Source organism: Calliphora vicina, chromosome 2, assembly GCF_958450345.1.
Source record: "Calliphora vicina chromosome 2, idCalVici1.1, whole genome shotgun sequence".
NCBI classification, from domain to species: domain Eukaryota; kingdom Metazoa; phylum Arthropoda; class Insecta; order Diptera; family Calliphoridae; genus Calliphora; species Calliphora vicina.
In genome coordinates this window covers 36,252,947-36,325,035 of record NC_088781.1, presented here as the reverse complement: position 1 = coordinate 36,325,035, position 72,089 = coordinate 36,252,947, and positions in this window count along the sequence as shown.

Below are 72,089 nucleotides of genomic sequence, written 5' to 3'. Positions count from 1 at the left end.
AACGTCTGCATTATCAAAAAATTAAATTACATCTAAATTAAAAGGCAACACCATGCCAAAGGCACACCCCCTTTTGTTCACATGTTATCAAGTAGAATAGAAAACAAAATACACAAATTATACCAAAGTTTCGAGGGTGGTTATTATATTCCCACAACAACAAGTTAGCGATCATCTTCACCCGCGTTTATTTTTTATTTTTTTTGAAACCTAGAATCAGCACTCAGTTTACTTGTCATTTCATTACTTTTATTATGAAAAATTTTTCTTAATTGCTGTAGTATGACCCGTTTTATATGACTTGAAAAGGGTAGTAGCAGAGCTTTAAAAGTATGGCCGCATTTTGGAGAAAAAGTTTTATTTTCTAAAACATATCATTGCAATATAAAGGCAATATAATGTTAGTCTCTAGGTCTTAAAAGCTTTTAACTAATTCTGGCCTTATAGGTTAAAGTAATCACAGATTACTCCGTGGTTTTTAATTGCAAATTCAGCAAAAATATATGTGGTAATGCACAGTGGAACAGAATCTAAATTTTTTGGAAATAAATTTGGCATTTCTAAACGGCTGATCCGATAGGGACAAAATTTGATGCGTGCGTAGCCAAGTATTCGAGTTTAAGTTATTAAAATGGGCCCAAGAAATGCTCCAGGGGCGGCGCTATGGGGGCTCAAATTAAAAAACCTTCGACATGTAACATTTTTAAACACGTGTTATTTTTTCCATCTGATTTCAAAGATTTTTATATTGTTACGAAATTGTACTTGAATTCAAATATAACGATTTTAAGGGCTGATTTGAAAGTAGCATAATGCTTTCAAATAACAGTGCTGTAATAGCAAACTGTAACATATCTGTGGGTATTATTAAATAAAAGCTTTCAGTTGACCATTGATCGTAAGTTGCCAACGCTGTCGAATTCGAATATTCACTTAAAGAACATTGTAGAAATAGAGCTTTCTAGATGGTAATGCAGTGTTATAAATAGTGGCAGAGGTTGCAGACGTGAGTGAGTTTATCAGAGATGCTTTTCGAATAAACATCAACTGAGTGCCTTAAAGTGTGTTGTGTTTTTCAAGTAAATTCGTGTACATTATAAATTGTGTCTGTATTTCTGAGAATTTATAAACGTGTATAAAAAACATTGAGTGGCTATTTAATTCTGTTGTTGTTGTACATTTTAAATAAATAAAGAGTTGTTACAATTTTTAAACTACTAAACGGCTTTTATTTGCAATCAAAATTATCCGGTTTATTTAAAGGAAATAAACCAGCGTTTTGAAAAGGTTAAAACGTAACAATATTTTAGAAAAGCGCTCAGCTAGGTCTTGAAAAAACATGATTGCGTGTGCTATTTATCTCTTACAATTTCGGAGATACAGGTATTTAAAAAATTAAGTTTTAAAATTTTGCCATACCTTGGTCCGCTTGGACAGAATGAACTCGAATTTTTTTGTTAGGTTAGGTTAGGTTCCATGGGTAGCCACTCTTCAAGCAGCTCACTTGGGTCCATTCAAAACTGATCCCATTGTGATACCCAAGGGGTAAACATCTTGGTATTAATTATACGTCCGTTGTTTCCAGGCTAAACCAACCAGATTCTCTGATGAAAGAGTAGATTCGTCTAAGACTTATCCTTGATAGCTCATCTAAGCATGATAGGAATGGTGTTCCGAAGATGCGTTCCCTCAGATTTATCAAAGCCGGGCATTAACAGAATAGGTGTGACACCGTCTCATCCTCTTCTTCATTATGGCAGCTCCTACAGTAGTCATTATACCGTAGGCCCAATCTCCTAGCATGTGTCCCAATTATACAGTGTCCTGTAATGAAGGAGACAATTAGCCTTATTTGCTCACGACGAAATTCCATAAGTAGATTCGTCCTGCTGGCATCATATACGGGCCAAGTAGACCTCGTTGTAACACAGGAAGACTCATTGGTCCACCTGCTTTGTGCAGATTCATATAGTGTCCGCTGAACAGCCATCTTGCATATAGCAAGGGAAATACCAGAAAAGGGGTCGATCTCATCATCATCCATCATCGCCCCCATTTTGGCCAGTTCGTCAGCTATACAATTACCCTGATTACCATCGTGGCCAGGGACCCATATAAGCGTTATCCTAGAATGTCTCGCTATCTCATTAAGGGATACCCGGCATTCCTCGGTTAACCTAGATGTCGTAAAGACACCCGCTATTCCTTTAACGGCAGCCTTGCTGTCGGTAAATATACATATATCACCAGATATTTGATAAAACCTCAGCCAGTTGGATGCACGTTTAATGGCCGTAATTTCCGCCTGAAGAGCCGTACAGAAGTTAGGTAGCCTGAAATAAGATTTAAGCCCATAGTTCTCAATAAAGAAACCACCACCGACCCTATTGCCCCTCTTTGAGCCATCAGTAAATACCCTTATGACATCATCAGGGGGTAAGAGTCCGCGCTGCCATGAATCCCTATTCGGGATCTTAATATGGAAATGCATATCGAAAAATGGTTTTGCGATGCAGTAATCGACATTACTATGTAAGTACCCATAGTAGTTCAGTATCTTAGAGTGCCCATGATCTTTACCATACCACGAACATCCAGCATTTAGTCTCACAGCAGAGTTGAGAGCCATTTGTATCACCATCAAATCAACTGGTAACCAGTTCAGGATAGTAAAAAGTGCCTTAGAGGGGGTAGTCCTTATAGCGCCTGTAATCAGTATCGCAATAGTCCTGAGAACTCGTTCCACAGCCTTACGGTGAGTAGCATTATCCAAGGCGTGCCACCACACCAACACTCCATAGAACAAGATGGGTTTAACAACTGCTTTGAAGATCCAACTGATACCCTTCGGCATAATACCCCAGTTTGTACCAATTGCCTTCTTACAGGAGTAGATGGCTACAATTTTTTTGTTAGTTAGACAACTAAATTACAAATAACATACAAAAGACTTCGGAGCAATATCAATTATGGATTCAAAAATAAACGATTTTAAATTTTAAAATTAAAAAAATAGTAGATGTGTGCTGTTTTTTAAGCGAAAAAGTGACTTAACTCTTTCTTTTCATTAAAAAGAAACTTTCTATAAGAACATGCAACACTTTTATGTTTTTCTGTAAGATATCTTTTTCGTATAAAAACATGTTCTATTTTTCGATTATGTCGTCCCTACGACCTTAGGAATTTGGCATATTTTTTACCAAAATTTCAAATTTGGGACACATGTTATAAAATCCCAATGATGGGATTAGAATACGGAAATCAGCTTTAGAAACCTTGATGTGTTCCCTATTTATCCCCACACAGAGAAAACAAATTCCTGATGATTTGCTTCCAATCGAATGATTCTACCTTAGTAATCGAATTTTACAGTTGTGGCTATACAATTTTGGAAGGGGTACAAAAAGTTTGGTTGCTTCAACCGAAAATCTTCTTTATCAATTGATTTTCTGTTAATAGAACCGAAAAATTCTATGTGTGCAACCGAATCATTCGATTGGAAACAAATTCGGTTGCTATCATGAATTTGTTTTCTCTGTGCAAAGTATGTTCCAAACTCCGAAAGAAATGTGTACCCTATGAAAAAAATTATAAAAATACCATTTTTGAGATTTTCGCTCCAATTTTTATGAATTGCGGGATTCCCTTTGACCTTATAATAAGTTGTTTACACTTTTTTATTTAGAATGACAAAAATAAAAAACGTTGAAAATTTCATTGAGTTTTGTTAATAAAGATTTTATTACATACCCAGCAGTTTGAAAAGTGCCAATTGGAAACCTTACACTAGCTATATTACTACTTCTACAACTAACTAGTTCGATGTGGCTGCTAAAGCGGTAGTTAAATGGTTATCACTTGCACTACATTTCACCAGCGTATTCAGTAATAAGCAATAGTCAGCTATTTGGCCTAAGTTTTTGAAAATAAATTAAAGAAAAATAAAATCTTCTAAAATATACCACTTCGATGACCACATGTAATGCTGAATGTGGCCATTTGTGTTTTCATTCTCAGTGATTATGTAGAAAATGCAAAAATAGAGAGTAGACTCACATGTTATTCTTAATAACAATTAGAGAGCAGTACAAATAAGAGCTCTGTGGTTTAGTGGTTAGAGCATTTGACTAGAAAACGAGAGGTTATGTGTTCAACCCCGCTCTCAGAAAAATTTATTTTTTCTTTTTTTCTCAAATGCTGGAGTATTTTCACTATTGAATTTAATAGTGAAGTGTTATGCAGGTTGTGCCAATCGGCCACTTGCAATCACATCCCCGTGTTAAATTCACCAGTCAATAACGTTGCGAGTGGGTTGAAAATTCACTAGTAGTACTTCTTAGTGGCCAACGAATTCGACGTAGCGAACTAGTGCAATGAACTGCAGAGCATTTATTGAGTTTCTAAACCTAAAATTTGTATCAAATATTTAATAGGATTGCAAATATTAGGAACAATTTGATCCCCATTTATTTCTAATTGTTTTGGTTTAGATAGGTTAATTTTTAGTCTTACAAAAAAATTTCAAGCCACTATCTCAATTAGATTCAAAAATATGACACTTTAAAACTCTGTCCTTCAAAAATTTGATGCCAGATTTATTTCCATTTTTATTCTGCCTCACTGTGCAATCGTAAAATAAACTAGTTGAAAGAATGCTTACTTCACGCTCTTTTAAGAGAACATGGAAACTTCTACATGAATAAATCCCATTTCTTAGCATTCACTAACCATTGATCGCCTAGGATAACTAGGTGTATTCTTTACACCATACGGACAGAGTCTCCAAATTATTATGTTATTCGAGCTCTTCCATCCACATATGCTTTGCATCATCAATTCAGCCAAAAAATAACAATGTCCGAACCTATTAACTGGCTGCCTAAATCGTAATTATACCCTTCACCATGATTGGCAAGGGTATATATAAGTTTGTCATTCCGTTAGTAATTTCAACATTTTTCATTTACGACCCCACAAAGTATATATATTCTGGATCGTTATAGATAGCGAAGTCAATATAGCCTTGTCCCTCTGTCCGTCTGAATGTTGAAATCAACTTTCCGTAGCCCCCAAATAACTTACAAACATGATTGATACATCAATATATCGGGAATTCTTCCGGCTCAGTTACTATTTAAAATCGAGAAAATCGGCCCCAAGTGGCTGAGATATATAAAGAAAAAACCGGGACAACCTCGATTTTTGGCCTATTTCTGATCTATATCTGGATTACTATGTCATTAATATAAGCAATATGGATATCTAATGATAGATATTTCAAAGTCCATTGAAACGGTATATAAAAGTCTTTAGTAATTTGGACCAACAATTGGTCAAAATCGGGAAAAATATATTTTAGCCCGAATTTTTTTTCACGCTCGACATTATTCTCCAATTTTTTGAATTATCCTCATATATCATAGAATATGTATATTGCCCGAAATGAAAAAAATAATTTCAACAATTTGTTCCTTTAAAAACTGTCCACTAAACAAATATATCCTTAAGTTTATTTACGTTTTTTGTTTTTGCGTTCTAATCAACCAACCAGCAGTAACTTTAGGTGGGTCGTGTGTCATTTTAACATACGACTGCATGTATTTTACAACGTTCTGCATCCCTGCACACCCTTGCAATGGCCCATCTCAGTCATTCCTGCTCTCCTCAATTTATTTCTTCATACGCTTCAATGTCAACTTTGACTTTATCGCGGTTGTGAACAGTTGACATACGTTTCAATCTATGTTTAGAACAAAAAGTAAACGACTGAGTATTTTGTCTATAATATGACACACGTGACCCTTACAATATTTCACTAACAACCGACTGTCGGTCAAACAAAAGACAAAATGACATTGTTGACATCATGCCATACAGGGTGAGCGAGCGTGAGGAGCGTCGTATTGTATTGTATTCTGCAATTCATACATGTTAAATTTATTATAGCTGCAGGTCCTGGTTAGAAGATTTTTAACTGTAAATGGGTACGTGTGTTTTTCCGGTTTGACTTGTTGTTCCTTTGTGCTGACTGAACGACACACGTTCGCATGCACTTATGTGCGTTACATACTTCAAGCATTTATTTTTATTTTCCTCCAGAAGTGCATCTATTTTAATATTCGTTTTTGTTTATTGCTCTCTGTAAGGGTTGTAAATGACAGCAGGTCTCCTGGGGGGAGTTATTACTTATGTATGCCTTACGTTTGTAGTATAGAAAAGTATAGAGTACCAAATGTGTATTTTATGCTAAATTATTCCATCATTAGTTTGTCGTACATATTTTATTGTAAATAGAGCTAATTTTGTAACTGAAGTTTATATAAAAGATTTAAAAACAAATTATTTGGGATTTGTTGGGCTTTTGTTCCCTATGCCAGTTGGAAAATAAAAAGACCACCGTTTGATGAAGTATTTCTGGTTTAATTTTCTGTATTTGTTGACAATGCACTGTTTGTTTGGAGTGCCCTAAGGCAAATTGGATATGCACTTTGCAATGAAGATTTAATCAACTTGTCACATTGAGTTGTTTGTTTTGCAGCAAAATGTGATTTTAAAGGGTATGAGGAGAAAAAGGTATGGAGATAAAGTTATGGTTATTACCGTGGTGTAAAGCGAAAATAAAGTTCTTAATTTTAAAGTGAAATAATAATAAATAATATCTTAAATAGTAAACAAAATTAAAATATTCATATCATTTTAGAACTTTTCCTTATAAACTTCGAAAAATACTCTTTATAGATGTAGTAGGGTAAGAAAATATAACCTAATGAGAGAATTTATAATGGTATGATCAGAACAATACAACATATAAATGCTTCTTTATGGGAATTTGGGGTACAAAACACTATCTCTCCTCTGAAAAACGAGAGATACGTTTACTCTTCTTAATAGTAGGCATGATTTTTATATGTTGAGTACCTAAATGGAAGTAAACAACAACACATGTCAATAGTTTTATCAAATTGGGTATCCTGTTCAGGCTGCGTTCCGCGCGCTTCGCCCATTTAATTGGCGAAGCCCATTTTTGGATGAATGGGTAAGTCAGCAACAAAATTGTCGAATTCGGAACGAATTCATACATTATGTTTTATATAAATATAAAGGTAGGAAGCGCTTAATGAAAGTTCCTTTACATATCAGAAGCATTTATTCACTTTCCTACTGAATAACCTAAATTTCTACGAATTTTAGAATAATTACCGGATAGATCATCAAAATATCTACTTTTAACCAGCGATATATCGCGATATTACAGAATATATTGGTTACCGTACACAGAGAAATCAGATTCGTATAAGTAACCGAATTAGTTGCCAATCGAATGATCCGGTTGCACATGTAGAATTTTTCGGTTCTAGCAACAGAAAATTAGTTGATGAAGAAGATTTTCGGTTGAAGCAATCAACATTTTGATATCCTTTCCTTTGGTCACTAAGACAGAATCATTCCATTGGCAACAAATTTCGTTACTATTTCGAATCGGTTTTCCCTGGGTACCAATATATTCTGTAAATATTACTTCGATACCTGCATTAACATTGACCGTACTCTGATGTCGAATTTGATCATAGTGTTGACGGAACATTGAACCAACCCTTTGAAGGGTTGTGTACTATTAAAAGTAAACTACCACTTAATATAATTGGAAAGAAAAGAAAGAAGTCAGGTGATATAAAGAGGAATAAAGTGAAAATACTCAATCCAAAAAAAGGAATGGAAATAAGTATAGACTGGGACTCTCAGAGTCCTGTTACCCCAAACAGCCAGTATATTCCTCTCATAAAGTCTAATAGATTATCTACATCATATCTAGCTATAACCCCCAATTCATAATGTAATCTTTCCCTTAGCAATTTTTGCCTGCAACCCTGTAATCTAGGACAGTTACACAGAATATTTTTCTAGTTCCTCATTATCCTCGCACATCCTACAGAAATCCTGTATGCTCATATCCCATTGGCTAGTGAAGGTTCATTGAACCATCGCCGGCTATCACTCCTAATAAAAACCTGATAATTTTCTTATCCAACCCAATTAGTATTCTGCTTGCCTTTGCCTCCAACCTTAACCAAATATCCCTGGACAACCTGCAATTCATTCAACTCCACCAGGATTAGTTCGTAAAATCCCTGAATTTTTCGAAAATCAAGGTTAGGTTAGGTTCCATGCACGGTCACTCGCTCCCTTGGGTCCATTCCAAACTGACTGATTGATTTATATGCTTCCGTTGTCTCCGTGTTAAACCAACCAGATTCCCTGATAAAGGAGTAGATTCTTCTAAGTTTCATCCGTGATAGCTCCTCAAAGCATGATAGGAATAGGATTTCGAGGATACATTAGGTTTGTCAGAGCCGGGCAGTAGCATAAAAGGTGAGATACAGTCTTCTCCTCTTCTTCATTATGACAGCTTCTACAGTAGTTGTTGTACCGTAGGCCCAGCATTCTTGCATGTGTCCCAATTATACTGTGTTTTTTAATAAAGGAGGTAATTAGTCTTATTTGCTTACGCCGACATTCCATAAGTAGATTCGTCCTGCTGGCATCATAACGGGCCAAGTCGACCTCGTTCGATCACTTCCTCATTCATCATCGCACGCATTTTGGCCAATTCATCTGTTATACAATTACCCTGATTTCCATAGTGACCAGGGACCCAAATAAGCGTTATCCTATAATGTCGCACTATCTCATTAATGAATACCCGCCATTGCTCGGTTAACCTAGATGTCGTTAACGGCAGCCTTGCTATTAGTAAATATTCGTATATTACCAGATATCCGATAATACCTCAGCCAATTGGATGCACGTTTAATGGCAGTAATTTCTGCCTGAAGAGCAGTACAGAAGTTAGGTAGCCTAAAGTAGGATTTTATCCCAATGTTCTCAATATAGAAATCTCTAGCGACCCTATTGCCCCTTTTAGAGTCGTCAGTATATATCCTTATGACATCGTAAGGGGGAGATTCCGCGCTGGTATAAAGCCCTGTTCGGGATTACATATACAATGGAAATGCCTATCGAAGAAAGGTTTAGCTATGCAATAATCGACATTGCTATGTATTAATTCAGTATCTTAGAGATCCAATGTCAACCTATAGTTGTGATATATTAGAGGTTTAATCTTTCTTTACAGTTGCCACAAATTTTGCCACAGATATAATAACAAACCATAAACTAGATTTTAAATAGTTACTCAGTGTTTTTATACACGTTTTTAAATTCGCTGAAACACACACACTTTATAATGTACAGGCATACACTGGCAATGTATTCGATGTTTTTACTTACGATGTCAACAGTACTCACTCTTTATACACACTGCCATTAGCATCTGAGTAGCCTAGATTGTTCTTAACGGTCAAAACTCGTATATTCGAATTCTAGAGCTTTCGATATTAATGTCAGCAGCTTAAACATTTAGTGTTGGCATAATTAAAAACAATGCTAATCAACCGCATGCTATCAACATTGTTGATAAGTAAAATCTTCTACTGATGGAAATGTTTATAAACATGATGAATGTTGAAGGCAGTCGTTACAGACAGTTAAATTCAAATCGCTATTTCAAATTCGTAACAATATGTTTGTTTAAAACTTTTTTGTATCCTGCCTGGAACTAAAATTGTTGGTATTAAAAATCTACAGACACAAGATGCAAAGCTTTTGCTTATCACCCAGAATTTCTGGCAGGAACCGAACCCGCAACTCTCAGATTAATAGACCAGCACACTACTGTCTAGTCTTTAGCGGCAATCCTACATTAATATAACATATTTTCTTGAGTGTAAATACAGACATACTCAATACATTGAATGAATATATATGTTTTTTATGCAACTGCCAAAATTTTCTGACATATTCAATTTTAATATTATTTATTTTGTAATGGTCATTTAATGAATTATGCTCTTAAGCAAAAATACTGCACTTACTAAACATAATTTAATATTCCAGCAGACAATTGCTGCAAATGCAACATGCTCGTATGAAAAATCTCTTAGTTTTTGTAATAAAAAACTATAAACTGACTTTTTAACAAACATGAGCACATGCAGTAGAAACATAAAAAGCTTAATAAATAATTTGCAACATTATAAAATGATTTTTTTTTGCATTTTTTCTTTAGTTTTTTTGGGGTCTTAAGCGCCGTTTTGGCGTAGTATGACAGGTTGGTTTGTTATTTGCTGGATTTTGTAGTTGGCGGTGGTGGTACTTACTTACTAGCACATGCCACCAAAATAGAAAAGTTTCTACCTTTATAAATTTATAATTTTTCTCGGGTGTATGTCTTTAAGATTTTGAAAGCAGTGAATCACAGTTTGTACCAGGTATGGTGGTTTATTTTTAAGAGTGTGTGTTCAGTTTTTCCATTTTGATATTAAAAATTATGACTTTTGAAATGCTTGTACTTGTATTCATATGGATTATTTGGCATTGTATGTTTCGCTGCGATTAGTGGCTGTTTTATTTGTTAGTCTCGACTTTAATGTGTTGTTTGTTAATAAATTTTTATTACTGTTTTTCTTAAGTCAATTCTTGTTAGATTTATGCAGTTTTACTTTTAATATTTAAGCAGAAAAAAAAAAATCAATTGAAAATTAATTTGATATTATGCGGTTAATTTTTTGTAATAACGAAACACACATAACTTAGAATAACTACATATGAAAAATTCATAGTTTGGATATTAAGCTTAAATTTAAAATATCCCCCAAAGTAATTTAAACTTAATGACTTACAGAAACTTTCACTACCAAAACAATTTCCATTTAATTTGACACTCAACCATCAACAGCCAATCAATGAGCCAACTATAAAAATCAAAATGCCCATACAATTGAGCATAATTATTGAAATCAAAAGAAGACTGCATACAATTACCAACTTTACCCACAACTATGTATGTATCTCTAGTACAGGAAATGTAGGAAAATTTATCCAAACCAAAAATACTCTAACGAAAACAATTGACACTTAATGCAATTGTGGTCAACAACAGCCAATTGAAAAAAAGAAACACATGAATCTTGTAATGAATGGCCAACATGATCATTGTATGTGGGGTCGACATTGTCGTTGTCGTCATCATCATCAGGCATTTTCCTCCTTACAACCAACACTTAATGAAGACAAGTGTGTGTATTTGAAAATTACAAACAAACACGAACATTAATTTAATACTATTGTACGTCAAGACAACAAAAAAATAAAAAGTAAAACGAAAATCAAACTTCATTGGACTGACAAAGTGTCGATCAATGTTGCAACAATTTCAATGAATTGAGGATGAATGCCTGTGGAGGACAGACATTACACCGGTCAAGTAAATAATGGCACGAACAATGCCTGCACAAATGAGTGAGTGAATCAATGAATGAGTGATTATTGAACATCGATCTCTATTACACGAATTATTCACTATTGGACACTTGTAAAGTGGAGGTCTAAAAACGAAAAAATAAGGTTTCACTTAAATATTTTAAACTGCTCATGAACTTCATCAGCAAGTTCAAGTTTTTGTATGCAGTGTTCTACATCTACATACACGTTAAATGTGAAAATGTTTAGGTATGTAAGTAAAATAATGGGAACTAAAACTTTCGCCGCTATAAATTTTCCATTAGAATCGAAATAAGGTAAGTAGGAAGATCCTGGCGAATATATGAACAAACAATTAGGTGTAAAGTATTCATTGTGACATATTTCAGACCTATAAATATACCAGATCGCTCTAGTATCTAACAAACGTTTAAACTAAAGCAAAGTAAATTCTGACTCGATCTATGCTAAAATAGCCCAATCAAGAAATCATCATATTTTTTCTGAATACACTAGAACAACTGTCTGCAAAAACGATTGATATTAATTTGGTTTTATTTATAACCATTAGCTCCCAGGAAATCAACTAAGACGGATCTATATGAGCCACAATATGTTTTATGTATATTTCTCCATTGAGAAGCTTTTCTAAATCATCGATATAGACTCAATTAATACTGGGTTATCTAGGAAAGCGTTGGGTGTATGACTTAAAAATGCGGGTATTTATCAAAATTTTAGCTTTTATTTTGAAACATTTGTAAAATATTGATTTACTCAAGGCATTGACCATTGTTAGCTATGACCTTTTCCCATATTTCAGGCAACAAATCAAGCCAATATCGGATACACTATTTCAAATTGAAGCGTATCACAGAGAGAGCGTATCGATCTAAACAAATAGTAGCCGGATTCGGTAATATCTGGACTATAAATCGGGTGAGGCAAAACTTCCAATCACTTTATGATAAATACTTTTTAACACGTTTAACAACATATGGGCGTGCGTTGTCATGATGGAATATTACGGTTTCATGTCTGGCCGCATATTCTGAGCGTTTTTCGACGAAGGCTCGCTTCAAACGAATCAGTTGCATTCGGCACAATTTCCCTGTTCCCAGAGAATTACATCAGAACCATGGATATTTGGCTTTGGTGTTGATTCGGCTGTTAGAAAATTGAACACTGAAGATTCAGATTGATATTTATTGATGAACGTCAGTCAGGAAACCAATGACCATCACAGGCTGGGCAGTCTTCGATGAACTGACTGATTAGCGAACATTGTAATATACTCTTTAGATCAATTTTAAACGTGTTTCGGATGAATCTCTCATCTGACAAAGAAGTTGTTTCAGAATCTATTGATAATAAAGTGCGACGTTTCAATAGATAATGCACTCGAATTGACAGGGAAATAATAATATTTCGCGCTTGACGTTGGAGGCATGCTCAATCTAGCCGGAAAAAAGTCGTTTGAAAAGCCGTATCGACATAAAACTTTGTACGTTTATATATTTCATCAGTATAAACAATCTGAGAAAAAAAAATTTTTTTGGGAATAAATGTGTGTTTTTGTATGTACATTTTTTCTTTGTGGGTTTGTTTGAAGCCTATAAACGGCGAAACGGCTGGACCGATTTTCCTGAAATTTTTACACCGTATTTCTTTATGTGTAGAAGGAATTAAAGGATACCATTCATTAAAAAATTTGAAGTGGGCGAAATGCCACGCCAACCTTAAAAATAAAAATACAGCTCCTTCCTTGTAATGGACACGTTAAACTCTAAATGAAATAAAAATTGTTGAGGCAAAAAGTGGCAGCTAATTTTTTACACATTAAAAAGCTACATAAGGAGTGAGATCGAAAAATTCTTAACATACATATATGTTTATAAAAAAGAAACCACTAAACTTACAGCTTTAATTTTTTTTTTATTTGATTGAAATTATTATTACAATTTACAAAAAAAATTATTTTTATAGTTTTAATCACTAGTGATGAAATTTTGAACCTTTTTCGGAAACCCTTCCATTAACGTTTTTATAGTGCTTTCTGTCACTTTGCTCGAACATGTAGTCCATCTCCGTTTAAAATCTACCACACTTTTGGACACCTTTTTTGTACTCTTCAATTCTCTTTTAACAAGAGCCCAATATCTCTCCACTGGCCTTAGCTCCGGGCAGTTTGGAGGATTTGCCTCTCTTGGTACAAATACCACATTATTGTTCTTGTACCACTTAAGGGCTTGTTTGCCATAGTGACAGGATGCCAAGTCAGGCCAAAAATAAGTGGACACATTATGAAGTCTTATGAATGGAAGCAGCCTTTTTTTGTAAACATTCCTTGATGTAAATTTCGGTATTTATAGAGCCCGTTGTAACAAATGAGTGGCTTCTTTTGCCGCAACTGCATATTGCTTGCCATACCAAGAACTTTCTGGGAAATTTTGTCTGCTTTTGGGTCCTAAACTTTTCTTCAACATTCCCTCGAGCATCAGCAACATAAAATTTTTGACCTGGAAGTTGCGAAAAATCTGCCAGAACATACGTTTCGTCATCCATTATGCAGCAAGAATATTTTTTTATAAAACTTGACTTCAATTTCCGTGCTCTGTTTTTGGACTCTAAATTTTTAGTAGCGTTCCTGTCAGGAACTTTTTGAGCCTTGTATGTTTTTAAACCTGCATTAGCTTTAACTTTTCGTACCAAATAGTCCGAGCACTGAGCTAACCGGGCTGCTTTCCTACCGGATGTGTTGGGAGCTCTTTTGAAAATGCGTTCTATTTTTTTGGCTTTAGAAACATCATGTGGACCATTCCTTCTACCTGAACCAGGTTTTCTATCAACTGACAAGTTCTCCCGGTACTGTTTAATAACATTGGAAACAGTTTGACGGCAGACCTTTGTATGCTTGGCCAACTTTTTGTAAGACCAAGTTGGGTTTTGTTGAAAATATTTAATAATTTCAGTACGCACTTTTTTCTGGTCACTCATTTTAATCAGATTAACAAAAAAATTAATATAATTGACATTACACATAATAACTGACATGTTTTTCAAAGGTAACTTGATCAAAAAAAAATTCAAATAATACTTGGGTTAAAAAATGTAATGAAAAACGTGTGTTAAGAATTTTTCGATCTCACTCCTTATATATAGATGATGACAACTAGGGATGCTAAACGGGGAATCCCGTTCCCGAAAATCCCGGGGTTTTCGGGATTTCTTAAACCCCGAAGCCCGGGATTTTTTAATTTTAAGTCTCGGCGTTTACGGGATTTTCCAAATCCCGTTTTTCATAAATAAATAGGGGATTTGTCATTTTTGTGTGACTTTTTCATTCATTTTGACATTCTACATGCCCGAATATCGCAAAGTGATGTTCAGCAAAGTTGTTAAGCTCAACTCCTGCTACAATATAGTTAATAAAGGAAAACGGTATTTTTGGTTTTCCTTGAGTGGGGCTTTAGAAAATCAATTTTTCAACTTTTTTTGTATGTTATCTAACAAAACTCAATTTAAATCCTCTTCAAATGAAATTGATTTTATCTCAGATGAGGAGCTCGAACAAACTGAAAATATTTTGATTGCTAAAAGGCTAAAAGATATTATTAATAAATGTAAAAAACCCAAATAACAATAACGAAACCAAATTATAATGTAGATTTTCAACTTGCAAAAGAAATAGATCATTTTATTTTTGAAGGAACAAGAGGAAAATACTTGCAGATTTGTTATAAGTATTTGCAAACGGGTTTGCCAATGTGAAAGATGTTTTTCGGCAACAGCTTATGTCGAAAACAAAATTAGTTCCAGAATGGCAGATGAAACCATAGTATTCTTAAGGAGCTATTTAAAATAAACACTTTTTTATACTAAAGTACGGTTTTTCACCAGTATGTCCATTTTTTTCACGAAAAATCGTATAGCAGAAACGCATTCTACTGAAAATTCTAAGAAGAAACCATAGGTCTAAAATCAAATCCTATCTTGCGCATTTCGTCTTTTATCCAATGATATTTCACTATATATTTTTTTATTAAATAGTTTTTTTTATTGGATAAAAGAAGAAATGCGCAAGATATGATTTGATTTTAGACCTATGGTTTCTTGGGGATAATTTCTTAGAATTTTGCGTAGATTGCGTTTCTGCTATACGATTTTTTACGTTTTGATCGTCCATACAAATCGACCCGGCTATTATGCAAGTATTATATGCTTCTTAGTGTCTAATAGAAATGAATTGCTAAATAAAAAATTTACTTTCAATTGTAAAGACCTAATTATGTACGTTTCTTTCTTATAATTTTCGGGATTTTAGATTTCCCGATTTATTACCAAACCCCGAACCCCGGGATTTTTAAAAATCAGTCCCGATTAGCATCTCTAATGACAACATAAAAACTAAAGCTTAGCTCTGTTATATTACCATTTGAAATTCTAATAGAATTTGGACATTGAACAAAAATTTCACATTTAAAACACACATGTACATAATTGCATTTTTTTCTAAACAAAACATATTTTATGAAAAATTTAAACAGTTATTTTTACTTTTACCTTTGTTATATTAATTACACCAACAATTTTTTTTAATTGTTCTTATTATTTGTTGACGACAATTTCACTTGTACTGTTAAATGTCGCTTGAGATATTATTTTTTTAACAAAGTAGCAATTACTTGTTTTTGAAGCAATGTACCAATGCTAATGTAGCTATTTAAAGAGAAAAAAAAAACATGCCGTTATGTACTATGGACACTTGTCAACATATAACCATACAACAAATTTGCTTTTGAAACATTTAAAAAAATTACTTTATTCCGGCTAGATTGAGCATTTGGACCACTGTGCATTGGTCTATAAACACTTGGAGCTGTTACCGAGCTTGTAACATTTCACGACGGAGATTTTCACATGTCCCACAGTGGGGCAGAATCAAATTTTTTGTTGGAAATAAATCTGACCGTTCTAAACGGTTGGTTCGATCGGTGGGTACCCTACTTTAAGCCCATATAGCATTTGTAGGGTCCATTTTAATAACATAAACTCGAATACTTCTATGCCCACGTTAAATTTTATTTTCAAGAGTTTACGTGAATGCGACAAAATGCGTTTCGCAACTATACTAGAGAAGAAATAAAATATAGTAAGATTGTTAGTATACCGAAGAAGGGTGATATCACCGAATGCATCTCAATAACTTTGAATAACTTTACACAGAGTAATATTATTCCACTTCAGTTATTGCGTTCGGTGTGGTCCACTTTCACAGTTCATCAAATCCGATTCATTAGAACAAGTGGTCTGAAAGTTCACGTTTTCAGTTTGATACACACAACAGCAATTAGGGAGTTTGATATGTGCTATCTTGATCTTGTACTGTTATGTTATGAATATGATGTTGTAGTTTCTTCGATGTTAATTTATATTTTATGAGTTTCCTAATAGCATTGAATAGATTACACTGTAATGCGTTGCCATTCTAATGCTTTTCTAACAGAGTGTAGTAACTATTTCCCACATTGCTTGCAAGTCATTGTTCGAAGTTATTTGGTCTGTTTAAATTATATGGACATATTTTGTGTGAGTTTCAATGTCATTATTGCCGCGTATTTCCTGTCCTATGAATATGAATAGTTTAAAGAGATCCGAGTTATTTTTAATTGGGCAATATCGGTTGAACTTATTAATAAACAGGACGCCATTTACTATGCTTCTACCTGAATCTAAAGTCATAGTTTAACTTAGACTAAAAATCCCTCATATTAAATATGTGCCCTGATTTGTTGCTGTATTGATCCTTATAGAGATCTGCAAAAGTGTTCGTTAGTAGTGCAATTCGGAATGGAATACATTTAACAACTGTGGATTACATTTGGCCTCTTTGCACAATATTTCACATATTCGGCAGCAATAGGAGCAGACATAGACAAGTCTATACGGATTCAAAATCGTTATAATATTCCAAGTTCCAATTCTTGTCAGTTTATAACATAAACTTTGAAAATAAATTTAATGCTTTATAAAGAAAGCGCAAACTGAATTATGTGAGATCATGTTGTCATTAAACAAAATTTACCACTTCAGTTATTTTATTAATTTATAATGTGTATTTCTTGTAGTTCAATTTATCTTTTTTTTACATTAAAAGAAATTTATATTCAGTTTTTGTTGCCAAATGGAATTGTTATTAAAATCATTTATAAATGTACACACAGAGAAAAGAGAAAAGATTTGATTGTAAACATAGATTTGTTTGATTCTAGCTACAAATAATCAGCACAAGGGAAACATTTGTTCATTTATGCAGAATTATGTTATTGGCAACAAATTCGTTTATTACAACGAAACTATTTTCTCAGTGTACTTGTATAAATATTTATAGAAATTGAAAATTTCATCTTCATTGTCGTGCTTTTACCTTTACCTTTACCTTAACCGTAACTCTTCTTTTTGTCGCTAGTTTTTGTAGTTTATGATTTTATTTAGTCTTTGGGTCAACGACAAAAGGTCAATTTGATATTGTCATGCTTGGTTGTTGGTGGCTGGTTGCTCTTTATTTTTTTTTGTCTCTATAGCTTAAAGTGCCATCCAGCTGTGTTTATAACTCGAGCCACTTGGTGGCGTTGGTCATCACCATGATCATGAGTAGATCATGCAAATTCCATTAAATGTAAACCATAAAAAAATAATATCGCCAGAAGTGTGATGTTCATCATTAAATTGATGCTAAAGAAAAAACAAAAATTCAATTAAAATGGTTCATATTTTTTTTTATTATTTTGGGTTTTTAATTTTTAAGGGGTTGCCAAAAAACTTTAAATAAATTAAACATTTTAAAACATGAGAGTATTAAGGAAAATTATGTAAATTAAGATTTATTAAATAAAGTATTAGATAATTAAATCCCACTAATAACTGCTTTTATTAGAACATTTTATGGAAACCCTTTTCAATTCCTAAATTTGTTTATTATCAAATAAATTGTAAAACAACTTGCTCAATAAAATCAACAACATTAAATTATGCATTCGATGGCGTATACAAAAAAATGTATAAGTATTTCCAAATAAAGAAACGAAAATATTAGTGATTTTTATGAGTATTCATTATAAAGTGGCCAAAGTTCAAAGCTGCTGGTGCTACAAGATGATGATACTAATGCTAACGGAAATGGAAAATAAAAGCAACAGTGCAACATCATCCCAGGCCATATAATACAGATTTAGCCTAACAACATCATGTCCAGTTAGACTTTAAATGAAACGAATGAACCATTGAACAAACGAACCAACGAATGAATGGATAGATGGATGAAAGAAAATAACTTTGACTGACAAGATTTCTACTAATTTTATTTGAACATTTTTGTCTTGGCTACAAAGCTTGAGTACTCTACAGTGGGTTTTTATTATAGTAGGCAATATTTATTCTGAAAATATATTTTTTCAAGTTCAAAAGTAAATTTTCATATAAATTCAATGCAACACATATTCAATTTATTACCATAGATTACAAAGAATCAACAATAGAAAATTGGCATGAAAAACCCGATTATTAGTGGGAAATATGAGTGATCACAGATTTTCATTATTATCGCTCTAAACCCTTTAGTTAACGAATTATAAGCAAATTTAGAATTTAATAAATTTTGTATGAAAATATCGATTTTTAGTGGGAAATTTGGGTGATCACAGATTTTCATTATTATCGCTCTAAACCCTTTAGTTTACGAATTATAAGCAAATTTAGATTCTATTAAATTTTGTATAAAAATATATATTTTTAGTGTAAATATGAGTGATCACAGATTTTCATTATTATCGCAAATTTAGAATTTAATAAATTTTGTATGAAAATATCGATTTTTAGTGGGAAATATGAGTGATCACAGATTTTCATTATTATATCTCTAAACCCTTTAGTTTACGAATTATAAGCAATTTCAGATTTTATTCAATTTTGTATGAAAATATCGATTTTTAGTGGGAAATTTGGGTGATCACAGATTTTCATTATTATCGCTCTAAACCCTTTAGTTTTCGAATTATAAGCAAATTTAGATTTTATTAAATTTTGTATGAAAATATCGATGTTTAGTGGAAAATATGAGTGATCACAGATTTTCATTATTATCTTTCTAAAGCCTTTAGTTCACGAATTATTAGCAAATTTATATTTTATTAAGTTTTGTATTAAAAAATCGATTTTTAGTGGGAAATATGAGTGATCACAGATTTTCATTATTATCGCTCTAAACCCTTTAGTTTAAGAATTATAAGCAAATTTAGATTTTATTAAATTTTGTATGAAAATATAGATTTTTAGTGGGAAATAGAGTAATCACAGATTTTCATTATTATCGCTCTGAACCCTTTAGTTTACGAATTATAAGCAAATTTAGAATTTATTCAATTTTGTATGAAAAATCGATTTTTTGTGGGAAATATTATTGATCACAGATTTTCGTTATTATCGCTCTAAACCCATTACGAATATTTTCATACAGATTTTTAGTGGGAAATATGAGTGATCACAGATTTCATTATTATCGCTCTAAACCCTTTAGTTTACGAATTATAAGCAAATTTAGATTTTATTAAATTTTGTATGAAAATGTCGACTTTTAGTGGGACATACGAGTGATCACAGATTTTCATTATTATCGCTCTAAACCCTTTAGTTTACGAATTATAAGCAAATTTAGTTTTTATTCAATTTTGTATGAAACATCGATTTTTTGTGGGAAATATGAGTGATCACAGATTTTCGTTATTATCGCTCTAAACCCTTTAGTTTACGAATTATAAGCAAATTTAGATTTTATTAAATTTTGTATGAAAATATAGATTTTTAGTGGGAAATAGCAATAGCAAATTTAGTTTTTATTCAATTTTGTATGAAACATCGATTTTTTGTGGGAAATATGAGTGATCACAGATTTTCATTATTATCGCTTTAAACCCTTTAGTTTACGAATTATAAGCAATTTTTGATTTGTTTGAATTTTGTATTAAAAAATCGATTTTTAGTGGGAAATATGAGTGATCACAGATTTTCATTATTATCGCTCTAAACCCTTTAGTTCAAGAATTATATACAAATTTAGATTTTATTCAATTTTGTATGAAACATCGATTTTTTGTGGGAAATATGAGTGATCACAGATTTTCATTATTATCGCTCTAAACCCTTTAGTTAACGAATTATAAGCAAATTTAGATTTTATTAAGTTTTGTATGAAAAAATCGATTTTTAGTGGGAATATGAGTGATCACAGATTTTCATTATTATCGCTCTAAACCCTTTAGTATACGATTTATAAGCAAATTTAGATTTGATTATATTTTGTATGAAAATATAAATTTTTAGTATGAAATATGAGTGATCACAGACTTTCACTATTATTGTTCTAAACCCTTTAGTTTACGAATTATAAGCAAATTTAGAATTTATTAAGTTTTGTATGAAAATATCGATTTTTAGTTTAAAATATGAGTGTTCGCTATAAACTCTTTAGTTTACGAATTATAAGCAAATTTAGATTTTATTCAATTTTGTATGATAAAATTGATTTCTAGTGGGAAATACGAGTGATCACAGATTTTCATTATTATCGCTCTAAACCCTTAATTTAAGAATTATAAGCAAATTTAGATTTTATACCTTGAAATATGAGTTTAGTTTGCATGTCCGAAAAGATATTTTAAGGTTATAAAAGAAATTATTACATGTGACGAAAAATGGATCCATTATAATAGCCCGAAGCATAACAGATCGTATATGAAGCCAGCCGAATCTACACCAATCAGCCGAATCTACACCAAAGCCAAATATCAATGGCGCTAAAGTAATTTGGTGGGATCAAAATTTGAGCTTCTGAAATCTGGCTAGGCCATCATATGGAACCTGTACCGAATGCAAGTGATTCGTTTGAAGCGAGAACTGGCAGAAAACTAAATCTGCAGCTGTGTAATTTTAGCGGAAAATATTAGAAACTCGAGTTGGCTCTAGGATAAGGACACATTTTAATGAAATTCTCCTTACTTATATAGAGAAAACCACAGTCGTTTTTTACCTACAAGGATTTTTTACATCATGAAAGAATGAATTTGATTTGGTTTGATATTTTTTCTACTCTTTCCTTAATATTTCTAGTGTACTCAAATTTGAATACACTGTTGTGTGTTAAAATCATCGTTATGAACCCAAAAAAAAAACACATAAAAAACAAAACGATGCAACATTTTAAAAGCAACCAAAATATTTTTTGTGTTGTTGTTTTTGTTTTATTTTTTTGGCCTGATCGCCTGAATGTATCACGTTGGATTTATAGTTTGGCATGCACGATCAATCAAAAATATAAGAAAAACCATAGTTTTTCCTCTGCAACTCCGTCTTCAATGTGAAGAGTCGTGCTAAAACTGTCTAAAAAGTTGTTTTATTTTTCCTTAGTTGTTCTAACTAAACTCCATGATCTATAATGTTGAACTGAACTGCAGAACAACAACAACAAACATTTATATACAGTAATTGTAACGACTTTTTCTTCTTAAAATAGAATAAACAGAATCAATGAATATAAATTTTCCACATGCAAAATTCATATGCAAATCTTTGCAGAAGTAATAGAGAAAATAGAGGGAAAGAAACAAAAACAAAAAAAGCGTCTCCAATAAGAATTATTACACCTGATTTGAATCTGATTGTAAAAGCCAAAACCAATATTATTCAAAATATTGAAAGATGTATGGCAAAGTGAATGTTGGTTAGGTTTATATACGTATTTCTGCCATGCAGCATGATGCATCATCGTCTTCATCAGCATCATGAACTTGACCACCTTAGCAGTTGCATACAATATTGATTTGCTTATGGTAACAATAAGAAGAACGAAAAATTGTGGAATATTTTTGCTTTTAAAACAAGCAAAACGTCAACATATTGTGGGTGGATCAAATTTATTTGATAGAAAAGATCAACTTCGTCACCACCACCATGAAGATCATATATTTGACTTTATAAACAGCTGCCGTTAGTTTTTGATTTTTTTTTTGGAATTTTGGAAATATTAAGTACTATTGCACTTGGGAAAAGGATTATAAATACAGAAAATTTAAATAATTCACACATTCTAAATTAAAAGGTTTTTCTATTTTAGAAAAGCAATTATATGGCTTGACAAATTTCATCAAAATTTAACTTAAATCCTTCTTTTTCGCAGTGTATTCTCTTTGTTTGGCAACATACAGTTAGTTATTTTGCAAAACCATTAACAGTATCATCTTCATTATCAAGCTGCTGCTAAAAACATCATAACAAATGTCCTCTATTTTTCTTCATAGAAAATTTGTTCATTCGTCTTCATCGCAAAACCTAAACATCACTCCAAATCGAATTGATTATAGGCAAATGTTTAAATTTCTTTCCGTTTTTAGCTTCCATCATACAAACGAATTGTGTGTAACCTGTTTCTTTAAGCGGCCTTTTAACTACTTTAGTCCATTTGCAAAAAAAAAAAAAACACAGTTAGTTGGAATATATCAATTTTGTCTTTATTTTCTCGTTTAAAACATTTTACTTCTCCCACTTTCTTAAATCGCGTGATGAGCTAGTTAGTTTTGTGGCATACATCTCATCTCTACTTCCATGCCCATACCCTTTTCCTTAGCAATAGATTCAATTTTTTCCCTCCCGTTTCGTTTTATCATGCTTTATGCGTTTTTATTGGAATTTTTTTCTTTCTTTGGTTTTCAAGTTTATTGAGGATCTGTTAAAGTTACCAGAATAAAAAGAGAAAAAAAGTAATCATTTAATGTGTTTCTTTAAAAGCCATTACAAAATGATCGTTAAATCACGAATATTTAATTGTCTTTAGCACCTAAGGGTAGCAAATGAAATTAGTTTCCTTCTTTTCTTTGCCTTTTTTTAGTTTGCTGTTAAGTTTTTATTTTCGTTTTATGTTACAAAGTTGATATTTGCAATATTTATGGTGTTTTTATAAAATTTATCTCAAAGTTCTTTTTTCTAATAGAAGAGTTAAAACTTTGTATTTAAAAATTGTAATTGGAGGAGTAATATTTGTAATTTAAATGGAAATATGTAATAAACGGAGGTATGTGGAAACGAGTATATAATAAAACAAGTAAGAAAGTATAGTCTGTCAAGCTCGACCATAAGATATTATGGACCGATCGTCACAAAATTTGGCATTTCTTCAGTATATGTATATGAAACTTATTTGTGTTGAATTTTATTTGGATACCAACAGTTTTAAGAAATCTATACTTGTTAAAGTGATTTTCGGAAGGATATAAACATTTCTAAAAATTAATATAAATAGTTTTGTATAATATGGGTTGAAATACGACAATTTCTGGAAATGGAAATATTTGTTCGTTTACATTTTTCAGGACGAAAAATTGTAAATAATATCCTTTGAAAATTTTATTCTTTCATATTCCTGATATTTCCAATTTGTTTATATTTTGCCAGCCTCAGCCGAATACCATAAGTCTGAAGAATCAAGATAGAGATCAGATCACTCAGTAAAGCCAGCTACACTACATTCAACGTTAAATCCTAAGGCTCCATCAAAGAATCCCATATAATTTCATGTGATTTTAAAAAGGTATCTCGATCAAAAATTATTTCGGAATTTTTACCAACAGCTGGGCGATGCACCGGAATTTGATGATTTGATACATGTCACAAGTATATCGCAGAGAAGTGCAGGAGTATTGGGATCAAGATTTTCGATCACCCCGAAAGCATTGAAATGAGAAATCATTCGATGGATGTCCCAAATTGGATGACCCAATTTGCACTCAGAAGATATTGAAAAGCTTTTCGAAACAATAGGCTATTCCTACACATAGAAAACAGATTCGTGATAGCAACAGAATTTATTGCCAATCGAATGATTCGGTTGCACACATCGAATTTTTCGATTATAGCAACAGAAAGCCAGTTAATAAATAAGAATTTCGGTTGAAGTAACCAACCTTTTGTTACTCCTTCTAAAATTTTGTAGTCACAACTGTAAAATTCGGTCACTAAGATAGAATCATTCGATTGACGACAAATTCGGTTGCTATCAATCTGTTTTTTCTGTGTAGATCTTTATTAATCAATGAAGAGCTTAAAAGTTGTGCTATCAGTGTAAATTATTTATGGCACAGATGTAAAGGACAATTTTGACAATATGAAAGTTATTCTAAAATTAATAAATTATGACATAATACATACATATCGATGGATTAATGTAAAAAGGCCCTAACTCGTGTTTTTTTTAAGTCGAGATTTTTTTGGCTAAATATGATATTGTTACGTTTTAACCTTTTCAAAACGCTGGTTTATTTCCGGATACTTTTTATTGCAAATAAAAGCCGTTTAGTAGTTTGAAAATGTTAACAACTCTTTATTTATTCAAATGTACAACAATAACAGAATTAAATAGTCACTCAATGTTTTTCATACACGTTTGTAAATTCGCAGAAATACAGACACAATTTATAATGTACACGAATTTACTTGAAAAACACAACACACTTTAAGGCACTCAGTTGATGTTTATTCGAAAAGCGTCTCTGATAAACTGACTAACGACTGCAATCTCTGCCACTATTTATAACACTGACATCTGCACTCTAGATTGCTCTTTAACTGTCAAAGTTCGAATATTCTAGATCTTACCAATACATAAGCCATCTGTGGTGTACTTTCCAAAATGTTCTTTAACTGAATATTCGAATTCAAACAGCGTTGTCAACTTACGATCAATGGTCAACTGTAAGCTTTTATTTAATAATGCCCACAGATATGTTACAGTTTGCTATTACAGCACTTTTATTTGAAAGCATTATGCTACTTTTAAATCAGCCCTTAAAATCGTTATATTTGAATTCAATAAACGAAAATCTGGAATTACAAAAAAAAAAAACACGAGTTAGGGCCTTTTTATATTAAGCCATCGATGTGTACATTAGCGTGTCCCCAAAAAAATTTTTTGTAATTTTTTCAGATTTTTCGGAAGAGGTTTAGAGGTCGCTCAAGTCGACTTTTTGACAAAAATCGGGTTTTTCGACCTTTTTTTGAGTTTTCTTCATAACTTTGTCAAGACCCACGATTTTCATTACTTTTGAGGACACATTTGTAAAGAAAAATGTCCATTCTTTATTTTTGTGTGCAAAATTTTTTAGTTTTTGCAATGAATTGGCTCCTTAAAGTGCCCTACATTACAATTTTGCGTAATTTTTCCATAAATTTTGTAAATAAGGCTTTATAACTTATAAAATTTTTATGAAAATAAAACAAACTAACAACGCAGTCTGAAAGATCAATTAATTCTTAATAATTTAGGGACAACAATTTTTGAATTTGAATTTATGGAAAAATTTCGAAAAATTGTAATGTAGGGCACCATAATGAGCCAATTCATTACAAAAACTAAACATTTTTGCACACAGAAATAAAGCTAGACCGTTTTTTGGACAAAACTCGACTTGAGCGACCCTAAACCACTTCCGAAAAATCTCAAAAATACTCTACCCTATAAGCTTTCAAATTGTGCTTGAGCACCTATGAAAATAAGAAAAAAAACTTTTATTGGGACACACTAATGTACATTAGACAAATTAGAGGCAAATTACTACAGCAAGATTTTTAAATTTTTTGGAAAAAAGGCAATTTGCCTAAAAAATCGAAAATCTATTTGAGAGACCACTTCTCTTTCATCAATATTTAAGTGTTATATACAAAAATTCTTTGTAGGCTGATTTGTTCTCACCTAAAAATTGTTGCCATTCTCGTGAGTTTAAAAAAGTGTTCGACCAACACCAATGTTTTTAGTGTCTTTGGGTAGGTCGGTGCAAAGATCTTCATAACACCGATCTGGCCAGATGTCTGGAGCTCATAATAGATAGGCCACTTTCACCCCCACCAAACACAGAGCATTACCTTAGCGCCATGGATATTTGGCTTTGGTATGGATTCGGCTGGTTGGTTTTCGTAATGGATACACTTTTCATCGCAAGTAATGATTTTTTTATTGCGTTCCAGCAGCATTTCAGACTTGCAAAATCGTCTTTGAAGGTCTATCGGCTTCAATTCATATGGTACTTTTGGATGAATTTTGCTGCTTGCAAACGTTTTGAAATTGCTGCTTGAGTAGTTCCCAATGATTTTGAAAGCTTTTGTTGAGTTATACAACAAACTTTCAAAAAACTTTCGTTATACAACATTTCAAATATCATTTCGGACAAGAAAAATCGTCTTTCTTCAATTCGTAAGGAAAGAATTTTTTTTTTTTTTAAAAAAAGAGAAGTAACACTCAGGCAATTAATATGCCTATATATAATTGTGTTACTTTCTTTGGAAAGGGGACAGAGTGTAGAAGAACAGGTGGTGAATGGAGAAGAAAAGCTTTTTATTGACAACTCTGCAATTGTGCGTTATGTTTGTTATTAGTGCAGGTTGCAGCGCCTCTGGTAGTGAGATGGCGCATTAGTCAAGCCAACAACCTTTATTTAATTATTTTACTTCGGTGGCGTTTTTGTGTTATACCACCGAAGGAGGGCGCTGTTTTTGGATGAACCTGGTGCTAGCAAATATTTTTAAATTACTGCCTGAGTAGCCCTCAATAATTTTGAGAGCTCTTATTGAGTTCTATAATAATCTTCATGAAATAATGCCTCCATTTCTTGGTTTTCAGACTTTTTTGGCTGGCCTGGGCTATCTTTGTCTTGCTTGTCATAATCAGCAATTCCGAACCGCACAAACCATCTCTCGCACATTGAAACCGATGGAACACATTCACCATAAGGTTTGGTGAACAATCGGTGTGCTTCAGCGGCAGTTTTTTTAAATTAAAGATGTATAGCCAAACTTCGACATTTTCTAAACAAAAAAATTAATTTTGTTTTCAATGTAATGCTCAATAACTAGTTGAGAATATTTGACAGATACGTACAATTCAAAATGACATATAAGTTATTGAAAACAAAAATCGTTTTCAAAAGATACGCCATCTATTGTAAAGACCACATTTTAAACTAATGCATCCAATACTTTAATCATTCGTTAACTATAAGTTTTTAGAAAAATCTTATTCTTAAATTTCAATATATCTATTACTTTGTAAAAACAGTGTTTTTCAAAAATCTACTTTTAACTTCATCTATAACTTCGTATGCAGGGTTTTACGCAAAATAAACTCACTGTGATAACTTATCCATTCATATCAAACAACGATTATTAGAGAAAAAAAACTTTAAATTGTCCATAACTTCTTGCAAAATACATACATTTTCAACATAATAAGCCTGACATGTGATCACTTATATTTCATACCAAAAACTAACTAATAGAATGAAAAAATCCAGTAACAGTTTAAATCGTTTATAACTTCCTATATGCAGCCATTTCGGGAAAATAAAATCAATAAATGATCATAAATAGTCATACCAAAAATTAACTTTTATCATGAAATGTTAAAAAAATAAACTTTTCAGGACTTTTTATGATTTAAATTTTGTACAACACCTCTTTATCCAAGTTTGGCAAAATGTTTCTTAAATTTAGAACCATTTGCTCTATTGTTGGTTATAAATTATAAAATTTAGAAAATGTTTAAAGTTCTAATTAAAATGATCACCAAGTATATTTATAAGTTCCAAAATTAACCCATTTATTATATTTAAATTCCCACTAAACACAACTTTGAACAAAAATGGTTCCATTCAACAACCATATTTTACGGTATTCAATGCGCTTATCAATCATTTATGAAATAAATAATTCTTGATTTTATTTTAGAACTTTCAAAGACAATCCCAAACGATTAAGTTTTCAAATTAATCACCTTTAAAAGTTGTTTGAAAGTTTCCTACAATCTCAACAGAGCAGGCACATTTTCCCCCTTCAATTCTAAACAAACAGAGAAGCATTAAATCTAAATACACTTAACACGGTTAATTACAAATTTTATATTACACAGCTGCAAGCGGTAGAGACAAACAAAATTCAATACAACTGTTTCCAATACTACATGCAACAAATATTAAATGACGAAAATAAATAAATGAAAAAGTAATGATCTTGGAGAATCAAAGAAAGGGGACAAAAACATCACAGATACATTGTATTGTTACACATTTAGTTGTTTTTGTTTAGAAAGGAACGCAGTAGCAAATGATATCTCTTGGTCTAATAAATATAAAATACATTCATAACACGAGTCATAGAAAAGCTTTAGAAGATGAGAACACAAATCTTAGCAAGAAGATGATAATGTTGTATCTGTAGCCATATGACAATGGAAAATAACAGCCAATTAGTAGGTGTTGGATTTTAAATACCACACAGTTTTTCCATGTATACATACGTTTTGAAGGTGCATTAAATGAAAGGGGGGGAGTATAATAATTGCTTCCATTCCCTAAAGGGTAGTTTGGGGAAAATTTAAACAATATTTTGTTTTAAAAATATTCCAAGTAAAACAGGAATAGAACATGTAGAAAAAGTGTTAAACATGTTTTGTATTCATTACTTTAGTTGTAAAATGCAGCAATTTTATATGGCAGACAAGTGTTAATGTTGTCATTGAAATACTTGAAAAAGAAGTAAGGTTTTATTACGAAGGTGGTGTGACAAGTATTTGTTTCTAATATCGCTCACAAAGGGTGTTTTAAGCCCGATAGAACTTGAAATTGTAAAAAGTAACACAAAGCACTTACTTCACATGGCCCCACAGGAAATAATCAAGGGGTGTCAAATCACACGATCATGGAGGCCACTTGACAGGTCCATATCTCGAAATCAAGTTGCTTTCAATTTTCATTTCAATAAATAGTCGTGCAATCCTGTTGAAACCACATCTCGCACGGATCAATGTAACCCATATTTTTAAACAAAAAAATTTATCATTTTGCAATAACGATCTCCATTGGACAAAACGCGAACTCCGGCTTAATTATTGAAGACATAAGGACCGATGATACCACCAGCGTTTAAACCGCACCAAACTGTGTATTTTTTTGGATGTAATGGATTCCTTACTGATTGATCTCTCTCCATATAGAACAATTTTGTTTATTAACAATCCCGTTAAGCCAAAAATTAGCCTCATCGCTTAACACAATTCTGCTAGAAAACATCGGATAAGTTTCCAACTGCTCTAGGGCAAAAATAAGGACGCATATAATGGTCTCGTGGCGGTAATTCCTGCACCAGTTGGATCTTTTATAGGTGTAAGCCAAGAATTTTGCGCAAAATTGTCCACGTAGTGTACGGACAGAACCCAAATTCTACGACCGACAACGAATCTATAAATTTGGATCTCCTTTCACACTTCTTTTTTTTCTTCTTGGACCAGAACTCAGGAGATGACCCCTAATCATGCAAAGCATTATGTTGGAACTAGGAAAATAGGTTATGGGAAGGAGGAAAATGGGAGTGTTTGTGGACATTCGATTTGAACTACATTGAAAATGGTAGAAAACACTTCAGCAGGAAGTTTGTTCTACATACGTACAGTACGGCTAAATATCGAATTTTCCGTGTAGTGTGTTGTGCGGTCCATTGGCCAATCGACCACAAAGAAATGTGTTCTTGATGAAAAACGTGTATTACGTGAAAATCTGCGGATATCAGGAACAAGTTCCCTAATTTCATCAGAACACATTCCATTGTATTACCGAAAGAACAGTGAAACGCAGTCCATATTGCGACGTTGCTCCAGCGAATAAATAGAGTTGGATACCCTACTGTCACCAATAATCACCTTCGCCATCTTCTGTACGCTGTCGAGAAGCTCTAAAATAGAGTTGTATTCCATTTTCGGTCGGATATAGGTGGTGTAAATAGTGAGGAGATCAGAAGGAGTGAATTCCTACACCTTTTCAGAAAACCGAGGCTCTTGAATGCTTCTATCGTCGATTGAAAAATGTGTTTAGAGCAGCGGACGTCACATTGTATTCTCATGCCCAGAACTTCCATATTTACACCACCCATAAATAGCTATGAAGCGACATGATCTGTCGTTTGTTTGTGTCAACATGCAATACTGAGTCTTGCGAGCATTGAAAACTACCCTATTTTCACGACCCCATTCAGAGATAAACAAGGTCCAGATTAAGGGATTATTCATGTTTTTCTTCATTGCCACAATCTGCGAGAGGCTTGGTCTATATCTGAATGAAAATGAATGTCAAATGTAGCTGTCACCTGCAAAAGAATATATAGTGTTGGAAGTTTTACGTAGAAGGTCATTTAGAAAAAAAAATAGAGTAGGATAAAGAAAGGAGCCTTGCGATACTTCTGAATTTATCTTGAACTCGTTTAGTGCGATATAAATCGAGAGAAATTAATACCTACACAAAACAGTTCGACGGATGGCTTGCTCAGATGGACAATTATGAGTGCTGCATGAATCGATGACTGATTTTTTAAAGTAAATATGTATAATTTGGTAGCATTGTTCAAGCGTCAATATATTCGTGATGATTTGCCAGAGTACAATGAATATAAATGTCAAAAAGTGAGAGCAGTATGCCACATCCTTTGAAAGTTACCCCTTTTGTCCGTTCTACCTGGCATAAACACCCTTTACTCTTGCTAAAAGAGTTTTCCTAATTACTGTAGTACAAAAAATTACTGTTTCATACTGTTGAATAGTCAGTCCAACTTTATTCCTAAATTAAGGACCCCTAAAATATTGTCCTAATAACAATTACACGGTGCTACGATGGAAAAAACTTGGAAAACGACCTAGTGTAGGTTACATGGCTTGCTGAGTACATTACAAATTGTGTCAAAAAATTTCAAAAACACCCTCAAATTCAGAAGTTATTCTGAAAAAACCGTTTTCAGTGATGTTCGTCAACTTATCGATCTGTAACTCAGTCAGTTTTTGTCCGACTTTAAATTAGTTAACGGGTTTGGAAAGAAAACTTATCAATTTTTTTGATTTTAGTCGCTTTTCTTTGCTTATTTTGATATGAAAGTTTATAAAACTTTATACCAACATATATAGGAAATTTAGTTCTTAATAAAACAACTTTTTCAACTTTTAATTAACACCATTTTTAGTATTTTCTCCCCCAGCGCATATGAATAAAAACAAAACAAAAAACTATTGAAAAAAAATATTTGTAAAATTTTTAATTTACAAGGTAAATTTTTTCGAACTTTTTTCAAAAAAGTTTAATAACTTTTGCAAATATAAACCGATTTTAAAAAGTAATATCTCATTTTTTCCCATATAAAGTTGTCTTTATAACACTGTGCAAAAAAGAATAGGCTTTTATAGAAAAAAATTAACTATTGTTGAATTTGAAAAATTACACTAGTTTACAAATCAAACATTTTTGATGGCTCATGGAATGAAACATATATTTTTGAGAAGATCTAGGGACGCTAGTTAATTGACCATTTTTTGTTTTCCACCTATACGTGAAAATTTTGAGATATATGGGTTTTTATTTTTCACCTGCCCTGAGTACTACTAATGCATACTGTTGTGTACCGAATTGTGGTAATTAAGTATTTACATCGTTTTTGGGTACTCAACACTCTGGCGAAGCTACTAGATACTTTCAGAGTTGTATTTTTTGACAAATTCCAAAAAAAAATTAACGGGAAAAAATAAATACTGTTTAAAAGTACATCTTTCCTGTAGATAAACGTTAATAAATCGCCATTAAATACAAAACTCTAAAGTAAAAACTATTTTAAAACGTCTTCTAGAAAGTGTAAAATAAACCCAGACCATTTTTGTTTTATTTGCGGAAAAATTATTCAGAGGTTTTCCTATAACACAAGCACTGCAAAATGCTTATTTACATTATTTTGGATTCCCCGTGTCAAATCAGGATAAAAAGTGGGTCCCTCATTCGATTTGCACAAATTGTAGACTGACACTCTGTTCCTGGTATTCAGGTAAAAAAAGGTCATTGAAATTTGGCAGACCAATGATGTGGAGAGAACCAACTAACCACAGAAAGGATTGTTACTTTTGCTTAACAAAAACTTTTGGTTTCAATTCCGAATACAAAAACAAAATAAAATATGCCAATGTTTCATCAGTGACGAAACCAATACCCCATTCTGAAGATTTACCAGTTCCTAAACCACCAGACAAAAGCGACGAAAACCAATTCCTTTTGGATGATTCGATCTACATTCCCCATAATAGTGAAAGCGAGCACTCCAGTTCTGATTACATTATCCACAATGACAACATTCCACACATAATAAATCAACCCGAATTAAATGATCTTATAAGAGATTTACAGTTATCCAAATCAAAAGCAGAATTGCTTGCTTCCAGGCTACAACAGTGGAAGTTGCTTAGTACAAACACAAAAGTATGCATTTATCGTTCTAGAAGTGATCTTTATGCAAAATTTTTTACTAAAGAAAATAATATTTGTTACTGTCATGATGTTAATGGACTATTTGCCGAAATGAAACAACCATATAACCCTGAAGAATGGCGTCTTTTTATCGATTCTTCGAAAGCAAGTCTTAAAGCTGTCCTATTGCACAATGGAAATACAAAACCGTCCATTCCAATAGGACATGCAGTAAATTGCAAGGAAACCTATGAAGTAATGAGTAAATTAACTGAACTAATTAAATATAATGACCACAAGTGGTACATATGTGGTGATTTAAAAGTAATAGGCATACTATTAGGTTTACAAAGCGGATACACCAAGCACTGTTGTTTTTTATGTGAGTGGGACTCAAGAGCAAGACAAGATCACTATAAAAAGAAAAAGTGGCCGGCGCGCAGTGAATATATTCCAGGTAAAATGAACGTTAAAAATGTCAGTTTGGTTGACCCACAAAAAATAGTTTTGCCGCCACTCCACATTAAATTAGGTTTAATGAAAAATTTCGTAAAAGCTTTAGATAAGACAAAACCAGCATTTCAATATTTATGCAGCGTGTTCCCGAGTCTTTCTGAGGCTAAACTAAAAGAAGGGATATTTGTGGGTCCTCAAATAAGAAAAATTTTGGGTGATACCAAATTTGAGTGTCTATTAACCGATGTTGAAAAAGCAGCATGGAATTCTTTTAAACTTGTTGTTCAAGAATTTTTGAGGAATAAAAAAAGTCAAAATTACAAAGATATTGTTGCAAATTTATTACATAATTTTGAACTGATGGGTGTAAATATGTCCCTCAAAATTCACTTTTTACATTCTCATGTGGATTTTTTCCCGGAAAACCTCGGACACATGAGTGACGAATATGGAGAGCGTTTCCATCAAGATTTGGGATCAGAATATGCTAGGAGACTACTGTTGGAGTGTCGTGAAGGAGACAAATGAAAATAAGTATAAAAAGATGATTAAAACACTTCACTTTTAATTTTTTTGTCCTAATTTAATGTAAATTTTTATATGTTTCGTTTTTAATAAATATCTCAAAAGTTTGACGTCCAGGATTTTTTTAAATATTTTTTCCGAAGTTAGAAGACCTAAATACACAAATCCCCATATGTTTCAATTCATGAGCAAAAACCTTGTAAACTAGTGTTATTAAAAAAATAAAAAATAAAGCGAAACTTTTTATAAAAACCTACGCAATTTTTTCGATATACATTTGATGTATACATTTTATGAAAGCTTAAAATGTGTATCAAAATGTGTGAGTTAGGGGTACTAAAGTACTACGACCTACCCTAAAACAGTTTTTTCAAAATATCTTAAAATTTTTATGTTGTTTCAAAATCTTTGAAAACGGTTTTAGTATATCCTAACCTAGGCCTACAACCCCCATTAGGTCGTTTTTCAAGTTCTGACAAAAAGTGTCATTTTGTAGCAGAGTGTTATTTTAAACATTTCTACTAAAGAAGTGTTAATTATTTCTGTGAATTTTTGACAAAACAACTTAAGTGGAATTTTAAAATTTTTCAGGAGAGCCCAAAAACTGTTGAATTTATCGATCAATATTTTATTATTTGACCTTGAAGAACTTTATTATTTGTCTCAAAGAATTATACAAAGGATAAATAATAAAATAATTATCGATAAATTCAACAGTTTTTGCTAATTAAGATGTTGTGTCAAAAACAAATCAACAACAACTCCAAATAAGTTGATTTGTGTTTTTATAGTAGCTCAGAAACTAATATTCGTAAGAAGAAGCAGATTAGTGTAAACGGATCGTTTCAAAAAGTTAGTTTTATTACAAAAAAACTAAGATATTTTCTTATCTCGACTTAAGATGTTTTGTCCAAACTCCACAGATTTATTTTCAAAAATTTTGATTATTTCAAATAGCATTTCTTATCAAATCAACGGCTATAGATTTATCTCTCCAGCCTCCTCTAAATTAAACAATTACCTCTCCGGTTAAATTCCACATCTTCATTTAATTTTTCCAACTCATCTAATACTTTATTTTATTTTTAAACCCAAATTTATCGCCTTTTTATTGTTTGGAATGTGTTAGAAATTCATGCTTTTCTTTAATTTTAACACTTGCTTCTGTGGTTATTTTTACACAATACTCTCAGGCGACCAAACGCCTGTGTCTGCCACATGTTTTTCATTAGAAATCATCATTAAATGGTGACAATTTTCTGTAGGTTTTTTCCTTTCAGCTTAATTTATTTTTCACTTAATTCAAAATCTTTTATCTTAATGTCTGAGAGTATTTGATTTTTCCAAACAAAAAGAAAAATGCATTTCTTGTTGATTGATTTTCTGAATTCAACTTGTGAGGTGTACATTTAAATGCAAACCGCCAATATTGAAACATTGTGCTTGACATTTGTGGCTGATTTTTGATGTTATTGTTACCAATATGAGCAACATAATGATGACATAAAATAATTATAAAAGAATTTTATTGCTATTATGAATTCGTGGAAGCTATTTGGAGCTAGAAAGGAAATTTTATAGATTTTTAATGTTTTTTTTTCTATTGTTTGTGTTCAAATCACAATATTGTTTTAGAATTGGAAAACTGTCTACACAAATAAAAATATATAGGAAATATGTTCAGAATTATTTAGGGAATTCTGTAAAGCTCCAATCTTTCTCATATTATGTTGCTTTTTGTTTCAAAGCCTCTTATATACCACGTTGTCTTTAGTTTTTTGAATATTTAAAACTTCAATTCATTTCACAATATAAGATCTAGCATTTTATATAAATTGTTAAAGAAATATACCTGATTTCATTAACCCTTTTATATTTATAGATCCTTTTGAACAACAAAAACTGATATTACCAATTATATTTACGAATATATAGCCCAGCACGTGTTACGCTTAAGGTGAATTTGTTTGAAAACAATTCACAAAACAATACAATATTAAAATGTGCCTTGTAACACTTTTTCTGAAAAATCAAATAACCAAACAATTTTTGAAAATCAAGTTTTTATTTTTCATCTGCATAGTTTTTCTACTCTCGATATCTTGTTAAATCATCTCATAATTTTTATAAAACAAAATTGTCTGTTTTTTTCAATTTTGTTTAGTTTGTTTATTTTAGACATTATAATTTTTAATGGTCAAAGCCATTATTACAGCATCATCGGCCACATCATCATCATCCAGCGAAACCATCGGTTTCTTCTGTTTGTGTGGGGGTATTTGCGCTGATTTTACTTTATAGATTTAACAAGCAAAACTATATATTTTGCAAATCTTTGTTTTTTTTCCTTAGTTTTTTATTTTTATTTACAGTAACAGACTGCAATTGTAGGCATGTCAAAGTTCAAATCAATAACTATTGCTATGAAATGTACGTACTCGTATAAACTATGAATTTCCAGCAATTGTTTCGCAAAAACTTAAAATATCTAACTAATGATGGGTTGCTTTCAAGTAGTGATGAATAAAGATGTCGATGATGAGGATTTTTGCTGATGTTACTGTCTGCGGGTGTATAAAATAATATAAAATTTTAATGTTTTCATTAACGTTTTTATTTAAATTGAAAACCAAAATAAAGTTATTAAAACTTAAATGTAAAAACTTGGTTCTGCTATTAGATTTGATCTAATTTGACCTAGAAACATTTTATTCTACTTTGTTTTTTTGTTTTTCTCTGAGCTGCTTTTATATTCTTGTTAAATACAGACATCTATATGTGGCATCATAAACTTCCTTTGGCTGCAAGTATAGTTTATTTATTAAACGTAGCAAAAAAATGCCTTAAATTGAAAATAAACATTGACAGTTATTAATTGCAAATATCGTTAAAATTCATCGATACCACAACCAAAAATACAAAAAAAAAAAACAATTTTGCCATGGCTATGATGATATTTTGCATATAAACAGAAATGCCTATAAATTCACACAACCTGTAAGTTTCATTCCTCTGCCTTACTCTAAATATTTTGTTGGTTGTGTGTTTAACATATGGTTTCCTTTCCTTTTAGCATTAAGATTTCTTAAGAGTTGCCACAGGATCGGAAGTACCGCCTCAGGTTAGTATAATCCAGGAAAATGGTTAAAGAATATAATGTTAATGAATAAACTTTTGAAAACTGAACTATAATGAAAAAATCCTAATGATAAAGCCGTAATGAATAGGACAATTGGAAATACTCCTGGTTATGATAAAAGTGCTCTGGAATTTCCTCATTATATCGGTACTACAGAGAGGAAATTAGTACTGGAAGTAATGGGGGCTACGGCTGTTATGAAATTTGCAATAGAATTTTATTGCGATACCCACATAATAAGGTCATCATATATTTTGGTAGAAAAATTTATACGAATTTATTGAACATTGAAATGATTTTGGGCAATAACCAAAACTTGGAGGCTGGAGTCAATTGTGATCCGATTTGAAACAATTTATGTGGTATAAATTTAGAGTATCTAAACTGTCTTGTAGTAAATTTAACTTCCTATCTGTAAACCTATTAAAATTTTTATACAAATTTTAGTTTCAGAAACTCAATAAATATGTAATATGTAATAAAATCATTATTTATTAACAAAACTCAATGAAGTTTTCAACGTTTTTAAATTTGTCATTCTAAATAACAATGTGTAAAAAACTCATCAAAAGGTCAAATCCTAAAAATTTATTCCTAAAAATTGGAGAAAAAATCCCAAAAATGGTATTTTTTACAATTTTGTCCATAGGGTCCACATTTCCTTCGGGGCTGGGAAAATACTTTGGGGATAAATACGGAACACATCAAGGTTTCCAAAGCTGCTTTCCGTTTTCTGATCCCAGCTTTGGGATTTTTGTTGAAATTTTTATAAAAAAAAAATAGGTCAAATTCAGAAGGGTGTAGGGCCGACATATTCGAAAAACAGGACATAGTTTTTATACCAAAATGTTCTCCGTAAAGATACCTTACAGAAAAACATAAAATTGTTATATGTCCTTAAAAAATGTTTTTATTTAATAACAAAAAGAGTTAAGTCACCTTTTCACTCAAAAAGCAGCAAAAATCTAATATTTTTTGAATTTTTAAATTGAAAAAATTTTATTTTTAGATACATAACAACAAAAACTCAAGTCTACTCGGTCTAAAAGTACGAACTGTATTTTTAAAAAAGCGAACCAATGTTTGACAAAATTTTGAAATGCCTTTAATTCGGAAATTATAGGAGATAAATAGCACATGTACAAATCTTTGAAATCGTCTAATGCATTCTTCATGGATTAATGGAAAGTGTTAAGTACTGGTAAATGGCAAGGAGACTACAAATAAGGAATATCGCCTATTCGTTAATCAAGAGAAGCGGAGATTTTTTGTGGTATTTAATGGTACTATATTACAAGATGGTTCTAACTGATGAGTTTTAGGAAGTATAATAGAAATGTCCAAAATAATCAGAAAATTAAATTGCTGATGTTTGTATATGACTCCATATATTTCTAGGAATCAAGAAACTTTTAATGTAAAGCTTAACTCACAATTGGACCACAGCAATGTTCTTGAGACTGCTCCTTGTACTTGACAAGGTTCAACTGCATATTGTTGGAGCTACAAAACTAATTCAAGTATATTGAAGATGGTAACCTAAATAGTGAACAAATCTACTTTTAATTATCTGAGTGTGCCAGCGATATGTGTTGAATAGGCAATGAAGATGATAAAAGTTATTCGTTGGTATAGGTAATAGTTTGATTGAGATCGCTAAGCTTTGAAATATATTAGACTCATTAGAATTCATAATGTTACAAAATGCAGTCCCCGATAGGCCAGATATTGTATGATGTACAGTAAGTGTTTCTCTAAGAATACAAAATCTTATCTTTTTCTCAAGATCTCGGTAACTGTGACGATTGAAATTAAAATCGAGTCCCAATTCATTAAAACCGATATGATATTCCGAATACAATTCATTAGTTGGTTATTGTATTCAGGTGACATTTTCTTTTAAGTTCCATTTCCTGTTCTAAAGTTTCGTCATCCTCGACGAATGTCCATTAGACTGTATTGCCAAAAGCCTAATGCACGCAAGGTGATACTTCAATTCAATATGACTCCTATTTGCCTTCTCAATGCTGATCTGATCAAATAGTATTTCAGTCGTCTGTCCAACTGCAGATCTCATTGTAAATTACTATTTTGTGTCAATATCATGTTTTTTTTTTTTCAAATTCCGGAATGTTTAAGTATTGTTAGATCTTGTTGGTATTATCTTCAACTATGAGTTACAGTATTATTTTGCAATTATTTATTGTCAATCGAATGATTCGATTAAAAACCGGATAAAAAACCGAATTTTTGTCACCGTAACTAAAATTTATCACTAAAATTTACCACCCTACATCGAGTATATCATTTTAAATAGGTCCCTTTTAAAATTTATATGGGAGCCATGACTAGTTATGAACAAATCGCCATAAAATTATTAGAGTGAGAATCAGTTGTATAGAAAAAAATATTTGTTAAAATTTTGAAGAGTGCCGGGTATTGTGACACTAGGCCTAGAAGATAAATGCTGCAAATTTGAGCCAAATCGGACAACGATTTCTGGAGGTCAAAGTTCAGATATATGCAAAATTTTACTATTTATATGGAATAAATAGGTGAAACTCTTTAACTTTCTGCATTGTTTATTATAAATATGTAGATTTATTTATATTAATGAATATTACATAAATTTTTTTTTTAACCCTGTATCTCCTTTGGGTCAAAATGACCCAAAACCTGTATTATCGCCAAAATTCGGAAAAAAATGCAAATTGTTCAGTTTTTGTAAAAATTTTGCTACTAAATAAATACTTTTGCAATTGAATGCAAAGTAATCGAAATTTGTACGTAATTATCGTTGTAATGAGATCTAAATGATAAAATTTGGTTAAAAAATGTTAAAGTTATTAAAAATTCGCCAGACCATTAACGTATTTCAGGCCACTTGAACAAAAAATTTAGGAAAAAAATTAACATATTTCGAGAAAAATTAAAATAAAAGCTATTTTTTAAAAATATATCCGTATTCACTTGTGTATGACTTTTTTTCTTCGTAGTAACCGTTAACCTATTCGCAGGTATGGCCAAAAAAAAATATTTTTTTAACCGCTGTTTCGAATCTCCATTTTCAAATTTATAAAAATTTTGTTAAACAAATTTCAGAATTGTTTGATCATCACATAGGGATTTATTGAGATCATAATAGGGAATAAAAATATGAAAAAATTATGTTAATACATCTTACAGTTTTTCCGTACCTGCGATATAAATTTTTCGAACAAATTTTTTGTCCATATTTTGTCGAATGAGCCAAATTTCCTTACTGTTATAAGTTTTATGTAAAACCTATTCATAATATTATAGTCCTGATAATTTTAAATATGGTCTGAAAGTTTTACTGAAATCCTTTAAATGGTGAAGGTCAAAAGTCAAATTTTTCAATATTTGGAATTTCTAATGAAAAGATAGTGAAATGTTATATATTTTTGGGTCGATTTTAATGAAACTTGAGGAAATTGGTAGACTTTAAGATTGGTTCACTTTAAGGTGGATGTTGGCACGATATTTTCCGATCAATAAATTCGGTTATGACAAGCAATATATTTTCACTGTGCGACAAATGTTTGTTTAAAACAGGAAAATTATATGTTCTAAAAGGTTTGCATATTTAACTAGTCGGACTTCTTATTTTTTTTTGGTTTAATTCCTGGGAATAAACTGATTATTTAAATATATCGTGAGAAAGGAAAATTCCGGGAAATTAACCTCAAATTCAATATAAAATCCTATACCCGTTCTGTAATTCGATTTAGAGTAATCGATATGTAAGTATGTTCTTGGAGATGTGAGCAATTTCACCTTTTGGTAATTCTGGTATAGATACAGTCAATGTCAAGACTGAGTGATTCTATGACAACTTTCTGCTTTGGTTAGCTTAACTAAAATATATGTATTAACATTTGAGGAGCCGAAGAACAAAAGGTACTTTTTCGCATCTTTTCAAAAATGGGTTTTTTGGTATTTTTATAATATTTGAGTTGAAATCTTCTAGAAACAATCAAGTTCTGCAGATCCTCATTTTGTCCAAGATGTTAAAGATGGTTAGAGACAAAATCGGTTGTAAAAAAAGAGAGTACGTAATATTTAGCAAAAAATAAATTAAAGATTTTTTGGTTCCCAATCCAATCAAATTAAATTTCCCAGTTATAAGAAAACTTACAATTTCCAAAAACAACTCATACTAAACACTTATTAATTAAACAATCTGGCACCTCAAACAATTTCATTAAAATTTGTGAATATTTTCTTAAAAGTCTTCGATTATTTTGTTTTTGTATTTTTTTCATCTCTCCTCTTTATCTTTGGTATGATTTGAATTTACGTGTTTTTTGCATACCAATTGACACTGATCATCAGTTAATTTGTTTTAATTTCGTTCAGCTCACCTCTCCGTCTACGTTGCAATGTGAAACGTTACCAGTTTGTCATGTGTGTGTGTGTGTGGAATCGAATAAAATGGGATGGTGTAGCCAAGAAATGACATTAAAAGTGAATGTTTAAGTTATGTTATGGGTTTGTAGGACATTTGTTATCGGCTCCTTGAAATGGCATCAGTGCTGGTTGGTTGGTACAACGACAACAAAGTATGAAACATGAAGAGAAGTTCAAGGGAGATGTTGATGTTGTTGTTTATTGGAATGTTAAAGAAATTTATTTTGTATTTTTAGTCTCGTATAATTTTTAGTTTTTTAATAAGTATTGAGATCAGAGCATTGCATGGATACATGAATGAATGAAGTGTACTTGTTTTTGTTGTGTAACATTTTTATGGTTTAACATCTTTTGTGGTGATGAATATTTATTTAATGAACAAAATTGTAACATTTTTGACATGTTTTCATTTAATACAAGTTCTTTTTTTTGTACTTGAAAGAGTAATTTAAATAATTTACATTAAATTTTATAGTTAAGTGATTTTTATGAATTTTAAAAAGAAGCCAAAATGTTAAGTAATTAAAATATTTTTGATAAATAAAATTGAATTGAAGAAATTACTGATAACAAACTATTACTTTCTCATAATTATTTTTATAGATTTTAATAGAGTTTGTTTTTTTTTTGAATCCGCGTTTGATTTCTAAATCTAATTGGAATCTTAAATCCCAGCTTAAACAGGTAGTCAGGCAATTTGCCTGAAAACATCTCTGTCTTAATCTTACTTGAATTTAATACTTAATACACAGATGCCCTCTACCTTAATTCTGTTCTGTCTTGTAAGATATATCTACATGAATCTAATTGGTTTTCTAAGAATAAACTACCAAAAACAACACCATAAATCCTCTTCAAGACAAATTACAAAATTTTATTGGCAACACCCACCTACAGCCAACTGAAATCAAACCGTTAATTTACAAATAAGTCTAATATGAAGACAAAACTAAAAATTATAATCCAGTGAAGAAAAAAAATCAAAACCAAAACAAAAAACGACATACAGCAGCATTTTATTAATTTATGAGAAGCTTAAACAATTGTTAAATTGTATAAAATTATAAAGTACTGAAATCGAAACAGAAAACTGAACAAAAAAAACAAAATCAAGTAATAATAATATTTATAAATAATAATAAATAACAATTATGTAGATGTATGGTACAGGGACATACAAAAATAAACTAGACAAAAAAAAACCAACATACGAATTACAAAATAATAGTAATAATAATAGAATTAAAATAATCAAAAGTAACGAATTGAAAACAAACGAAACAGACAAACACCCCCACCAAATGAACCTCTTGGTTATTTTTTTCTATTTATGATTTTTGGCTGGTTGTCTTGCTGACTTGACTGGCTGCTTGGTTATTTTGTTATTGGCCCACCGGCTATGACAGCTTCTCAACTTTAAATGGTTGCTTTATTTGATTTGATTTCTATACACTACCACCACTTCTTAATGCCTGCACACAGACAATAATTTTTAATAAACAAAAATAAAGGAATACAACTTTTTGCAAAAAATAAAAAAAACGTCAAAAATACTATAATTTTTTTCCACAATGCCAAATTGAAAAAGATCATGAACAATCAAAATATATGAAAATGAAATATAAACGATATTTTGACACACTTAACAACAAAAAAAAAGTCTAAATAAAATTCACAACAATAAAAAAATATCCTGGGGCCAAAGCGGACTTCTCTTACAAAATTTGTTAGAACAAAAGACAAGTATGGAAATTTGACTATAAATGATACCCTACTCTAATAAAGTTTTTTCGATCCTAATCATAATATACCATGTTGGAAATACATAGTTTCAATAGCATCCAGAAAATAGCCAATAAAATTTCCTAAAAATTAATGTAGTCGTGGTATTTTGCTTCTAGGAGTACATCAGCCATTCTTAGGACTGATTTTGCTTATTTCTTATACCACAATTCCCATGGCTATATCTAATATTAATATCGAGCCCTTAACGCCAAATTATCGTAAGCGACAAAACACAAATTTTACAGGAGAAGGTTTGTTTTGACTATTTTGAAATTTATACATAGAATTAAAAATGTTATGATGCGATATAATATAATTTCGTTCAAGCTATTTGTCTATTTTTCAAAAATATTTATAACTTTTGACAATTAAAAATTCATGGAATACTTTATTGAAAAATATGTCAAAAAAAGTTTTTTATTGAATTTTTGCATAGATAAAAATTTTCGAATTGAACTTAAGTTTTTATTTATATGTAGTTTTCAATGAAATTTCACAGTTATGTAGATTTTTCTATTTGAAATGGAAATATAAAAACGAATTTTATTATCAGCAATCCCGCAATTCCCAGAAAAATTCCAAAAATGGGAATTTTTAGTTTTTTTGGCTATAATATCCATAACAGAGTCGGGGTTATCGGTACCCTTACAAAGTAATTAGAAACATATTGAGCCACCTAAAATCGGTTACTATATTTAGATAGATATCGAATATGCGATTTGAAAATGTTTGCCCTAAATTTTCATTTTACCTCCAGGTAAAATCCTCATTTAGAGGACCTGGTCCCCTCAGTAACAACAATATTGAAATTTGTTTTCTTTTAAAATATTTTATGAAAACTTAGCTTTCAGAAAGTAGAAATTCCTTTTACATACTCTTAGAAATTTTTTGCGATAACTTAAAAAGAAAAAAAAACTTGTTTTTTCCCAAAAAATTAGCGAAAAATCGGCTTTTTAAAATTTTTGAAATTCAAATGCATATTACTTTGGACTTAGTCATTATTTTTAAACAATTCTATTTGACACATACATGTGTTGTTAGTCCAATAAAGGAAAACTGGAGGAAATCGGGAAATATTTGGATACGCTGTTATCAAAAAACTGGAGTAGGGAGGGTAAAAAGGTTGAAAATTTAATTTTCAAATGCGAATATAATTGATATAAGAGATAATTGATAGCTACGACGATGTTTTTTGTAGTGCTCGATGAGAAGATTCTACATTTGTATTTTTTTCGGAACTCAAACCAAGAAATAATGTCGTTTTAAAAATGTAACATACCCTAGCTGTTTTACTTTGAGGGCCCTTGGTCGCACCCTTGGTGGGCCCATGAGGTCCACGTTCAAAACTTAAACTCGCCAACACTTCTTCTTTGCGCATGTGAAATTTCATTCAAACCAATCTAACCATATACATGTTACAGATTTATTTCTCACTTTTTTTTATATACCACTGTGTGTCGCTAATTCGTTTATTGTAAAATATAAACATTGACTTACGATAAAATCGTACTCCCTATATTTTTGAAGTTATTAACAATTTTAATATTCTGAGAATGCTAATACATCTGTCGGTCCATAAAATTTTAATTTCTGCAATACAAAAAAAAATTAAAAATGTCGCTTACGATAATTTGGCGGTAAGGGCTCGACGCACCTTACTAAAAAAATTCACTAATCGGACACACAATTTTTGATATACAGGACTTAATTATAGGGTGTATGACTTCAAAATGCTGGGTTTATTCAAATGTTTAGCTTTTATTTTAAAACATTTGTACAACATAAATATATTTAAAGTATTGGCCATTGCTACTTATGACCTTTTCCCATCTTTCTGGCAACATATGGATTCAGAGCCAAAATATCTGCTCATCTTTTGAGGTCAAGGTCGAATCAAGCCAATATCAGATACTCTGCTCCAAAGCAAAACTTCCCAACCACTTCATTCTAAATACTTTTTAACGGGTATTGCAACATATGTCCGAGAGATATCATGATGGAATACTACGGTTTCATATCTTGCCGCATATTCTTGGCGTTTTTCGGACATTGCACGCTTCAAACGAATCAGTTGCGTTCGGTACAGGTTCCGGTCTGTTCAGATTTCAGTAGCTCATAATATATAGGACCTTTTTGGTCGCAAGAAATACAGAGAATTACCTTAGCGCCATGTATATTTGGCTTTGGTATTCGGCTGGTAGGTCGGACTTCACATACGATCTCTGACGTTTCGGGTTATTATAATGCATCCATTTTTCATTCGGTGCAAATAGCGTTTATGCAACATTTCGGACATGCAAAATCGTATGTCAAGGTCTCTCGGCTTCAATTCATATATTACAGAATTTCCCTGCTTTTAGATGAATCCTGCTTCTTTAAAATATTTTAAAATTGCTGATTAAGTATCTCCCAATGATTTTGAGTTTAACAACAATCTTCATAGAGCAATGCCTCCAATTCTTGGTCTTCAAAATTGTGTGGCTGGCCTGGGCGATATTTCCCTTCCGTGTCAAAATCTCCACTTCTCAACAGCACAAACCATCTCTCGCACATTGAAATTTATGGAACACATTCACCATAAGCTTTGGTGAGCAAGTCCCTTGAAATAAAAAAATATTTTTTTTCCACATAGTCCCCTTTGAGCTCTAAGCACTTTGTTCAACGTTTCTTCAATTTATTTATCCCTTCCAAATAATAAAATTTGTCGTGGTCATGAAAATATGTATTTTTTGTGAGATGATTTAAACGATGGATCGCCGAGACATTTCTTCTGGTTTGGAAAGAAGAGATAGTTAATCAGTGCTAAATCCGGAGAATAGGATGGAAGAGAGAAAATTTCGTAGCCTAATTCTTAGATTTTTGCCATGAAAACTATACAAGTGTGTACCATGTTGTGCACCCAATTTGAGCAAACTCCGCAGCCATCTTGGGAAAGCTTTCCAATTGATCATTAAAAATTTAAATCACTGAGCCATGTGAGATGCATATGGTTTTCTTCAATCTCCGATCTTCCAACACCATATCGTGAATTGTTTTAATTGTTTCGGGTGTGGAGACCTCAACTGGGCGTCCAGACTGTTCCGTGCTTTTACGGATATAACGAAATTCAGTAAACCACTTTTTTAAAATTGAAATTTATGGTTGAAGCTTCACCTTTATTTGAATGATGGTTTTATTCCGCCAAAATTAAAGCTTAATGAGCAGACGAAATTCACGTTTTTCCAATTTCTCCTCAAGTCACAAGGTAGTCTGCCATCAATGGCTGCCAAACATAAACAAAATGCCGCTGCTTGTTAACATTTTTACAGGAATCAACTAATAGACGCTCGTATTTAAATCCATTTTTATTCCATAATTTTGCTGCTCTGTCTTTTGTTGTAATGTTAGAAGACATTCTACATTTCAAGAATTTATTATTTATTATTATCAAGTTTGAATTTACCAAATCCACGTTTATACAGCAATTAGTCAAATATATTAAAAATTTATGTTCTTAATTTATTTATGGAATGAAAATACCCACCGCTTGAAGTTCGAATCTGCAATAACTACATTTCAAAACCTGAGTAATGAAAGACACTTGCCATGAATTCAAATCCCTTTTAACTTTAGAACGTTTTAAGAATAAATCCAACTGCTTATTGATCCAAAAAACTCTTAACTCACCGATAGGATTCAATGCCAATATACACGCAGCCTCAAAAGCGAGTAAATTTTTTGATTTTTTAAGATCATGAAAATCATTATAGTCCGACTTAAATTTTTTTTTTCCGAAGCGAACGTATATTTAACCCAATCTCCAACAAACCGAAAGATTTTAGGATTTTCATTATCTTAAAAAAAATCAAATAATTTATGGTGTTAAATCATTTATGAGGCTGTGTGTTTAATAAAAGTAGATAGAAGTCCCGTTGGCACTGACCCTCAGTGTGAGTCAGAAATTACGCTTATTGAATAATTTAATTATTGCTAAACACAAATCATTTTTAAAAGGATATCGCCATTTTTATGCTAAACCTTCATATTTTCACAAATGATTAACAAATGGGAGAAGGTTTAATCTTGAGGAGTTTTTGATATACCAGTTAGACCTCCAAAGTGTAACCGTACTTTCAGAAAACTGTTAGCTACATTTATTATCGGCTGTTATAATATTTCGAATATTCGTAATGGCAACCGAATTTGTTGCCAATCGAATGATTCTGCCTTGGTGACCGAATTTTACTGTTGTGGATACAAAATTTTAGAACTTGTAACAAAAATTTGGTTGCTTCAACTGAAATTCTTCTTTATCAATTGATTTTCAGTTGCTAAAACCGAAAAATTCTATATATGCAACCGAATCATTCGATTGGCAACAAATTCGTTTGCCATTACGAATCTGTTTTCTCTGTGTATTTATGCTTATTTATCTCATAATACTTTGGAAATGTGTGAAGATGGTCAGTAACATTCAAAACCAAGTGGAATACTTGTCAAACTTAACCTTCAGAGTAGAGTAATATTGCTGTCTTCAAGTACCAAATCAAAAATTTAACTTAAGGTAGAATCAAATTCATAAAATTTGTATTTAAACAAATTAACAATAATCATGAAATTAGAACTTTTGTTTTCAAGTACATTTATATGCATTTAGCCATACTTTGTAGTTTAGAATAATTTCCTAAAAAACAAAAACTATAATAATAATGGCAACAGATTTACTATAAAAACACTTGGTTTTTCTTAAACAAAACTAGATATTTTCCCAAATCTTGATGCTGTTTACGAATTTAAAGTCTATTTATAATTTGTTTTTGTTTCTATATTTTTAATAAATGTTTATATTTAACATAAATAAATAAATTAGTTCTTATTGTTGATTTTTAAAAGTAATTTAACAGATAAGAGACACTACAATTGGCAAATGGACAAAAAAAATCTTTAAAGAAAATATTACAAATAGTGGCCAAATAAACGATACGCTAATAAAACTGTTTGATTTGAAAACAATACCGCCGGAAAATCCAGTTATCAATGGTCATAAAGGCGCCAAAGAAAAAAATTATTATTATTCAAGAGAAGCAAAAAAAAAAAACGACAATAAACAGGAAAAACTCAATGAATTGGATTATTATTTCTTTAGGTTTTTTTTCTGGGGACTATCAGCGCAAAAAATGCATTATGAGTCATATAAAATAACGAGAATTTTTTGGTGATTTTTTTTTTTTTTTTGGTTATAGGTTAATGGATTGGTATGCAGTTTTTTCTTATATTAAAAAATAAATAGTTTTATAAGAATAAGCTGGTGTTGACTTTAAATTATTATTTATTTAAAAATGGTATTCCATTGAAATTGTATTTTACTTGCAGCTTTGCAAGTTTCCTATACCTTTCCCTAACCCTTCAAATTTTTCAACAAAATGATTAATTAATTAATAACAAAACTAATTACACTTCATTTGAGAACTTATTTATTTACCGAAATGACAAACAACTTCATTGGTGTCGAAAAAAAGTGTTAAATGTCAAACATTTGCTAACAAACCAAAAGTATACAAACATTACAACATATGGCGGCCGTGTTAATAAAAATATCTGAAAAGCAAAAACAACACACAATTACAATTCAAATGTAAACAATATTATGGCGCTGGAAAAAACAACAATAACCAACAGCACCATTTCAAATAAACCCCTTTAAAAGTACTTGTAATTTGGCAGCAAGTACGTCTGTATGTTGCATGTACTACAACATACAGTTACAAATAATAACAAAAACAGCAGATACGTATGGTGTACGTTGCTGTATATAAGGGTACTTAGTCTTTATTATGACAGCATATGGGGATGGAATACTTTGGTACTTTAGTGCTATTTTAAGTACTTTTCGAAAAAAAAAACATACTTATTCAAAACCTGATTTTTCGAAGTTTTCTAAGTATTGCATATTTTCTTTTTCTGAATCAGGGAGTTATTCTAAGATTCATAATATGGTACCTAATCACATTTAGTACCAATTTTCAAAGTACGAGAGCGGGTCAATATATCCGTGACTTTTTGAATTTCCCGGCTCTTACTGAAATGGCAACACTGTTCCTGTTAACAGAAAACTGTCAGTTGACTCTAGTCAAAATTTATACAAGATGCGTCATTTAGTTTGTGTTTGACAGCCATTGATAGCAGCCTGTCAAACACATTTCGTGTGCTCATTAAGCATTATTTTTTGCGGAATAAAACCATCACTCAAATCAGGGCTAGACTTGATAAATACTATGGGAACTCTGCAAAATCAATTTCAATTGTAAACAAGTAAGAAAGTACGGTCGGTCAAGCCCGACCATATAATACCCTACACTAAGTAAAACTGCAAAAACATTTTTCTTTTAAAATTTCAATAATTTATATTTTTGAGTGATTTTCGGAAGTGGGCCTTATATGCGAGCTATGGCTAATTATGGACCGATCGTAACAAAATTTGGTGACATCAATTTTTGTATATATAAAACTTATTTGGAGCAGAATTTGTGGAGATACATATATAAATTAAACATTTATGACGGATAAAGTCCAATTTCGGAAGGACATTTCTATGGGGGCTAGGTTAATTATTGGACCGATTTCAACCAGTTTCAATAGGCTTTGTCCTTGGGCCGAAGAAATTATATGTACCAAATTTTATCGTAATATTTTCAAAATTGCGACCTGTACTCTGCGCACAAAGTTTACATGGACATCCAGCCAGCCAGACCGACGGACGGACAGACATCGTTTAATCGACTCAGAAAGTGATTCTAAGTCGATAGGTATACTCTAAGGTGGGTGTTTGACTAATATTTTTGGGCGTTACAAACATCTGCACAAACGCATTATACCCTCCATTATATAAAGTGGTATACAGACTTTCGTTGTGGCAGTACAAGCATGGAATAGGCCGAATGTTATGGAGATGAAAGTGTGGAAGATTGTGGATGATTGTGGAAGATGCCCAGTTGAGGTATCTACACCGAAAACAATTGAAAAAATTCATGATATGGTCTTGGCCGATCGGTGATTGAAAGTAAGAGAGATTGTGGATCATTCAATTTTGAATGAACACATTCACTTTGAAGAATGCTTTCCGAAAGATGGGTGCCGCATTTGCACACAATCGACCACAAACGCAATCGTATGACAACTTTGCAGGAGTGTTTGTCGTTGTTCAACCGCAATTTTGACATGTTTTTGCGCCATTTCATAACCAGAGTCCAAACAGCATTCAAAATAGTGGGTTTTTTGGGGTAAATCGTCGCCAAGAAAAAGGTCAATGTGGGTTTGTCCGCCAATAAAGTCATGGCAACCGTTTTTTGGATACACGCGGTATAATCCAAATTGAATACCTTAAAAATCACTGACGAATATTTTTGTCAACTTTTTGAGGATTTGAAAAAAAACGACTGCATTTGGCAGAGATTATTGAGGATTATTGAGGATTTGAAATAAAACGACTGCATTTGGTAGAATAAAATGTATTTTCCACCAGGACAGTGCAAGGGTGCAGACATGTTTAGTTTTCATTGCAAAAATCCATTCGCCCTGTTATCTGGATTTAGCTCCAAGTGGCTATTTCTTGTTTCCAAACCCGGAGAAAATAGATTTGACTCAAACGATGAAATCATCTCACGAAAGATACCTATTTTAATGACCTCAACAAATCTTATTTTTTGGAAGGGATTAGAGATGATAATCGGGACTGATTTTTGAAAATCCCGGGGTTCGGGATTTTCGGGAAATCTAAAATCCCGAAAATTATAAGAAAGATACTTACATAATTATGTCTTTACAATTGAAAGTAAATTTTTTCATTAGCAATTAATTTTTATTAGACACTAAAAGGCATTCGTTCCAGAATGGCAGATGAAACCATAGATGCAATTATGGTTTCACCTGCCATTCTGGAACGAATTTTGTTTCCGGCATATGCTGCTGCCGAAAAACATCTTTTACATAAAATCATTCACATTGGCTTTTTCAGAGCCCCACTCAAGGAAAACCAAAAATACCGCTTTCCTTTATTAACTATGTTGTAGCAGGAGTTGAACTTAACAACTTTTCTGAACATCACTTTGCGATATTCGGGCATGTAGAATGTCAAAATGTATGAAAAAGGCACACAAAAATGACAATTTCCCCTATTTATTTATGATAAACGGGATTTAGAAAATCCCGGGATTTTAAATTAAAAAATTCCGGGCTTCGGGATTTAAGAAATCTAGAAGGGATACAGAAATTGGAGAAATAGAGCTCAAAGGAAGCTGTGTTATATTCAAAAAGTTACGGTCACATTGACCCGTCCTCGTATTGCTCACATACAGCATTCTAAATATTAGTGGATACAATTGTAGAGAAATTACGTCTTCTCCAATGAAAATTCTGGTAACTTTTATGCAAACCAATTGATAGGTCTTATCTCTATAGAGTGGAATATCATGTGGTCACTGTAAGATTCAAAGCATTTGAAGGATTCGAATGGATCATATCCCCTATATTCTATATATGATAGAATAACAGTCTAGGTTGCATGAGCTTCCACTCTCCAAGATGCCTGCTTGGCTCTATCCCAAACTGATCCCATTATGAAAGTCTCATTGAATATTATTGGTTTCTTCTCTATAGAGCGGAAACTGGTGCGGGAAATGTAGAATTCAAGGTACTGTAGGTTCAGAATGGATCATGGAATTGTGTGGCTACTAATACTCAAGCTGCCCACTTGGTCCCATCCCAAACTAATCCCATTGTGATACCCAAAGGATGAAAAGCAGATCCTTCAATCGACCCTCATTGTTTTCATGTCGAATTATAAATCTGCAATTTCTAACTGGCTGATCCGATTGGCAATCAATTTTACATAGCAGATGAGTATTAAAGTTTATTATTTTAAGATGAACTCTAAAGTCCCTCAGAAGCGGCCCTTGTATTTGGTATCGAAAGGTTTACCGAAGTTAAAAATTTCATTGCGATATGTTGAGATTTTTTTTTTTTAATATTAAATTATTTGTCCTCCGATTTTACAATTTTTGTCTAATAATGCAATATTTTTGTAATATCGGAGACAATTTTATTCCGAAATTCACTAAAATTTACTCTCTTATTTAGAAAATGATCTTCCCGATCACACATTTCCAAGCTGCGAAATGTAATACGGAGATATAACATAAGTAGGCACAGTAGAACATCACATCGTACGATGATCATCCCCATGCTGCTCTTGCCTGGAATCCGTAAGGTGTGATGCTTCGTGAAAGAATGAGAACAACATGGCGTCGAACTTTTCTTAGCGAAACCAGCATGTAGTTCAACGAATTTAGATTACTAGCACGTAACAGAATTAAATGGAAATATTTTGTAGAAGCTCCTAAAAATGGAGTATGGATTGTAATAACAATATTTGCCGGAGAAATACGTACAGATTTAGTTAAATATGTATCATATATCAAAACACCTTGGTTTCTTCTTTTCATTACGATAACTCGAAGTGTAAGAGATCTTATGTGAAGCCCGGCCAACTCGCCAAATCGACACCAAATCCAAATATCCAAATCCAAATATCCATGGCGCTTTGGTAATGCTCTCTATTATGTATATCTGAATAAACACTATTTATTTCGATCGTTGCAGAACGCTCTCTCTGGGATACGCTTCACTTTAGAACATTTGACTCGGAATCCAAATGTTGCCAAAAAGATGGGAAAACTGTTTAAAAATAAATGCTAAATTTTTTTAAAAAAATCTGCATTTTTAAAATGACCTGGAAATTATGAACCCTGGTAAATATGTTAGATTTGACTCTAATATAACTTCTAACTACTGAATGTACAAACATCGCCTACTATAAACTCCAACAAGTATTTTTTTCTACCCTTTAATAATATTTTCATATAAATATAGAAGAGCATTGACTGCCTGAGTAACTAACAAATATAACTAATGACAGAAGTGTGTCCGGGGAAAAGCAAGGATGCGTTACAATATTTTATAAACAAAATAGAAAGGGTTGCCGCCAGCCAATTTAACTAATACAAACAGACTTAATTAGCAGACAACAGGAATTAATTGTTACCGAAAAGGGTTTTTTTTTCTAAAAAAAAAATCGAACTCATTTAAATACCCCTGTCAATACTGCTTACTAAAACCCTTTAATAGCAGTAATGTTTTGCATTGTATTTTCCATAAAAACTGATAAACAAGCATTAAGTCGTTTGCAATAACAAAACAGAAAAAAACACGTGACATTTTACGAAATAAAATTACCAGTAGTCATATTTTATCGGCAAGTTTAACATGAATTATGATTAATTAACTGGAATTTTCTATAGATTTGAATTTCTCACGCTACACTTTACATTGTATTTAATGGTACGAGTGAGTATATATGATAAATTTTCATTTACCCACATACATACATAAGTATCCAAATAATATTTAGTGAGTCTGTCTAAATTTGAATGCTATGTGGTACGTATGTTATCAATTGTTGCGGCTCATTGAAATAAATAAACAAATGTTGCATGCCATCGTTGTGGATGAAAGCCATACTAACAAACGATGCCGCTTTTCATTTTAAGTACTAGAGCAAAACCTAAAAAAAATACTCCCAATAAAATGTTGTTGTTAAAATTGACTTTCACAATATAGATTGTAGGAATAAATGAAAGAAATTTCCATGCAATACTTCCGTTTTTAAAGGCAATGGGTTTACCTTTTAAATGTATACGTCCACAAGTGAAATATAGTTTACATTCATTCTTTTCACATAATCAGTCATATGGATGTATACAGTGAGAGAAAATTGAAATTGAATTAAAAATTAAAATAAATATTAATCAAAAACATTTTCTTTTTTTTAAAAGATCAGTACATTAACATTTGAAAATGATTTCGGTCATATGGTTACCGTGGCTGTTCTTGACGAAATGCATTCTGGACGTCCAATTTTGGGCCACCTTTCCGAGCATTGCTGATGGGATGTCACAAATTACTTGTTGCTGTCTTATTAGCATAAACCAGTGACCTTACATCGCCCTGCGGGAAATAATAGAGAGGTGTCAAATCGCAGAACCTTGGAGGACAATTTTGATTGTAATAAATCGATGTTGAAACCACATCAAACAACAAATCATTGAAAATGTTGCGGTTACGATCTCCATTGACTCTTTACAAATTTAATTCAAATATTTTCTTTTGCGAATTCTCTACTAGTTCTACCATATTGGAAAGTTTCACCAGATACGAGGTTAATGTCTGCTTGGAAGAGAATTAAAAAGAAGCATCATATGTAGCAACTCCGAGGAATATTTATTGGATACGAGATTATATTCCTTGTCACATTCAGATGGTGGTAAATTCAGACACTCTATGACAAGTTACGAAGCAACCCCAAACGATGTTGTTCTATTTTGGATCAGATAATTTATTGATAATATTTCGTTATCAAGTTTGACTGATAAATTGTCAACTTATTGTCTTGGATGACTTGGACTTTCTATTATATAAATGTCAACCGGGATTTTGCCGTTACCAATGTCCATGAATTGTTTGGAAAATACTTCTCCAGATTCAATTGAGTCAATTTGAGTTTCTGGACGTGTTTCCACAAAACGAACGACTTCAAACATGCATTAAGTTAATCGGCTTGCGTTTATCGTGGAATCACTGGCAATATTTGCCGAAAATCACCTGCCAACAGAATCATCGCACCACCAAACCGCGATATCATCAAGCTCATGTCCTCAAATAATATCAAAGCTCAAAACACTCATTGTTTCTTGGTTGGACTGTGAAAATGCGACTTAATGCGTCGGTGGAAAATATTTCGGGAAAACCTAGAACTGGATTTCCTTGTTTTCGCCATTGAAATTTCTTTGTCGATTTCAAGTCGGTGTATAGCAGAGTTCGAGCAAATTCCTCATTCTGACACATTTCAAAAATCCGGTCAATGTTGTAGATGGCGGTCGATCAACTCGTTGCAATACATTCATCTTAGTAAAATACACTCTTTGACCATTTTCCACTAAATGAACAACAGGCGTTCTGTGATTTTAGATTTATCGTAAAAAGTGGGCATGGTAAATTTTTCTTTCAGTAAAAACTAAAATTGGATTACGACGAACATTTAAAGAATATATATCCAAATCAGTGTAGCCGTTTTCCGATTTTAGATAAATCAAAAAAGTGGACTATGGCAAACATTTAAGAAAAAAATTATCCAAATCGGTACAGAGTTCTCAACTGATGCAATTACCAACGAACGGCATTTGATTTTTATTTATATAGATTTCAAAACTTTGAAAGAAACTTTTTGAAAACGATCGGAAAATGACTGTTTTACGGTTATATAAGTTTCAAAAATACTTTTGTTTCATTATTAAATAGACCGAAGCCTATTATACAAACATTTTAAGTTTGATGAATAGCTGGTAATAAAAGTATTATATTTGGCTAGGCGATCTTTATGTTCTGTTCAACTCCACAACTAAGTCTACAAACGACAATGGAACTTTATATCAAGTAAGAGAGCTATATACTTCAAAATTAAAATTTGAAATATTTTTAGGTAAACAAAATATTTTTTTTTGCAGTTTTTTTAATTTTTTGGAAAAAAAAAATTTTCGAATTATTTTTTTAAAATTTTTTAAATTTTTTTTTTTTTTTTGTTTTATCAATTTTTTTTAATATTAAGCGAAAAAAAAATCGGGTTAAAAAATATTTTTTCCGATTTTGACCCATTATAGGTCCAACTTACTATGGTTTTATATACGTCACTGCAAAGGTCTTTGAAATATCTATCATTAGATATCCACATTGACTTAGTAATCCAGATATAGGTCAAAAATTGGTCAAAAATCGAAAAATCGAAAATTTTCGAATTATTTTTTTAAAATTTTTAAAATTTTATTTTTTTGTTTTTTAAATTTTTTTTTATTATTTAGCAAAAAAAACTTTTGGTGAAAAAAAAAATCGGGTTAAAAAATATTTTTTCCGATTTTGACCCATTGTAGGTCCAACTTACTATGGTTTTATATACGTCATTGCAAAGGTCTTTGATATATCTATCATTAGATATCCATATTGTATATATTAATGACTTAGTAATAAAGGTCAAAAATAAGTCAAAAACCGAGGTTGTCCTGGTTTTTTGCTCATATCTCAGCCATTGTGGACCGATTTTGCTGATTTGAAACAGCAAACTTCTCGAAAGCATGTCTGACAGAATTATTGAAGATTTGGATCCCGAAGATATCTGGGGTCTTCAGAAAATTGATTTCAACTGACAGACGGACATGGCTTAATCGATTCCGCTATCTATAAGGATCCAGAATATATATACTTTATGGATCGGAAATGAAAAATGTAGAAATTACAAACGGAATGACAAACTTATGTAACGTGGATAAGTATCTATATACTTCCCCGTACATAATATAAAATAATAAATTTAATAATAAAACCCTTTAAATCATAATAATTAAATTACCACCTAGTAATTCTCATTTAGTTTATAATAATTAGTATACAAGTAACGAAAGTTTACACACTGAAGGGTCGGTTCATACGAGACAGAATTTGCCAACCACTTTGATATTAATTTATCAAAGTAGACTGACATAAATCGGGCAACCCATTTTTTCCTTTTCGGGACACGAACATACACAGAAAAAACTATTTCCTAATTTGTCACAAATATTTGTCACATATTGAACTGGTTTCAATTATTTCATAATTAAATCAAGTATTCATTTGCTCAAAAACAAAATTTCTTGATATTTTCTATTGAATTTTGAGTTTTGAATTTGATTATTTTGACAATTGAATATACAATTTTCGTTATTGGTTGAATTTCAAATACAAAAATTAATGAATAGATAATTTTCGTAATTGAAAACAAATTTTTGTTATTTTTTGTGTTTTAATTACGAAAATTACTTGATTTAATTATGAAATAATTGAAACCAGTTCAATATTGGACAATGTTTGAATTGAAATATAATTTTCGAAGTTCGAAGACCGATAATACATTTTACCAGCGACTTCGGTGGACTGTTCAATACAGAGACTTCGGTCGAGGCTTCGGCCAACTGTGCAATACAGAGACTTCGGTCGACTGTTCAATACAGGGGCTTCGGCCGACTGTTCAAAACAGAGGCTTCGGCCGACTGTTCAATACAGAGACTTCGGTCGATTGTTCCATACAGAGGCTTCGGCCAACTGTGCAATACAGAGAATTCGGTCGACTGTTCAATACAGGGGCTTCGGCCCACTGTTCAAAACAGAGGATTCTGCCAAATGTTCAATACATAGACTATGGTCGACTGTTTAATACAGGGGCTCCGGCCAACTGTTGAAGACAGAGGCTTCGGCCAACTGTTCAATACAGAGACTATGGTCGACTGTTCAATACAGGAGCTTTGGCTAACTGCCCCCCCTAGTTAAGTGCATTTACGTGTATTATAGACTAAGTATCTAAAATATTATAGTTTTATTTATCAGCCGATCCTGTACCAACGAAAACATCACCAGAACCGTCTACATCCGAAAGTAGAATCATCACTAGAAACCCGTAGTTACCGCTTGTGACAAACTGCCCAGTTTACATCGTACCGCCGACGATTATTGAAATCCCGAAGAATCCGAAATACACATCACCAGAACCGTCTACATCCGAACGTAGAATCATCACAAGAAATCCAACAACACCCGAATGTATTATCGAAGCTGTTCATAATTCGTTATACAGTGGTGGCCACCAATTTAAGACAAATACTTGAATTTTTTTCATCAACTGAATTTTAAGTGCCAAAATAAAAGGACCTCTAAGGGTATGCAATTTATTATTAATGTTTCTAGTTTCTCAAAAATGTTTGGAAAAATCGGTAATCATATATGGACAAATATATGTCGAAATACGTTGACCCACCTCAGCGAACATCCGCTGTTAATAACATGATATGACCGAAGCTAATGGAACTAAAAATACGAAATTTGGTCCGAATATTTTATAATAATAAAAATATAATGATATAAATGTGAGAAAATATGTTTATTTAAAAAAAAATGTTGGTCAAGTTGTAGAAAAATCTTATGAGTTCGTGGTGAATATGTATGAACTGTGTGTTAAAACAGTCCTCAAGCATACATATTTGTGGAAATATTTGAAAAAATAATTGACAATTACATGGAATTTAGCAAACAATTTTTGTCTTAATTACCTGGCCACCACTGTATTTAAACATTTATTATATTTATATTAACTGTATTAAATATTAAACAATAAAGAAAGTTATTATTATAAAACCCAGAAAGGGTAAATCAATTGAGTTATCACTTAAGGTTTGTGGATCCGTAAGTCTACCCTGGACTCGACTGAACTACCCCAGCCGACGACAAAACCACGTTATACTTATATATACCCTTCTCACGAAGGTGAAGGGTATCAAAATACAATAGACAATCAACACTATTTATTTTGAATTATCAAATAAGTTCAATGAAACAATGATTTTTCTACTATATTATTTCTCTAACTGTAAGTATGAGCTGACAAGCGCCAAGTATGTTATAAATTTGTATTTATACACTACAAGAAACCCAACAAACATAAATAAATATATACCCATATATTTATATTTAGAGGTAAAAGAATAGACATCAACAGATGTTGCATGTGTTGCATACAGCTTGTGATTGTAAATCATTTTACTAAATGAATATGATTTTTACAATCTATACTTATTAAAATTTATATTTTTTAATTCTTCTCTATTACATTTATTCTCTCCTTTTTTGTAGTTAATGCTTCATGGAATTTAAGTGTTTTTTTATTTTTTTAAATTTTTTTAAATTTTTTATTGTTGGAAGGGACAATAATTTAAAATATGTGTTTATTTTTATATTTTTAGTTTATTTCAGTCTATTAATATGTAATTTACTTTTAATAAAAACCAAATAGTGTGGGAATTTAAATTGGGAAATTTAAATTATCTTGGAATAAATACATTATTTTTTAACTAGTTAGAGTTGCAAGTAAAAATTCTTATTTGAAATGTGCCAACAACCTGTTACATTTTCTAATAAGACTCCACTGCAGCATTTAATGTCTATTAAGAAAATTTTCTATTTGTAATTATGTAGTTGTAAATGTGGCCGCATCAAATATCTCACTGGCTGTGCTACAAATGTTACCATCATTCTGGCTTATTCCTTGTTTCCAAACTTAAATAACTGGGTTTAGTAATGAATTCAGTTTGGCTTGCTGCAATATAAATTCCATAAGTAACTATGTATGTTTGTGCACTACAAATGGAAAGTGACTTGAAGCACTTGTAATCAAGGTTCTGCTAACACTTCAAATACCATTTTTGTTATTTCTACAACACATTCATTTATCTCAATCTAGTCATAGTGACATTTTCCGTTACTGCATTAAATATATTGCAAAATTGATTTCTTTCAAGACAACTTAATTAAATCCATTTAAATATAATTAAGATAAAACAAATTCAAACCTACAATTCGTTAATGCCGCTACATACATAGATAGATAAATAAAAAGAGAGAAATATTTCAATAATTGTGACAAAAAAAAATAGATATTTTTGTCCACCTTGAAGAGCAAAAGCGAGAAAAAAGGCCAACTTAAATATACATCATTAAAAACAATTAATGAAAATCCCCAACATTAAGCGTTTTCATTAATGCGTTGACATTTGGAAAAGATAAGACATTAAAAAGCAATTATATTGAGACAAATCAGCAAAACATATGAAAATATTAATGTGGGATTTTGTGTTAAATGCAAGACATTAAATGGTCATAAAAAACACCAGCTGAAGTAGATAAATGTTTGACTGAATGTCTGATTGGCTCGCTGGCTGGAAACACCTCTTATAAACAATAACACACATAAAGACACAACTATTGACAGAAAAATTATAAAAATAAAAAATAAAATATATAAAAAATTACTAAATCTCCTTTATTTGAAATTCCAAACAAAAATAAAAGAAGGAAAAGAAACCTATAAAATTGCTCAATTAACATAAAATTAAACACAAGTTTTTGTTAACAAGTCATTTGAAATGTTTTGTTTTTTTTTTTAGGAAAAAGTCGTAAAACTAATGTGAGGAAAAACAAGAAGGAAAATTATGTGGAAAACTACTAAAAAAAAGTAAGAAGTTTTATTTATTCTGAGTTTTTTTAGTTTTATATTAAATATTTGAGATTTTGCAAGGTAGTTTTCCAGAAACAAATTAATATTAAAATAAAAATCTTTGAAAAATTGTGCTTAATCTATACAAAAACTTTATTAATAGGAATATTTTATTTCTTGTACCTTAAAAATAACAGATTTACAACATTTATTTTTAAGGTGTAAGTTTAATTTGTATTATTTTCTAAATAAATAGAAACATTGATCAATTACGATAACCCGAAGCGTAAGATATGGTACGTGAAGCCTGGCCAATCAGCCGAGTCGACACCAAAGATAAATATCCATGGCGCTAAGGTAATTATCTGTGTTTGGTAGGAGCTGAAATCTGGCCAGACCATTACAGGTTACCAGTACCGTAATATTCCATCATGACAACACACGGCCACATGTTGCAATACCTATTGAAAAAGTATTTTGAGTGAAGTGGTTGGGAAGTTTTACTTCAAACACTTTATAGTCCAGACCGTGGCCCGTCCAACTACTATTTGTTTCGATCAATGCAGAACGCTCTCTCTGGAATACGCTTCACTTTGGAACAGAGTAAGACGATAAGTCCACTTTATTTTACACTTTTATAGTTAAAATTTTGACATTTTCGTTTTTTACCATGACTTTATTTAGTTTTTTGCAGATACATACCTTTTTGGCAATATCTCAATTCGCGTAGTGGTGAAAAATAATCAAAATCAAAAATTTTGAAAAATGATTTTTAATTGTTATTAACAGGGCAACCAAAAATAAGCTCTAAAAAAATAGTTTTATGCGCATAAAATATGCACTTAAAAACAAAAAATATGCTCTTAATATATAAAAACTATGCACTTAAAAATAGTTGGTTATTGTTTGATTTCAAAGTTTTATTAAAAAAAATATACAATAAGTAAATAAAATATTGAGCTCATAAATTAAAATTGGTTATTATAGAATTAAATTTAGATTTTAGTGAATTTGGCACCACATGAAAATAGTTAAGATTCAATTCATTTTATTATATTTAGCAATAAATTACTATGTGTTTACTTAAGTTTTAAAGTTTTTAAACTAAATCTTTGTTTTAGATTTCCGAGTTTCTTAGACAATCATAATCAATTGATTTGTCTCATCTTTTAAACTGCCTAATACTTCAAAATTTTTTTTAGTAATTAGTGCCATAACATTTTACATTCTTAATCCATGTGTCCCAATGTTTATAAGATCTCTACTGAGGATGTAAGACTGCGGCAATTAAAAAAAACTTTTTGTTCAAGTTTTATCATTGGGACTCAAAATACCGTGACGATATCCACGTATATTCTTTTTTAATGATTTCTTAATAAATTTTTTTACAAGTTGTGTAAATATAACAACGGGGTTTGAACGCGAGATTTTCATAGATCTTAATATTCTGAACGTCTGTTGAATACTTGTTTAATTTTACATTAGTGGTAAACTATTAATGCCCAAACATAACTGTCTCAAGCTGCCTTAAATTCCTTATTTTAAATGTATCCAAACATTTTTTAAGAAGTTGCCCATTATAACATACAATTTTGGAATTTTCTTTTAATTTTTTATGTATTTTTACTAGATATTTGTTAAATTTTATTATTTGTGTGTGTATATTTTTAATTTAATTAAAATATATGGAAACTAAGCTCCCTTAAGTTAACGAAAACTCTATGAAGATAAGTCGATTATGGGTACTCTATTTTTATACCCTACACCTTCGTGAGAAGGGTATATATAAGTTTGTCATTCCGTTTGTAATTTCTACATTTTTCATTTCAGACCCTATAAAGTATATATATGGGGCATTTCACGTCAAGTGAACCAACTTTTGAAATCGATGTCTTCCGATCGCGATGAAATTTGCACCAATGTTAGTTCTATTGGATAGTAATTCGGACACCATTTTTCAACAAGATCGGTGAAGAACTCTCTGAGTTATAGGAGGTCAAAATTTTGGCCAAACAGGTGTTTTTTTTATCCATATAACTTATTACCTATTGTTCTTAGCAAAATGTGTCCCAAATAGTTTAGATAGCTATTTATGCAATCTTTCGATATTCTGGATCTTTATAGATAGCGGAGTCGATTAAGCCATGTTCGTCTGTCTGTCTGTTGAAATCAATTTTCTGAAGACCCCAGATATCTTCGGGATCCAAATCTTCAATAATTCTGTCAGACATGCTTTCGATAAGTTTGCTATTTAAAATCAGCAAAATCGGTCCATAAATAACGGAGATATGAGCAAAAAACCGGGACAACCTCGATTTTTGATCTATTTTTGATCTATATCTGGATTACTAAGTCAATAATATAGACAATATGGATATCTAATGATAGATATTTAAAAGTCCATTGCAACGATGTAGATAAGGCTATAGTAAATTGGACCTACAATGGGTCAAAATCGGGAAAAATATTTTTTAACCCGAATTTTTTTTCTCTTAAAAAAATTTTTTTTTGTCATACTTTTTTTTCCAAAAAAAAACTAAAAAAAAAATTTAAAAAATTTGGAAAAAACTTTTTTAAAAAAAAAAAATTAAAAAACAATTTCAAAAAAAAATTAAATTTTGTTTAGCTAAATATATTTAAAAAAAATTATTTTAAAGTATAATTTGGTGAAGGGTATATAAGATTCGGCACAGCCGAATATAGCTCTCTTACTTGCTTATTTAAGTATTTAACAAAATAGTAAAATATAGAAATGAAAAATTACAATACAACAATAAAATTATATCAGGAAAATAAAATAATGAAAAATAAAAAAAATATGCAACAAAAATATGCAGTTATGAGTTAAAAATGCAAAAATATGCTATAAAATGCAAAATATGCTAAAATATGCAGAAAAGGGCAAAATATGCAAAAATATGCACTAACCAATCGATGTCAAAATTCTTAAAATTGTCTGAAACGGATAAATAATAAAAGGTCTTTTAAAAAACTTACAACATTTTGACTTACTTAGCAAGAACTAGCTTAAAAATTACTAATAAGAAATTTTAGAACCGAAATTGACATACTCCAGGCAATGGTCAAAACTGATTAATTTTTTTGTTCCGATTTATGTCGGACTTCGATAGGCTGCATAAGTATTTTAAGAGATTAATGACGATCATAACGAAAAATATAAATTTTCGGTAAATATGAATTTTCGGTATAAATAAATAAAAAATATAAATATATAATTTAGATCATTGCATTTTAACAGAAATAATTAAACACATAAAATAATTATTAAACAATTTTCTTTTTTAACTTAATTTTATTAAATCTAAGTTAATAATTCTAAGTTAACTAAGTTAAATTTTTGAAAATTTAAAAATTATTCATACATTTCCGCAAATACATAATATTATAGTTACTACAAAATCTCACAAATTTTACTATAAATATAAACAAACAAATATTACTTACACTAAAGTAATTACAAGTTTAGCCAAATATTTATTTATAGTGGGTTAAATAGTTTAGTAAATTTACATATTTTCATTAAACATTGCAAAAATCATTGAATATAAATGTTCAAGTCACTTCAACCATAGCTTTCAATCAAATGTGAAATTCTTAAAAACAAACAAGTGTATTTATACTAAATCTATTGACGAAGTTTTCTAATCTTCATCTTACCACATCTTCGTTTATAAAATACTGAAACAAAAAGACAACAACGTTCAAGCAAGAGACATAATGCAACACAAAATTAGTTTTCTCTCTTGCACTCAAATTGTTTTCTATTAAACATTACAAAAATCATTAAAAATGTTTATGCTCCTGTGACTTTTACGGTGGCTTTCAATCAAATGTTTATTTCTTAACAACGAACAAGTGTATTTATACTAAAACTATTGACGAAGTTTTCTAATTTTTATTTACATCATCTTCGTTTATAAAACACTGCAACAACAACTCAGCAACGTACAAGCAAGAAATATATCAAAACTCAAATCATGCACTCAACTTGTTTTCTTGTTGTTGTTGCCTTAAATACTCTAACTCAACATATTTGTTTTTGTTTGTGCAAAATAAAAGTGCACAAGTAAAAACACAACAAGAAAACAAGTTGTGTGCAAGAATTGAGTCTCGCTAGGTCTCTTGCTTGTACGTTGCTGTATTGCTGTTGTAGTGTTTTATAAACGAAGATGTGGTAAGTTAAAGAGTAGAAAACTTCGTCAATAGATTTAGTATAAATCCGGGATCGGCAGACATATACTACTACATTTTGCACTTGTATAAGTGTAAGAGCGAAAAAACAAGAAATGAGAAATAGTTTTACTCTCATCTTCACTACAAAACAGGCATGGAAAACTGAACATGTTAACTAACCTATTTGTCTAGCAATTATTGTGTATTAAAAACTAATAATTTACAAGAAACGTCTAAAAACCCAATTAAGCATCTAAAGGTGAGAGAAAAAACATTTCAAATAGTTTATAGTTCTAAAAACTACTTAATATGTAGTGTAGATGCTAAAAAAGGTACAACAATAATATGAATTATCCACCTCTGCATTAACATTTATTCATAAACAAAAGCAAGAAACGAGCGACAACACAACCTTCTTCTGTGACAACTCATATGAGACTGAATTGTGTTTTCTATGCGTGTGAGTAGTCTGTGTAAATTTAGTAACGCCCACAATGCACAGTGCATAGGAGTTGCCGATCCCGGGTATAAATACACTTGTTCATCGTTAAGAATTAAACATTTGATCGTTAAGAATTAAACATTGATATTTAAAGTCACAGGAGCATAAGCATTTTCAATGATTTTTGTAATGTTTAATAGAAAACAATTTGAGTGCAAGAGAGAAAGCTAATATTTGTGTTGCACTATGTCTCTTGCTTGAACGTTGCTGTCTTGTTGTTTCAGTATTTTATAAACGAAGATGTGGTTAGATAAAGATAAGTCAATAGATTTAGTATAAATACATTTGTTTGTTTTTATGAATTACACATTTGATTGAAAGCTATGGTTGAAGTGACACGAACATTTATTAGGGTATTCGAATTATTCGATTTTTCTCTTGTTCGAATAATTCGAATAAGAGAGTTTAACTTGTTCGAATAATTCGATCACAGGTTTAAAATTAATCAAATTATTCGATTAATTAATTTTTTTAAAAAAAATTTTTTTTAATCGAAAATGGCCATTTTTAAATTGTTCGAATAATTATTCGTAAGAAATTATTCGATTAATCGAACGATCATTAGTCGAATGAATACCCTAACATTTATATTCAATTATTTTTGGAATGTTTTTTAATTTTACTAAATTACTAGGGTATTCATTCGATTAATGATCGTTCCATTAATCGAATAATTTCTTACGAATAATTATTCGAACGATTTAAAAATGCCCATTTTCGAATAACGAATAATTCGAACAATTTTATTTAGTATAATCGAATAAAACGAATAAATGTTCATATATATTTAAATTTATTAAATTGCTTAAAATGTTTCATAATTTCAAATTTAAATAAGTAATATGTAATGACTCACAAAAATTGTATTGTTTCTGAAATTCGACAAATAACTAAAGACAAAGAGACTTTCGATCACTGTAGATGAATGTTCCGATAGCTCCTTCTATAGATATATATATATTACTGAAAGTTACAATTCTAAAAACAAATCTTTCAAAATTTTTAACTTATTACTTGAACTAATGAAAATAAAAGGTACGGAATAAAATATTTGTGTAGCAGCCTAGATTACATATCTTTATATTGAATTATTATTTTATTACTAAAACCTAAAATCATTTGCATTTCTTTATTATTTACAATTTTGTTAATTATATGTCATTATTATTGTTTACTTTCTTAAATTTAATTCATTATTTTATTCAATTATTACCAGTGACTACTTGTTTTGTTTTTATTTATGTACCGGACACCCTAACAATGTAACCATAATCATTTTGTAATCAATAATCATTAACCAAATATTCATCACTAAAAGAGTATTATTGATCATTCGCTCTCACACTCATTATTATTTGTATTGATTTGTTTTTGTATTATTTTCATTATTTATGTACTAGACGACTGTATGATTTGACTAAAATCAAATAAGGTCATTGCACATGCAAGTTATTATCATTCATGAACTAACGCTTGAATAATAAAGAACTTTTAAAATACAAAGCGGGTAGTTTGATTTAAAAATTAAAAAAATAATAAATTAATAATTGTTCTGTCGCAGGAAGACCTTAAGGCTACTGTGACTAACAAAACTACGGACGAACACTGGCTTCAGCCTTGTTTGACCTAGTTATAATTTAAATAAATTTTATAAAATAATAAAACCCCCTTAATAAAGTAAATGTACTTTATTACAACTGGCGCCCAACGTAAAATTCCAATAAATATTGGACAAATTTTTGCAAAATAAATTTAAAAAAAAAAACAATTGGAAGAAGAACTTTATAGAAACCAAAAGCTGCAGTAGTTGTTGTTGTTGTCAACGATATTTGTTTCTTTGATTATCATCTGCCTGAAGTGTTGTTGCTATAAAACGGTGTTTTTTTCTCCAATTTTGCTACTTTTTTTAAATTCATCACAACTATAACTCTCTTCAAAAGTATATGCGTTGTTTTTACATCAGTCACGTTTGTTTAATAAATAATATTAAGAGATTTTTTTAAGAGAAAATTATCTCTAATAAGCATAAGATAAAGAGCGTGGTTAATTTGAAGGAGTTATAAGAAGGGTTTTCAGAAGGATGCCGAGATCAACTATGAATTCCCTGAATTCGATGAATATTGCTGAAATGCAAAAAACAAATAATGTTTCGACCCCTGTGGTTCCTACAAATTCTTCTATGAATAGGCAAACCAGTAGTACTAGCATTAAGCAAAGTTCTTCTGCTCCAAATGGAACCAACCCAACACCAACATCCGTTCCCAATGCTCCCATGAACATTAACTTGACAGAACGTCAATTTTCTGACCTCCTAGGCTCGCTACAAGTTCGTCAAGAGATTAAAACGACATTTAGCTCCTGTAGTGCCCGTTTTAATGGTGGCCGTAGTACGTCGAAAGTAGAAGATTTTATTGCAACAATTTTAGTATTCAAGGAAGCTGAACATATTTCTGACCAAATGGCCCTAATTAGTTTACCTTTATTGCTTGAAGGTTACGCATCGTCATGGTGGCAAGGTGTGAAGCATGAGGCTAACAATTTCGATGAAGCTATAGAACTCTTACGTACTGCCTTTGCTCCGCCTAAACCAGATTGGAGAATATTTGCGGAAATCTTTCAGGACAAACAGAAGTTGTCTGAGTCTATAGATAGCTTCATTTGCAGGAAAAGACGTCTATTTGCTCAGCTGAAAGAAAGACTTCCAGAAAGCACTAAAATTAACATGGTGTTTTCATTAATAAACATCCAAATACGAGAAAAAATTGCTCGCGAAAGCATAGAAACTTTCCAAGATTTGCTCTCGAAAGCTCGTGATGTCGAATTATTAAATAATGAAAACAATCCACAATCCTTCAAAAGATCCAGTGAGGTAAAAGACAATATCCAAGTAAAATGCTCTTTTTGTCGGAAGAAGAACCACACGGCTGATGTTTGCTACAAACGCCTAGAGATGGAGAAGAAGAAAAAACCCGAAGAAACCAAGATAAATTGCTATGGTTGTGGAGCTGTAGGTTTCTATAGGTCGAATTGCCCTACATGTAACTACAAAACGGTATTAGAAAGCCCAAAAGAAATGGATTTCCATAGCATCCAAACAAATATTGTGGGTCGAAATGTGCCAACTGTAGAAATTAATGTAAGTGGTCTAAAAGGTGAAGCTTACCTGGATACAGCTGCCAGAACCAGTATTGCTGGATATTTCCTGTACAAACAGCTGATAGAGAAAAAAGTTAAATTCCAGTCAGTCTTTGCGGAAATAACCCTAGCTGATGGAATATCTCGAAAAGAGAATGTGTATTCAACTATCGTTGACATTATTATTGGAAATCGCTTAAAGCGGATTCGTTTCATTTGCCTTCCAAAGGCCAAAGATAATAGAACCTTACTCGGCATTGACTTTTTGGAGCAAGCCGGTATTGTAATGGATCTAGCCCAAAGAACTTGGCATTATAAAGATGAACCTCTTAAGATATTTGAATTTAAATCAAAACCATCTAAGGTTAAAGATGCAGTTTATTTAAACCAAGCCAACATAAATGATGATAAACCAAGTTCATCCAACGTTTGCCAAATTAATAATTTTGTGTCCTGGTTTGAATCTAACAACAAAAATGATTCAGAAAATATACCAACTTTAAAATCAATTTACTCTCCACAAAATGACTATTCGCCAAGAGGAATCCTGAAGATTTTCGAAGATGCATTGCCACAAAACTTTGAGATGCCGAAGGAAAAGGACGATGATTTATTTCCCCCATTGAAGAAGAAGAGAACAAGTTCGCAGTCTCCTTTAATAAAAGCGTTTCCCATAAACGCCATCGATTTTAATATTTGTGAAAATGAAAAATCTAATTTAAATGTAAACGACAAAGAAAATTTAATAAAACTTTTGAAATCGTATAAATGTGTTTTTGAAAATATTAGCTCCCCTATTATAGGAATTAAACATAAAATTGATACAGGAAATCATTCACCTATAACTAACCCACCTTACAGAATTTCACCTACTATGAAAGAAAAATTAAAAATGGAACTAAACGACATGTTATCGAAAGGAATTATAGAAGAAAAGGAATCTCCCTGGTCCTTTCCGGTTGTTTTAATACCAAAAAAGGATAATTCAATACGCCTTTGCGTCGACTATCGTAGACTTAATACCATAACTGTAACCGATACTTACCCTTTACCCAGAATGGAAGATCTATTACATGCTGCCAAAACTACGCCTTATATGTCAACAATCGATTTAAAATCTGGATACTGGCAAATTGAAATGAATGAGGAAGATAAGTTAAAAACTGCATTTACTACTCCTTTTGGAATATATGTTTTCAACAGAATGCCTTTTGGACTCAAGAATGCTCCTGCAACATTTCAAAGAGTAATCGATAAGATAAAATCAAGCCTTCCAAATGTTCTTATTCTAGCATACTTAGATGATATTATTATTTGTTCTAAAGATTTCAATACTCACTTATCTGATCTAGATCTCATTCTAAATAAGCTAAAAGCAATTGGATTTCATCTAAATAAAGAAAAATGTTATTTTTGCAAGCCCAAGGTAAAATACTTAGGTCATATTTTAACAGTAAATGGAATTGAAATTGATCCTGAAAAGACAACAGCTATTTTGAAACGTCCAACTCCCAAAAATCTCAAACAACTTATATCATTCTTACAAACTTGTTCGTGGTTTAGACGATTTATACCAAATTTTGCGGAAATATCAAAACCTCTTTCAAATTTGACCAAAAAGAATGCAGTATGGAAATGGTCAGCTAATGAAAATGAATCTTTTCTAAAACTCAAAGACAAACTAACAACTCCACCAATTCTACAACAAGTTAAAGAAGACGAACCCTTTATTCTCAGAACTGATGCAAGCAATTATGCGATCGGGGCTGTGTTATTGCAGGGGGAGGAAAAAGCTGAACATCCAATTGAATATGCAAGCCGACTTTTGATTCAGGCTGAAAGAAATTATTCTACCACTGAACGCGAAGCACTAGCAGTTGTATGGGCTGTCCAAAAATTCAGAGGATACATCGAAGGATCCAAAGTAACTGTTTTTACAGATCACCAACCACTTAAATGGCTATTTACATTAAAATCTCCGACTGGAAGATTAGCAAGATGGTCCTTATTACTACAAAGTTTCAATTTGACATTCAATTATACACCTGGAAAACATAATGTTGTTGCTGATACCCTTTCAAGACCACCATGTACGAATAAATTATGTATTGAATCCCGCGATTGTAATGCAGTAGAAATTGATTTCCCTCGAGAAGATTTAGAAGAGTTTCGTAAAGCTCAATTAGAAGATAAAGATTTGAAAACTATTATATCATCATTTGAAAATAACGACGAAAATGTCACCAGATACACCAATCGTGGATATATAATGATTGATGGTATTCTTTATAAATGTAATGCAGATCAAGATTCTGAAAGTGGTCAATTGGTTATACCACAATCACATCGTCAACAAATTTTAAACAAATACCATAGTGATCCAATGTCTGGACATTATGGAATAGATAAAACCATATGCCGAATAACTCCACTCTTTTATTGGTCTAGAATAAGAACGGACATTTCTAACTACGTGAAATCTTGCGATGAATGTAAAAAGTACAAGCCTACAAACATGAAACCTTGCGGATTATTACAAACACAAAGTAGCAATAAGAGGTTTGAAATTATTGCAGTAGATCTGTTTGGTCCCTTGCCTAAAACTGCAGAAGGATATCAATGGATCCTTATAGTAGAAGATATTTGTAGTAGATGGGTAGAACTATTTGCATTAAAGGAAGCATCTGCTGAAAACTGTGCTCTAACACTTCTTAATGAAGTATTTCTGAGATATGGTATTCCTAGAAGATTACATTCAGATAATGGAACTCAATTCATTTCTGCTCTAATGCAAAAACTAACATATTGTTTGGGAATCAAGCAAACATTTACGGCGATATATCACCCAGAGGCTAATCCAGTAGAAAGGAAAAATCGTGACCTGAAAACCCAACTCTCAATTTGTGTAGGAAAAGACCATACAAAATGGAACGTCATGTTACCAGCCATACGATTTTCTATGAACACAGCAAAATGTGATAGTACAGGCTATTCTCCCGCTTTTCTAACATTTGGCCGAGAACTCAGAACTCCAACAGAAGTAAACTTTGATTTTAAAGCTATAGTAAAAGCTGAGAATTTCATCCCTCAAATAACTCCTCATCTCTTAAAGCTCGCAGATACGTTAGAAATTGCAAATGAAGCACAATATAAAATGCAAGATCGAAATAAGAGTTTTGCTGATCTAAAACGCAAACATCCAAACGATATAAAAATTGGTGATAAGGTACTGGTAGCAACGCATATACTGAGTAAAGCTAAAGATGGAATAACTTCAAAATTCACACCTCGCAGAGATGGCCCATATATAGTTATTGGAGCTAAAGGTACATCATGTTTTACTATTGCTGCATTAAATGCACCAAACGTACCACTTGCAACACTGCACACCTCTGCTTTAACTCCATATAAAGGCGAATCTGAAACTCCAATTTACCCAATCAGGAAAAGAGGCCGTCCGAGCAATAAGCAAGACAACAATCAACAACAACAATTTAACAACCAACTACAAGACAACAATCAACAACAACAATTCAACAACCAACTGCATGACAACAATCAACAACAATTTAACAACCAACTACAAGACAACAATCAACAACAATTTAACAACCAGCAACAAGACAACAACCAGCCAAAGAAGATGCTTCAACCAAACAACAACAGAAGTAATTCCGTTCCCTTAAGAAGATCATTGCGGCTGAAGAATAATCCGAAATACTAATTTTCTGGCGACATCATCGAGACGATTAATGCACCAGAGGGGGAGGTTGTAGCAGCCTAGATTACATATCTTTATATTGAATTATTATTTTATTACTAAAACCTAAAATCATTTGCATTTCTTTATTATTTACAATTTTGTTAATTATATGTCATTATTATTGTTTACTTTCTTAAATTTAATTCATTATTTTATTCAATTATTACCAGTGACTACTTGTTTTGTTTTTATTTATGTACCGGACACCCTAACAATGTAACCATAATCATTTTGTAATCAATAATCATTAACCAAATATTCATCACTAAAAGAGTATTATTGATCATTCGCTCTCACACTCATTATTATTTGTATTG